This window comes from Strongylocentrotus purpuratus, unplaced genomic scaffold, assembly GCF_000002235.5.
Source record: "Strongylocentrotus purpuratus isolate Spur 01 unplaced genomic scaffold, Spur_5.0 spur5_scaffold_8, whole genome shotgun sequence".
Taxonomy (NCBI): Eukaryota; Metazoa; Echinodermata; class Echinoidea; order Camarodonta; family Strongylocentrotidae; genus Strongylocentrotus; species Strongylocentrotus purpuratus.
The window spans coordinates 30,330,157-30,402,245 of NW_022145614.1; the positions used below are offsets into that span (position 1 = coordinate 30,330,157).

Here is a 72,089-nt window from a genome sequence, read left to right on the forward strand (position 1 = left end):
GCTCATTCCTTTTTTTTTTTTTTTTTAACTGACCCCCCCCCCCCCCCCCCTCATCCTAGTCAACATTTTACTGAATCCCTTAGGCTATAAATGGCATAGGATTGTGGAAAAAAGGAGTCATTTTCAAGTACTGGTGTTATGCAATAAAAAATCTGCAGTTTTGCTCCAGGCTAAATATTGCGCAACCTTGTTTGCCCTGCGGTATGTGCTAGCCCTATCTACATGTATCTCCGTCAGAAACTGGGTCTGTAGCTGTCGATGTCTGGCTAGCTAGCTGGGCGTGCATGTTCTGCGCATGCGTAAATTCGTAAAATTGATTCTCGCCATCTTGGAAATTTTCTGCGCTGCCGAACATCTGTCCATCAGAAAAAATTACACCAAAACAACGGAACGCCGCATTTTATATTTGAATGGATCCAAGAGTGACTTGGTACCAACCTGAACAACTTGGTAGAGCCACTGATCTCTGGACCCAGATATTCGACAGCGCAACATTGACAGAAGAGCTGCAAAATTTTCACGTTGGCGATAGCATGAGCAAAGGTGGGACTGGCAGCCCTTCCCCCAACTCTCGGAGCGGCGTAGGCACCCGAACTGCGCCAGATTACATTCCTTTGAACGGAGACAACGCAGCGCATGCAAGGAAGAAGAAGGGAGCAAACGGTTTTATATTTGGTGACAGGCAGGACACTATCAACAGAAAAAGAAAGGATAATCTAGCAAGCACATACGACTGGAATCATTCTGGAAAATTACGAAATGGGGGAACGCCATGGCGGATGCCAAGCCAGCGGTACTGCGGAATCGTCGGGTAAGATTTGAATTCGGTGTTTTTTCTTCATCTTTGACTTTTTTAATTGAGGTCTATAATTAACGTCATACGTCACTTGTTTTTGTATTTGTGTACATTTTTGTTGTTGGTAATTATGCTTGATTAACATGCTTATCATTACATTTACGGGAACCTTCAGTTTTCTTCATCGAAACAACTCAACGGTTAGACTAAACGGTTTAAAGCCATTGAGGCATTTAAATTTTACGTTAGAATGATATGGCACTTATGCATATCGCCACCGCACCAGCGCAACGAGTGTGTAGTGTCTTTGACACACACACAGCGTAGCACACATCACTCAGAATACACACACCCCCTAATGTGGTAGCGCTAGCTCCACATAAAAGTAAACCTAAATTGTGTGTGTATGCGATGGAGAGGCTATGGCTTCCTGCACTGACCTGTACCTGTTATTTGTGTGTGCGGTGGTGAATGTGAATTGTTTGTACATGTGTAGGTGCACAGTGCAGCAGTGCCAGTGGATTTCTGTTCTGGCACTGACTTTTCGCATGTTCTTCACATGTATTTTTTGAAGCTGCCAGTATTGTTCAAAAAGACTTTTTTTAAAAATCATGTTGTGACTTTATTTCATTTATAAATATAAGTTATGAATGATTGAATGTATATTATAATCTAGTGAGCTTTACATTATTTTTTTGGGTCCCCTCATGTTTTTTCTTTCGTTTTTGGTGTTATGTTAATTGAGTAGAGTTTAAAGAGTAACACTGCCCCCCCCTAATGAGTCAGAAATATACCTTTACATTTGTTTTATTAGACTAAGTGGACTAGATCTACTATATTGAAAATATTATTTGTTGAAATCAAATTTGTCAAGCCATTTATCTGAATGTTGAGAAACTGGCAACTTGTTCATGAATTTCGTGATGTCATCTATCACTGTATATTTTCAATTATTTTGATACCCAAATTTTCCATTTGATCTCCCAGAAACTGCTTTCCACATGCCTTCTCCCAGGTTTGGATAAGTAAATGTCTATTTGATTGGTTTAAATTCTCCTTTATGTGAAAGTCCAATCCCCTCTATCTTAAACTTCTAATAAAAAGGAGACAACATGTACATATATTTTGATGAATTGACAGAACATACATGTACACTGTACAAAATAAGTTACTGTAACCATAAGGATATGAGAAAATCAATGGCATGTGATTGTGGTTAAACTAAGTAGTTTTATAATTTAGAAAAATACAAAGCAGTTCATGATAGTGACTGCGGGTCTAAGGGATCAGGTTTGAGTCTGTACTAATGTCACATTCAATCGTCTCCAATCCATACATGTGTAGGAATAATAAAATGTTATAATTTTACTTGATAATTGATTTTCCTCAAACTTTTTGTTTGTTTCTGTTTTGGGGCATTATTTTGTGGGAACAGTTTGAGGAAAGTTCTGTTAAGGAACATCTGTGTGATGGAGGAAAACAGATAAAATCATGTGTCTTGCTGTGTACTACATGAATGAGAAAAAAATCCTGTGGAGAAAAATTGTACAGTGCTTGTTACTGACCAAGACTGGTCCAAATCTCTTATAATTTTGATGTTTCCAGAACCTTGCGGTACACATATGCTAGATGATCAAAATTTTCTGATCGATTCAACACTGTTTCTTTCACAATGCAATCGCATGACCAGAACTCAACTTTATCTTTAAAGGCTTGATTCATAATCATAGTTAAAGATAAAGGCCAGTTATGGTCATGCGATTGCATTGTGAAAGAAACGTTGTGGAATCGATCAGAAAAGGTGGATCATGTAGCATTATAAGTAGTGGTGTGTACTGCAAGGTTCTGGAATCATCAAAATGATAAGAAATTTGGCCCAGTCTTGGTAAAGTTACAAGCACTGTACACAGATATATGTATATGGGACTACGCGACACGTGCGCGATATCTATCAGGTCCAAATAGAATAATTTACCAAATATTAGTCAGAACATATTCTTTCACATGATTGGTAATAAGAGCTTCCATTTCATTTTTGAGAGGGGGCATTTCCAAAACTGGTCTTTACCTTTAAGACAGTAGAATTTTGTTTTGCCATGTGCATGAAACTTGTACAGTCATGAATGGTGCAAATGCTTGTAACTTTCATGCCACAAAACAGGTGGATAACAACTGGCACAAACAACAATGCATTCATGTAATTTATAAAAGTTTCTTACTGCAAAAAATGCTGTTCAAGTCAGCAATATTTAAAGGTTCTTGTTAACAAAAAAGTACTCCTGACCAGGGAATAATTTTCCTCAAATTTTTTGAATAGCAATTTCAGCCGATGGATAAATATTTCAAATGAAATTCTGTACATTTCTATGGAAGAAAACTGCTACACAAAAGATATTTTGTATAGCAGTCATGCAAAAATGCATAGCAAATTGCGATGCGATACCAGGAAAATTATTCCCTGCTGACTGTACATGTATGTACCCTGTATTGCCTGTAAGCTCTTCTTTCATTGCTTGTACTTATAGAAAAAATAGATTTCCATGGGGAGTCATTTGTAAATTCTATGCAACTTTAATTAGAGCTCAATCACCCTCTATTGCATGTATATTTTGTCCTCCCCCCCCCCCAAGTACCTTAGGGATCTTGTGTATTCATTTAGTCTAATGTAGCTCATTTTAACTTGCGTTACAGATTACATCATGAGATAATCGACTTCTACCACTTCATGCTGCCTCGTCATGAGGAGCATCATATGAGGAGAGAAGTGGTGCAGAGAATACAAGGGATTGTCAGATCAATATGGCCAAAAGCAAAGGTATGTTCAAAACGTCAAATTTTGTTATTCAAGATTTTGTTATTTTTTTAAATTTTTTTATCATTAGTATTATGTATGCATCTGTAGGTCTGTAGTGGAAAAGTTCTGAAGATTAAATGACAAAGTAGTACCGGTATGCAAAGACAGTGTATGACAGCACAGTATCATTTTTTTTTTTTTTTTACAGGGGGGGGGGGGGGGGGGGAGGAGGTTTGTGCCATATACATTACATGTAGGTAAACAGTTTTGTTAACAGGGGCTATTCAGAAGTTTTCCAAAACTACATTGTTCAGATGCACACTAATCTTACATGTAAGTATTATTTCAGTGATGTGGACATGATGACCCACAGGCCAAAATTTTGAGCCAGATCAATCCCAAATGTTGTCAGCAAGACACCAGTCTCCCCCCCCCCCCAAGGGGGAACAAAACATTTTAAAAAGTCCTAAAATGGATGAACTTACTGGAAGCAGTTCTTTTAAATTGTGTTTTGCTTGCTAACAATAACTACTGTAGTAGTAAAAGTAGATTATTTTTTATTTTGATCTACATGTACATTTTAAATTTTACTTGTTTTTTGGGGTAGTACGACAATGGTGTAGTGCACACAAAGATGATTGTCATGCACACTTGCACATTTATTTGCAGAGTCAATATTGATGTTATTGATACTGAATTGACAAATGTCAAGTGCTAAATTGGATTAAGTATTTTAGAGTGGTTTGTTACATGTTTACCTGTAAATTTGTAAGTGTAGATTACTAGATTTGAATCAAGTGTAGAAGAAACTTTTCTTCATTTGCTTTTTTCTTCATCTATTCCTTACTATCAGGTTGAGATCTATGGGAGCACACGGACAATGCTGTATCTTCCTACTAGGTAAGATTAACGTTCACTCTTTTCCTTGTGGGTTTAATGTATGGTTTATTTACGTATTACCTCTTTGACATAAGAAGTAGAAGCGTGACTTTTTATGAATAACCCATTTACATGTAACAAATGTTTCATTCAAGTCCATTACTCTTATTGTCACTCACGAAATATGAGATATGAATAGATTCATGAGATTGTAGAAGAAATTTTGAGAGAAGAGTCTTGAAAAACTATTCGCGCAGATATGCAGCATCGGGAGCACTTGCCTGATCATCAAACAAAAGACTATAAATATATATTAAAGTCTGTATATTGTGAATGGGCAAGATTTACAGAATTTTCATGCTGTGAAAGAAGAAATGACAACTCTGAAATTTTGCATTTCACAGATTTGTCTGGCTGCAAAATGTCAGTGAAAATGGCTGTCGGGAACCGTTTACAAACTTTATGGTTTTACAAGTCATTCTGTCATATTTTATGAGTTATAGAAACTCGCTAGCAAGTGATTCTCCCTTTAATAACTTGTTTGTTTATGAAATAGAAATTTTGATAAAAAATGAAACTGAAATGTTCAGCTCAAAGTACAGTAGGGGTGTAGAAAGGAAATTGATGAAAGGAAATGTGTGAAGACACATAGCTCTCACCTCAAATCTTGATTCCTACCATCTAACTATTTACATGTAGTTGATCTGTTAAAGTCAAAGACCACACAGGATTGGCCATTTCAATAGAGAAATGGGTGCTCCTGTTCATCTTGTGGACAATGTTTAGAAAATCTATTATTGAATAATCCACTGCGTAAAGATTGACAGGCATTACAAGTAAAACAAAACAAGAGCTGATTTATTTGCTTACTACTGGGTAGTGGATATAAATCATCTCATCTACATGTATGTTGACAGGGTATTACCATTTTGAAAATATGTGACCGCAAACTGACCGTGGTATACTAAGTGATTTAAATAGCCTACATCAATTTAGTTGTTCATGTACAGTACATGTATGGAGATTGTAAAGGCGATGTGACGTAAAGCAGACTCCTCCTACTCACTTCCTCTTCTGTTTACCATGACGTTGCTAGCGTTGAAGTGAGATAAGCAGGAAACATGCCTAATATGGGGTCACTGTGGAACTTTTGTAATGACACACTTTAATGACACACTTTAATGACAGTTATTTTTTAGTTGTTACGCAATTTTGTGGTTTCGCTCAGAGAAAAGAATAGTGTGATCAAAATTACTAATTTTTTCCTCAAGTGCAAGTGGGAATTAATGTGTTATCATGTAGACCTACGTCATTTGTCCGTAGATTTATTGAAACTTGTACTGTATGCTAGATAATTTGCACAGCACAAGTACAATCAAAATCAATGAGTTTAGGATTTTTTATGTACAATTTAAAATATTGTTCATGTACTGTACATGTACATTGTTGTCAATATGTAATTAAAGGAGGCATTTAAATTTAAAATTTAAGTTATTGATATTGAATAAATTACATCTGCATACAGGTTGTACATGTACTGTAGTATGGAATGCAGGTTGATAAAATTTGGACCTACAGGTACATGTATTCACATCTCTTTCCAGGATTCTAAGTACCGGTACTCAACCTTAAAAAAATGAAGAAAAAAAATACAATGACCACTCCCCATCCCCATAAAATATGGGGTGCATGTAGAATCTGGAGCATCTGCCCTGTAGCCGTTGCGAGTATTTAATTTTTGTACCTCTTATTTTGTTGTCTATTTGACGTCTCAACTTACGAATAGTTATTCCATTATATGTTATGCTCTTTTGGGTAATCTAATATCTGCAATGTACATGTGTAGGATGTTTTTGTAACCCTTGTGTTCCCTTCATTTTTTGTGTGTATATTAATAGTGACATTGACTTGGTCCTCTTTGGTGATATTGGTGAAAGTCCATTCTTCAGACTTGGCAATGAGCTGGAGAAAAGTGGAATCGCTGAGCAAGGAAGCATCAAAGTGTTGGATAAAGCCTCAGTAAGTTCATAAGTTGATATTCATCCTTCATGGGAACTACATGTACAATAAAAAAAGGCCAGATTGTTATGATTGGAGATATCAAGTTGATTGATAAATCTTATCAGTTGGTCCAAAGTCAAAGTAAATATTTCTCTGTTTACTTAAAATATTGTGAATTCAAGAATATTTTCCATAAACTTGAGTATGCTTTCGTGATTGGTGAATGATGGATGACAGGTCATGTTTGGAATGTAATGTTATGACATGTGAACTAGATTGTAAAGTATGTCTAAATGATGAATGAACAAACTCTTATTTCATCGACTTTGCACTACAAATGAAGATTGGTGTTGAAGTCTAGGAAAACAACCTTAATTACATGTAAAGTTTGATTTTGTTCTAATGAAATGATTTATATTTCAAATACAATTGTGTGGTTTATAATGCCCTACATACATTGTATGTGGCATCTCAAGATCTATTTTACCTGAAATAAACAAAGTTGTTTTTAAAATGAGAGCTTGATGTTGGTTTGGACATTACCAGCTGCATGATACTCACATCTCAATACCTATTACAGATGTTGCAAGAAAAATCTACATGTAGATCAATATTATTTTTCATATATTATAAATTATGTACACAGGAAGGGTACAAAGTTTAGAAAAAAATAGGTTATCCTGGAAGTCCATGCAGAGAGCAAAGTACAAAGGGCTATATTTGACTCGATCAATAATAGCTCTAGTTTGTATTGCAAGGTTGGTGGAAAAAACCCAGTCTCTTATTTGTGTGGGTGGGAGTGTACTCTTCCATGATAAGAGGCTCTTTTTTTTGGGGGGGGGGGGGATGAAGAAACATTTTGCCTGAACTTTAAAGCTCTTTTTAATGGCTTTTCCTTTCGCTTATGTTCCATAGGTTCCCATAGTGAAGTTGACAGATAATGTCACTAAAGTACGTGTTGACATTAGCTTCAACATGCAAACAGGGACTGACTGTGCCAAGCTCATTGAGGTTTGTATTTTCTTGCTATAAATTATGTTTACGTGTGGCTGTAAATGTTTACAGTTTACACTGTTATATTTCTTCTTCACTGTATTTCTTGTTTTATGTGAACATGGAGGTAGTTATGGTTATGATCAGAGAAATAAATGAAGACACTGACTAACACAATGAACTTCATAATTAAGACTTGATAGCCATCTTAACAAATACATGATATTCTGCCAACAGACTATGAAAGAAAATGAATAAAAATAATAGTTGAGTAATCAATTTGGTCCATCAGGAAATCTATAAGATACCATTTTTGTTGTCTTTATTGAGAATTAAATTTTTCTTTTAGAACCCATAAATTTCTTGAACAATCTACATGTAGGTTCTTGGACATGCCAGAGAAACATGTTTTATAGAATTAAATGAACATGAGTTTCTGTTGGATGTCCGCAAACTTACATGTAGACTTACATATACACTGTACATGTATGACTGTTACAAGAAACTGACCCCAGATTACCTGGAAGTATTGCAAAGAATTCAAAGTTTTTTATCGTCTTTCTTAATCCACTTCTAGAGATATGCCATGTGCATACATGTAGCTTTTGTGTACTTATAGACTGGGCTTTTGATAACATATTGTTCAATGCTTATCACGCTGGGAAGAGTTCGGGATTTTAATAATCGGTATATACTTGTGTGTGATCATTATGTACAAATGAAACATTGCATGTGTACTGACTGCGACTGTATGCAAAGATGTAAACCCTCCCTTTAAACACAATCTAAATGTATAAGGTACACGTAGCTGCAATATGTAGCATAGGCTATACATCAGACTGAAGCACAGTGATGTGACACAATTGCTGCACTGAAGACAACTGCTAATATCAGCTCAATGTAAATTATAGAGTGGCATCTTGGAGAGTGTGGCCTTTTCAATATTGGTACAACGGATGCAACAATTTTCATTAAACTAATACCAATGTTCCCCTTTAAAAAGCATCTTCATAGATAGGTACAATGTGTAAAAGCTGTGCCATTACATGATACCATAATCACTGTGCACATCTTGTAACATCAGCTCAATGTAAATGTACCGTAGAGGATGGTGTGGCATCTTTTAGAGTCTGACCTTTTCAAAATTTCTCGGAAGATATAAATGCAACCATTTCCATTAAAGAAAAAAATGTGTGATGTCCCCCTTTAAAAACATCTTGAAGCTATGTAGAGTGTGTAAAGGTAGTGGCATGACATGACACCGATGTCACTGTGCACAGCTGCTCTTATCAGCTCAATGTACATGATAGTGTGGCATCTTGGCGAGTCTGACCTTTTGCTCAACCAGCTTCTTCTTGTGAGTGTTAATGAGCCAGGCCTGGCCGGTTGGCTAGCTGGCTGGCTGACTGACTGGTTGGTTGGTTGGCCAGGCCTCTGCTTTGATAACCCAATCCTCCCTGACAAGCCTGGAATGCCTGCCTTGACTAAAAATAGGCTATCCCACCAGCCGCACATTGCTCAGGAGAGGAGCAGAGTAGAATTTAAAGAGTCCTCTCTCTCTCTCCTTCAATGTCTTGGCAGTTATGATCTCAATATTGTACTGTATTCTGTATGCATACTTGTATGGACTATGGAGGTGTCTTCTTAGCCAGAATACATTAAAGGTAAAGACCAGTTTTGGAAACGACCCCCTCTCAAAAAATGAAATGGAAGCTCTTATTACCAATCATGTGAAACAATATGTTTTGACTAATACGTGATGATACAAATTTTGCTGAGAAACCGCCTACTAGTTGATATATTTGGTAAATTAATTATTATCTATTTGGCCCTGATAGATACATGTAAGCGCACGTATCGCGTAGTCCCATATGCATATTTCTGTGTGCAGTGCTTGTAACTTTACCAAGACTGGGCCAAACTTCTTTTCATTTTGATGATTCCAGAACCTTGCAGTACACACCAATACTAAATATGCTAGATGATCAACCTTTTCTGATCGATTCCACACCGTTTCTTTCACAATGCAATCGCACTCCATAAGTGGTCTTTTTCTTTAAACCGACATCATTTATCTTCAAGAGTTAATTTTAATGTACAGCTTTGGAAAAAGAGAAATATAATGTCTGAAGCACAGGCATAGGATGATTTTTTAAAGATAATTTAGAGTATGAAGTAATTTGTATGCGACCAAAGATTTCATGTACATTAATAGGTACAAATTTCAGGGGGGGGGGGGGGGTGGAGGATATTGTAAAAATTGTAGAAAAGTGTTTTGGAGTAGTTCTGCTTCAAAGAAGTTTGATGCCACAAACTAGTGGAATCACAAAACTAAAATTTACAATAAAAACAAAAATTTGCCATGAAAAGGCTGTCCATGACAATCTCGCAAGTTACATGCCTTGAATATGTGTGGTTCGCCATGAGTTTGTAAATAGTTAATACACATACTAGAGCACTATCAATTTCTACTTTGAAAAATGTTATGTGTGATAAGACAGATCTATCATGTCAGATATATCATGCAATGTATCACAATTTGGGCATATCGTCTTGATTGATGAAGTTCTTAAACAAGTTAAATTGACATGAGGAAGTATGCATGATGATTTGTGCTCTTCCTGCAATATACACTGTAGAAATATTCTTATTGACTAACAAACTTGGCAAGCCTTCACAGACACATACATTTGCTATCAAAGGTGAATGATATTACATGTATGCACATGTGAACATGTACAGTATGTGAAGAATGTCAGTCACATCAGGCAAAGGGTTTCTCTGTAGATGCTCTGGCCCTTGGAGTTACCGGTATTTGTGTGGAGCATACCTTTGTGTGTGAATGCATTTTGTAAGAAAGGTTAGGTCAGAATTTAAATGTCCGCTCTTCTGCATTTATATATAATAATATTGTTTTTAAATGGTCTGTACTCTGTAACATTTATAATATTACTGGGGAATCTGTTAATGTAGGATCAGTTTTCCCTCAAGATGAAAATTGTAGGGAAAAGAACTTGTAAGTGGGCAGTTGAATTGAAAACGCCTTTGAAAAACACCTATATTTGTAATTTATGGTTATCTCTGGGATAATTAATACATGTAGAGCAATTAAAATGGCAGTGGTATGCAATATGTATCGTATAATTGCTACATTATCTAACAACCTGTAAAATCATGTTGTTACCCATTTTTCTAGGAACAGTTAGAACATGTCTTACAAAACAGCTATTTACCGAGTTGGTATTTTATGAAAACCCTGTTGTGTATTACTTTTAGGTGCATGATGCAAAAATCAAATTTAAAAACATGTATTTAGTCAATTAAGTCAAGTCAATGATATATTGGTCATTGGTCCATACCCATCAAGAGTAGAGAGCATGCATTCACATTTCACATTATAAAGTGGATCTCTTTGTAATGGATTTTTGCAATGCCATTGACCATCAACTTCCTGAAATGCACACAGATGGTGAACACTATGAACAGAAAGTATGTACCGGTAGATCCATTGATACATTGTAATCGTGCACATTTGGCAGGCACTCTCCAATGATATATGGACATGAGGAATGTCGGGCTCATAGATAGGTTGCCTGTATCTTGTTGCAGTGTAGATATCATACAGACAGGAATTTGAAATCCACCTGTCTCTTTAGGTGTGTAATTCTAGACATGTACATCATGCTCGAGCGGCCTGGCTATGTGAAAGATCACAATACACATTTACACATTTACACATTTTTAGTCTGAATGCATAGTTGCATTTTATATTGGATGCTATTATATAGATTGGATAAAAGCCCATACCAATAAGCATAATTAAAAGACTGTTCTCCATGACCTATGCATAATAATTCAAACATCTGCACATGTATGAATACTAACACATACCAATGGATATGAAGGAATTCTACAATGTCTCTGACACCCATAATATCTGAATGAACTCATGGCAAGTGTCAAACTAGAGAGCAACATTGATATGAAAAAAACCATTGGCTATTTTTGTTGTAAAGGAATGAATGACGAATTCAACAACAAAAATATCTTGATCAAATAAATGTATTTGACTCCATACAATTTCTCCCCTACTTGACATTTTTCCGTTGTGATTTTATTTTGATGCTAATTTGAAGTAATTTTTATTTTGCCTGTATTTACAGCAATTTACATTCTAATGAAAAATTATGTTTGTCCGTTTGCGAGTACCACTTAACTTTTTCTAGCTCTTTAGTGCCAAAATATTTCAGCCATTGTATACGTGAGATGAGATAGTTATATTTGTTTTCCTTTATTGACCAAACTTTGTTGCTTCATGAAAAAACAGTAATGTAGGAAAATTGTGAACACCCAATGACAGATGAACATGGATTTGATAGAAGAAGACGGAGACACCGCAGGGTTCAAAACAACTATTTCTAAGGCGACTTTGATAGTACTTTTTAACCTTCACAGGTTTTGCTATGAAATTCTTTTGTTTTCAAGTTGCTGTTGTTCCACCTTACCTTACCACTAATACCAGAACCGCAGACAAGATTAAACAGTTTATTCATGTTGCTGCTTTTTCCTTTAGAATTTTCAAGCATTTTTTTTCCTTCTATATTTTAATTCATTCCTACAGGAGTTTATATGTCAGTTTCCTAGCCTGCCTTTCATGGTGTTTGTACTCAAGCAGTTCCTTCTTCAGAGAGACCTCAATGAAGTATGGACAGGTGGTATCAGCTCGTACAGCCTCATCCTCATGATCGTCAGTTTCCTCCAGGTGAGCTAAAAAAAACCAACGCTCCGTGTGGCATGGTATAGTGGTTCATTCGCTTGACTCTCAATCCAAAGGTTGAGGGTTTGAATCCTTGCCTGGCACTGACGTCGTTTAGCAAGACATTAATCCACATTAATGTCTCGACTTTCTTCTTGCATGTGTTAAATGGGTACCAGGTAGGATGTGAAATTCAATTTAGTTCGCTCAGCATTGTGAATGCTGGAATGCTCCCCATAGAGTGGAGAATGTGCATATATTGTATGGGGGGGCAAGTCTGAATCCAATGACCTATTATATCGGCTATGATACCAAATGTTGAAATGTGTACTACAAGGTAAATGCTGACAGTTCCAAGAAACCATTTCATTGTAAGTAGGGTTTTGATAGACTAGACATCTCTTCATGTAAGTATGGTCATTTACAAGGCCCTTGAGGGGTAATTGATCCTCAAACTTTAAATAATTACTTTCAACAGATATTCTGCAACTCATGTGAGCTTAAAGAGAGAGGAAGTTAATTTGCTTGACACTGAACATTTAATTTCCTGTATCGCCCATTGCACTTTGATACCAGGAAGATGATTCTTTCAATTTTATTCTGCTGTAAAAGCAGGTCTAGTTTTTGTTTCATTAGCTGCACGGTTGAATTGTAAAATGAGATATCACTTATGCAAGAAGAGGAAGAAGTTTATAATGGGAAAGTTATAACTAATTTCTATATGTAACTGAAACTTTATTCTGACAACCCTTTTGACATGACCATTTTGTATTGGGAGTTACCTTTAACACACATTCCTGTTTGTTTCACTTTCTGTTTGCTTTCATAATGTCCTTACTGTAATGATTTTGATTTGTAGCCCTTGTTATGACAGTACCTGCATTTAGACCTCCGGTACTAACGACAATGGCATAATGTGGGACCAGCTGTTGTGGGGGCACAAGAGTGGTAGTGGGGGTGGCATCAAAACTATTACATGAATGAACTGCAAGGGAACAAGTCCATAGAATGCATAGATTGAGGGAGGTTGTGAAATGACATCATTTTATTTTCACATTGCCTTTTTTCTCTCCCTTTCTTTCTTGTATTATCTGTTTCACTATACTTGAGTCCCCTCTTTTCCCCACTATTAGATGGATAGGGCATGTGTCTCCCCCTGAACCCTGGGCTATTGATTAACCATGTGTGATTATCTTTATAGTTACACGCACCGCCCGAGCCTGAGAACCTTGGCGTACTCCTGATCGAGTTCTTTGAGCTGTACGGGAATAGCTTCAACTACTTCAAGACAGGCATCAGCGTGACTGAAGGGGGCTACTACTTCTCCAAGGAGGATGCCCAGAGGAAAATGACTCAGGGATACAGGACATCTATGCTCTGTATTGAGGATCCACTCAACCCAGGTACATACATATAACAAACCTCAAAATAACTCTCTCTTTTTATCTGCAACAGCCAGGCTCTATGAAAATTTCAACGAAAACAAAATTGTAAGTGATGGAATGGTCAGTCAATATAGGAGCCATTTTGGTATATTCTGATAGGAAATACCTGTGAGCCGCCCTTTCTCTGTAGCATTGCATCCTGGGGACCCTCCCCTTCAACTGGAAAACTAGAAACTGTAGTGAAATTTGGTTTTTATAAATCTTGATTTTGCTACATGAAATATTGACAGATCTTGACCACTCGCAAATTCTCAAAATTTCACACACACCAGAGCTTCTGTTACCTTTCATTTGTCTGTTTGCCCCTGTCCCCACTTTTTTTTTATCAGTGTACACCTTAGAACATACAGATCAAAGCTTGGGCGCCTATCATTCATCGTTTGGAAAATTGAAGCTGTGTTTATGCTTGAGACAGTTATTTGTTTTTGTTAAAGGTAAAGACCAGTATTGGAAACGCCCCAATTTCAAAAAATGAAATGGAAGCTCTCATTACCAATCATGTGAAAGAATATGTTTTGACTAATACATGATGATAAAAAATTTGCCGGGAAACCGCCTACTAATTCATATATTTGGTAAATTCTCTCATGGTCTGTGAGAGATATAGGGTAGTCCCATATACATCTTTCTGTGTATAGTGCTTGTAACTTTACAAAGAATGGGCCAAATTTCCTATCATTTTGATGATTCCAGAACCTTGCAGATGCTAGATGTTAGGTGATCAACCTTTTCTGATCGATTCCACAACGTTTCTTTCACAATGCAATCGCATGACCATAACTGGTCTTTACTTTTAAGGATAATATTTAAAATCTGCTTGGGTAGAAACTTGCCTCGAGGGGGTAAGAGACATAAGTGCCTTGATGTCTGTACTTCCTTTTCCAGTATTTCTAAGGTTTCTCTACTCATTTTGTGTTTACAGGTCAGGACATCACCAAGAACTCGTATGGGTTCATGTCGGTCAAGCAGGCCTTCCACTATGCCTACAGGGTTCTTTGTCAAGCTGCAATACCTCATATAGACCAGGAGGATGAGACAGACAGGTATGCTACCTACTCAAAAACACGCTGTAGATGTTATATGAAAAAGAGGAAAGAAGAAGAAGAAACAACTAATTGTTTTTAGCAGGAGCCTTCTATAACCCTTTCCAGTGATTTGTTAAGAAATTTGTTGCTCCATTTAGTATGATTTTGTTTACAGATCTTACTTTAAAAAACTTTCGGGAAGATGAGTTTTGAATAGGGTAAGAATTCTGAAAGAAATGATTTTTCTGTTCAAAGCCAGAAGGGTGTTAACTCAGTGCAGAGCTGCCAACTAGTACGGATTCCCGTAATTGGTACGGAAATTAACGACCATTACGGAATGTTGTTTAAAATTACGGATTTTTTTTTTTTTTTTTTTTTTTTTTTTTTTTTTTATATTTTTTTTTCTCCCCCATTTTTCCTGGAAGACTGTGTTGTGATGATATGAAACTCATTATTTAACAACTTTGTGTGAGTAAAATCACCAAAAATGTCAGATAATCATGTGTCTGTGCAATGTTGGCGTGCCGTTTTTATTAGAGTCATAGCGCCGCATAGGAAATTACTGATTTATACCCAAAATTACTGATTTTGAGCCTTGTGATTACTGATTTTCGGTTCTGGAGGTTGGCAGCTCTGTCAGTGCTAAATACAGTCAAACCTGCTTTAGTGACCACCTGTCTACAAAGACCATATTTTTTGTTTCCCTTTTGAATGGTTTCTCATTGAAACATGTACTAAAGGTACCTGTCTACAAAGACCACTTTGTGTGTTTCCCTTGGGCAGTCACTATAGACAGGTCCGACTGTACATGAGTTATGCCATTCTGGCTCCAAACAGGTGACATGTACTTTTTCTAAAAATGAAATATCCTGGTGATTTCTAGGTTATTATGTAATCTTATTTCTTCATCTTCTTCTGCATTCTGCAGTATCCTTGCTCGTATCATCCGTGTGACAGACGAGGTGGTTACCTATCGTCAGTGGGTCCAGCAACATTGGTATCACAAGGTAGCTAACCTTATACCTCCAGCCATGATACCAAGCATGCATTACCTTCATATGGTTGCTATGAATCAACTACCACTCCCAGACAACACTGCCATCAGGATAGACAACCAAGGCAACCAAGCACAGCAGCAACAGCAACAACAGAAACATGCCAACAACAATAATAACCCCACAACTCTCAATAACAATAATTTGAGTGCAAGGACTACCACGCCCACCACAAGTTGTTCCTCCCCTTCCCCCATCCCCTCGGAGGAAGGGGTTGTGGACAAGAGTGTTACCCTGGCTGGCCAGGGTTTGAATGAACTCAGGACAGTGTCAACCACCACCACCACCACGACTACCACCATCACCACAAGCACCCCTACCAGGTTGCAACAACTTCCAGTGCACCAGCAGGTGCAGCTGAGCCCGGAGAGCCCTCCTGTAATAGGGATGCCTTCCAGTCCTGAATCGGATGCCAACTCTACTGGAATGTTATCTTCACCTTCATCTCAAGACGATCTTTCAAGCTGCAGTGATGCGGTAAGTGACAGCACTTTAATCATCCGTAAATTTGCTAATACCGGTAAGAGGAGAAATAAGGAGTGAAGTGTAGAAAGTGTTGGATTGGTGTTTCAAAGAACTTAGATGTATGTTTTTTCTCCCCCCCCCCACCAAACAATTCACTTAAATGTAACTTAGTGCAAGTTGTTCACCTAGTAGTTTTACGAGATTGTCAAGTTATTGGATCTTGAGTCTCTGCTGATTCTAAGTAAACTAATAAAAATTATAATGTTTTGGAGTATGTACCAAGTAGCGATTGCCATCTAGATTCTAAGTAATGATTTTCAATAAGTACCAAAGAAGTTTTCTAAAGTGTAGTAACCATGGCTGCCTTTTCCCATAAACGTTTGATCTGTCAATAACATAGTATACAATGTTCATCTATGATATTGAACAGGAATCTGAGCATTCTACTGCTTCATCAAAGGACAGCGGCGGAGAGAGCATGATGAAGACCACTCCTCCTCTACCCCTGCCTCCTCCTCCTGGACGTCATATCAATGCCACCGTGACGGTAACCAGCTCCAGTATGATGACACCATCTATCATCGTATCAAGTTCAACATCACAAAGGACAGCTACTCCACCTATAATCAAACCATCCGCCGTACTGCTAGGGAGTGGTACCAACACCACCGTCACCGGGGCCGCCTCTAAGCCAAAGCCTGCCAACAAGGACGGGGAAGGCCCCAAGACGGTCAGCATGAGCAGTTTAGTTGTGACGCACAAGGGCGAAGCACAGGCTGCACCAGCGACCTCGACCATATCCACCACGTCATCGGCGGCGCCAGTCACGAAGGTGGTCCCGGTCACGACCACAGTGACGAGCATTCAGCAACCTGTCACCTCAAGGACGTATCGCAACAAGAGCCACCAGTATAGCTCCCAGGGGCAGCAGAGCAGTGGCAAGTACCGCAATTCGTCGGCGAGCAGCAGCTCAAACAACAACAATACAACAGGGAATGGCAATGTCAGCGGGGGGAAGCGATTAAAACGCAGGCATAAACAGAACGGCGGTGCCGCGAATCGATGATTGTTGCTTCAGATGTAACAAAAACATGAACCTACTTGTATAAAAAGAAAAGATGAAGGAAATACTGATCAAAGAACATTGAGAAGATTGAACAACTCTGTACAGTGTGATGATGAATGTTGTGTACAAAGTAGGCATCCATCCAGTACACACTAGCAACACTGAAATGGGATCCACACTGCTCGTCTTTTTCTCTAGGTATGTGTGGAATCTGCTTTTTTAATCGGTTGGTCACTGAGAGTATGTTTTTATATTTTGTTACGTCTGTGTATCAAGTCACCCATTGAACTGTTTATCTATGTTCTGAAACAAGGCCAACAAAATGGAATATGAACTGGGAACAAATGGCCAGTCATTGCTACCATCATAGAACTTCCAGACTTTGCTCAGTATTTGTGGTAATGATGTACTGAAAACATGATTCAACATTACCCTAAATATGCATGTGCCTCGAGTAGTTCAAGTGAATATCACTCAATTCTTTGCTGATGTTGGCTTGTGTAAACTGAATTAATATAGAAATGTGCTCCGTTTTAGCTGCCTTATGTAGGAATTTTGTAACAGAAACGAAAAAGGAAAACTATTGCATTTAGAATGATGTCTCTTGGGAATCTTTAAAAAAAATATCTGGAAGAGAGAAAAATAGCCTCACAAAGATGATGTTAATTTTGTTATTGGTCTTTTAGGTAGTTTCTTTAATTTTCAGTTAAGAAGAATTCTATTTGACCCAAGCACAATGTAAAACTGCTGAGGCACAGCATCATCAACTCAGCACTCAAACTGTTCTTGACAGAGGAGCTTTCGATGTGCCCTGCTACTTAATAAGATATAGAGGGTAATATTTTCTGTGGCTTGATGCGGCATTCGTCACGGGCAACGACTTATGGGAGAAGTAGGAGAGCAGAGATCCTTCACTGTTCTTGTTATCTGATGATAGATGATTACATAGTCCAACCTATCTTCAACACAGATTTGAGATGTTGTTAGCTTGGATGCAATATTATCACAGTAAAGTACATCTGTCCTGACATTCGGTTCATTTCAGAGACTCCATGTAAAACAAGTTGGTCAATGATTTTTGTGTATATTACATGCCACTGATTGTATATTTTTGTCCAAAAAAAGTGCAACATACAACTGATTCTCGAAGTTCAAATATTTTTTTTCTGTTTATTTTCTTATCTTGCAGGGTCAGGAAAAAAAAATCAGACAAAAAATGATGTGTATAAATAACTATGAACATTGTTTAAGTTGCATGTGAAGAGTTGTACAGTATTCCTCGTTCATTATGTTAGTGCATAGGACAAGTATGTCGATAAGGGGTGTAGTGAAACATTGTCATTCACTCGTACATGGAAGATACTTTCCTTCATGTCAAATCTGGAAACATTGTTTTGATGACAAATTTCGGTCTATTATTCATACTTGTAAATGTGATTATCTATTTTGTTTGGTACATGTCACATCCCACACACAGAATCTTTCAGCTTTTTTCTAAAAAGGAGGTATGTGGTAATTGTGGTTGTGTTTTATCATCGCCTCGCATTTTGAAAGGAATGAAAAGGGAATGTACGATTATGAAGGGAAGTATGTAAGATATTTATGCAAGGCAAGAGAATGATTCATGTAAATGTTCATTATATTTTTTACCTTGAGATACTTATTTTTTTGTGATTGTTTTGTATGCAAACAAGTGAAATTCATATTTTTGTTGTATTTTTGTCTTCATTGCTATATTTTTTGTCTCACACAAAGTTTTATATACCAAAGTGCTCAAATAGCTCCAGCCTTTGTCAGGCAAACGTATTTATAGGATGTTCATGTCTTTTTATTTTTATTTTGTTGTTGATGGGAATGGGTTGAGTTTTTTCCTTTTTTTTCTTTTTCTTTACTCATTTTGTATTACAGGAGTTACAACCTAAAAGCTGAAAAATCTAGATGGTCAATCCCATTATTCCCGTAGTAATCTTTGTTTACTTGTCTGTTCTGATTTACTGCCATGTTTTGAAAAGAAATCATAGACTCCATTGCTGTTTATTTTGATTGTGATATCAAACTCATTTCACAAACATCTCATTAACTTGGAAGCTTCTTTCTTTTTGGAAGATCAAACAAAATATTAACCATTTGAAAGATTTTGTGTTTTGTAATCGATAGATCTTGATCTAAACACTGTTTTTGGTATAGCGATATCTTTTTAAATTTCCTTTCTGAGATTAATGGGACCATCTAAACTGGGAAATCTTTCCAGTCCTAACCATTGTGTATACACGATAAAGAGATGGGGAAAGTGAAGAAAAACAGCAATGTAATTCCAAACTCAAGGTGTAATTGCTTAAGACCTAACATTACCATGCAATAAGTATCACAATTATGACTGTCAGATTAGAGTCGTTATGACAAAGATAGTGCAATAACAACTTTGCCATTATTAGAAAAGTGATGACTGTATTATGTATTCATCTCCAGGGCGTGTACACCACCTTGCCCTGTGTTTTACAGTGCTTCAATTAGATGCAAACATAAGACTGCTCAATGGATGGGCAGTATACCCATACAACTGTACGTACCCATATGCAATGCCAAATAACACTGGAAACTGTTGAGAACTGAAGCATGCATTTTGCGTTGCTGTAGACAAGGATGCCAATCTGAATGCAATATCCCAGTGACACCCACAATGGTATAATCTGTTTATCATGTCCAGGAAAGCTTGTTGTAGCAGGAAATTTTATTTTTGTGAAGTGATTTGCAAGGAAGAGAAACTTGGTGCTGTTGATGAAGGCAGTGTACGACATTGCCACGGTGCAATAGCCTCTCAAATCTCAATGTCGATACCTATGACCCTTGAGGTCAAGCAAGAGTCATTTAAAGTTTTGAATTTCTTTCCGGCAGAGAGGAACTCTGTTTTTTGTTTGTTGATCTGGCAAGGAAAAAATTTCTGAAAATTCTTTGAGAAGATGTAAGTTTGTTCCCCAAATCATCAAGTGGTTGTTCTTGCAATCACAGATATGTGTTGGGACTTGGGAAGTGCTTTGTTCAATCAATGGGACATCTTTGCAAATGCCCAATTCTCATGTGGACTTTTTGTAGTTAATATGCATGGTGGCAAATACACCTACATGTAACACATCAAACACCACAGATACTTTTAGAACATGAAAGGTGTTTCCAGCAGAGTAGCTACAAACAAATCCACATAACAATTTTGAACAAAGATAGATTTAAGGTAGATAGACTGACCATTGGCAACCCCCCCCCCCCCCCCAATTTTGTCCTGAAATGATGTGTTATCTTCTTGACATTCCATAATGTACGTTACATCATCCTGTCAGTCATGTTATCATTAGAGTTTCTAAATCGAAACCCCGTTATACTGAAATACATTACATCTACCAATCCATCCATCCAAAGTAGAACATCAATCCGGCACATCTGTCATCAGACCCAATAATTAAGCTACAAACAAAAGAGTCGGGTGTCTTATTTCAATTTTGTATAAAGTGTATGACAATCTTTGAGTGTCCTGTAATGATATTCTTTCTTTTTATGTATGCACATGAAAGTCTTGCACCTCGCTGGATGATCTAGCATAAAAAGAATATTTTCAAATACATCTATTACCCGGGTAACACATCCCTCACTTCATGGAAAACAACCCCCTATAAAGCACTTTTCAGTATTTTTTAAACATTTTTTTGGAGGAGAAAGAGATAAGTTGTCTTTTAATTACTGACTTTCTTCCGTGGTTGAATGTTCTTTATACTTGTGTACAAATCACCTATACTTCCAATCTTTTCTATGATTGTTTAATACAAAATGTTGGATGAAAGTGATGATGGTAATTATGATGTTGATATGATGGTGTGTGAGATATTGATGATGATAATGATGTTAAATGAAGTGATCACCATGACTGATTTAGTGATAATGATGCCTTAAGCATGTAATTGACATTGTCGGTTACAATAACCCTCTTAATTGATTTTGTTGAAACGTGTATGTGACAGTTATTTCCTTTTTCATATAATTTGCAATATTTTTTGACAACAGTTCCTTGATAATGTCTGTAGTAGTTTACATTGAGGAAGATCAATTGCTGGACAATTTTTATGTAATAGTATGTGCTCATATCAAGCACATACATACTGCAAGTGTTGAGTAATACTTCTGTGCATGTTTTTGTAATGCATTTTATCATATGGGAAAAAACATCAAGAACATGGAATTTATCACCCATTATACTTGTATTGCACAGTAGGTTTCTTCATCATGGATTGAGTGACACTAAAAATATTTGTACCGGTAGTCAAGATCGGCATGAACATATAGGTGCACGTTATATTTGACATTTACAGTATTTCAACTCAGATCAAACTACCCAGCACATCACTCCTTACTTTAACAGGAGTGACTTTTTTTTGCTTACCGTATATGGACTTCTATGGTACTTATTATTTGAATCATTCATCAATTTTACTTTCAGAAAAATATTATTTTATGCGACATTTCCCCCCTTTTTTTTATCCACCCTTTTTTTTATCCACCATTACCTTTAAAAAGAAAACATTTAATCTTTTGTTAACCATATATTCTGATTTCATAGTACTATTTTTTTTTTTTTTTGCATTGAAGGTACCAAAACAAGTAATCACTATTTGTTGACAGATTTATTCCATTGTCGTTGGGGTAAACGCAATGCCAGAATATGTCTTTGAGATATTGAGGTTTCTTAGGAGAGTTTACTGACTTAATAATCCTACCATTCATGCCTTTTGTTGTTCATTGTTCAAAGTTTCTGTATAATTTGTTTATGTAAGTAACTAGCTCTGTGTCGGCACAGGGCTTAAAAATTGACCAGATGTAAAGATTTTTTTCCTGTATATTAGAAAGAAAAAAATGTAAAAAGTAAAACAAAAAATTATGAAGAAAAAAAAAGCAAAAATAAATATTTTATCCTTGCATTTAATGTACACAAGTTATTTAAGTTTTCAGATCAGTCAAAAAAAAAGGAACGGTTTTGGAATATTTTAATTGTGAAACGTATTTTAAAGTGGTGCAAAAAATTTCTCCATGTTTCAAGTATGAATAGAAAAGAAATCTCCATGTCTATTTTCTCTACAATTTCTTTGAATGGATAGCAATATTTTCTGTAGAGAATGCTTTCTCTGCAAAGAAAACAGAAGACGTGACACACTTCAACATAAAAACTCACATTTACACATGCCAGTCTAGCCTTTTCTTCAAGTATATGATAACGAATCTTATATGAAACGGTTCAATTGCACATATTGTACATGTACAAAAAAATGAGAAAAACAAAAAATGTTACCAAAAAAACTTATAAAAAACCAATAAAAATAAAATAAAAAGTTATAAAAAACAATAAAAATTAAATAAAAACTTGATAAAAAAAATGAATCTACCTTGTGTTTTTATTTGAGTTGTCTCATTTTATGCAGATGTGATATATCTCATTTCTTCTTTAGTCATATCTATTCCTCTGTCTTTCTCCTATCCTCTCTCTGTTCCCACTTTTTCTCATTTCATATTTTTCTCAATCATTGGACACTTTTCTAGTAACTGGTTGTTCTCTTTCTCTCACACTCTTCAACTCTCTTTCTGTTCATTCTTTCATGGCTCGTTGTGACATGGATGTTCATGATCTGGGGAAAAATAAAGATTAACGCGAACACCTCGGTCACACCGAGAAACCAACTCCAAACTGATTGTAAACCGACCAATTACTGGCTATTAGGGGTAGAATATTATTTTGTTTGGTCTGTTGTTAGTCTAATATTGATCTCTTATGTGTACCCGCAGTATCATGGGCACAAGGGACATTGTAGGTGCTCAAAATCTTTGGCCGGACCCCCCAAATTAGAAAAATGTAACATGAAGCTCGTGTCTACAGATCCTAAAAAGTTCAATCTGGAACACGTTTCACAAAGCTTTTTATTTCAATGACAATTGACCAAAGTCAGTGACAAATCTGCTGATAACCAATCAGAAGCAAGGATTTCAGTAGCTTATAACAAAAACTGTCATTTGTCACTGATGACAAGTTTTGTGAAATGGGGCCCCTGGACTACCGATGATAAAATAGAGCCCCGCTATAGGAAAAGGCATCCTTTGGGAAAGGGGTTCAGTGAATATCACTCTGGAGAAATTCGACACGGCCGAATGTGGAAGGATAAGGAAGGGTGGGGAAGATCATAGACATACGTGTATTAGATATTCATCTTGTCGGGAGGAAATTGTACATATGAACAAGCCACTCTGTGATTACAAAATATTTCATTTATTGTGGTAATATTCTGTTTTAATTAAAAAGAAAGTTAAAAAAAGGCATGCCCCAGCCAAACATGGCCAGCCTCATTCATACACTATAATAAACATTTAAAAGAATTATTTTAAATAAACCAAGCAGCACAATAAAATAATATAAGTGAACTGCGATTTACACTTTTTTTTATTTCTTCCACACTCTTAAATGCTCGGTGGCTTTTGTTCCATACACCTACATTTTACAAATATGCCTGCCATTCATTTAGATGAATTTATCTTTTATTTGGCAATGCAGTCTTTTAGGGTTGGCCCACCATGTCTGAACAAGGCTCTAGTAGATCCAACTGCACATTAGTCCAGAATCTGGCCGATTTAATTCTAAATAATCTTCACTAATATAAAGAGATCTCTCCTTACTTGCTGCAAGTCAAAGATTGTGTGATCTACAAATTTTTACGCCCCCACCAAAAAATACACCAACAGAGTCATGGATCACGTCATCTTCGGCATGCAGCAGGTGGGGATGGGAGAGATTACAATCACAAAATAAAATAACACCGTCCAGATTCTGGACTACTTGAACACATGTACATTTACTTCCCTAAAACAATCTGACAAAATGAAAATGGGACTGGTACTACAAGTCTGTTCATTTTTTATTTTTTCATATTTGATAAGTTTTTATTGATCTAATAACATTTTTACTTTCAACATAAACATAATACAAGTCTGTTTATACATGAACTGGTTTTATATCCATCAATCATATATATATATATATATATATAAAATATATATATATATATATATATATATATATATATATATATATATATATATATATATATATATACAATTCACATTGTATATATGTATGATATTACAGCACTATTTTAATGCATAGTCAACTGAACTGTCAATCATGTACATGGATTTGGTGAAATCTGTCAAAGATTAACAGGTTTCTGTCCTTACAATATTTCTATACATAATTTATATTCTTTGTATATTTTTAGAAATCGCGTTAGACCCATGTGAAAAGAACTATCGTATCCCTAGCTGATACAACCATGAAGCCACATTATCTACGTGGAATATTATCTACAGCTATAATTTTTTTCATCCATTCTAAAAGAAATCTGATGGGGACATTCTACATGAGATAAATGTTAATAGTAGAGTAGAGCTACCCGCAATATTCTCCACAAATGAGAAAATCAAACCAATCCATTAATTTCACTCTTATAACTATGTATTTTGTGGTTTACTTATTGACTTGGAACAATCTAAGGCTCCCTCATAACAATATGGGCATAATATTAGTATTGTCAAGGTAACAGGACGATTGTTAATATGAAACGGGAAAAACACCAGCTGGATTAACAAATTCACTGGAATACATCCTGGTATACACTACACATACTCATTCTCCCCATACAAAATAGGCCTTCTTGAATTCAGACAAAATCAATTTGTTGAGCTCCACAAGGGCAAATGCTCAATATTGAAGGTTTTCAGAGATATTGGAATTATTTTTAAGGGGTTAAGTATCTTTGTCTCAGATTCTGACTCAAAATCCTGGATTTAGCTCATGCTGTAATGATAATTATAAACCTTTAGGTCAATCAGGAACCCCATGAGTTTTACAAGCCGATCGCCTGTCTGATTATCAAGATATTTATGATTGGAAATTGAAATTTCAAAATTCTTTTTCCCCAACAGTTTTTATAACACTACATTCTAATGTGGAAAATTAATATGGTAAACCCGGTCACTCAAAGATTTTTACTTTTTTGAGGCACTTCATGATCATTTTGAAGCGCATTTTAGGGCTTCAATATTACACCATATCACAGACACTGATAACACGTAGGGCCATGCATCTCAGATTTGACATTGTTAAACAATGCCTTTAAAGTACCCAAGTTGATTGAAAAATCTTTAATCTCAAGCACCTGAAGTTACTACATGTATTATACTACACTCTGAACTGCCCATACGCTCGGGCACGTCATGTACATTGAAACTAATAAAAGGGGTATTGCGCAATAAAATGCTATGCCCTTTATCTTTGGGGATTCCCAAATGTGATTCAATACTGGAAACTGTATGTTACAGAGGAATTTGTTCTAATCTGTCTGAATTAAACCATGCAAACCTAAATGCAATTGAGTGATTCTTCAAATGGTGGTTCAGTGGTAGAGTACCGGTAATGGTTTCATTGCCAGGAGATCCTGGGTTCAAAACCAAGTCGGTATGCAATTCCTCTTTGGTAAAGCAACAAACCTCCCCCCCAAAAAAACAAAACAAAAAAAAATCAATAAAAAAAAAATCAATAAAAAAAAAAAAAATCAAACAAATCCATTATAGTTTAACCTTTGTGACTATGTTTTTGTGGTTAATTCACTTGGAACACTCCAAGGATACCTCATAACAATGTGGGCATAATATTAGTTGTGTCACAGTAACAGAACAATTGTAAATATAACATGAAAAACACAGACTGGATTGATGAATTCACTGGAATACATATTGGTATACAATAAACATACTCATTCTATAAGCCTCCTGGAATTCAGACAAAATCAATTTGCTGAGCACCACAAGGAAAAACCTCAGTATTGAAGGTTTTTGGAGATATAATTTATGAGTGGAAACCCCATTTTGTTTGTCTTTCAACACATACATCTACAAATATATCTATTCAACTAAAGAAAAGGATACAAAAATTGTCGGAACACTAATAGAAAGGAAAGGCTTCAAGTTCAAGTCTAAAGCACCTGAAGTTGTTATTATACTATATCCTGAACTGCCAATACACTTGGGCATGTCATTAACATAAGCACTTCTTGAAGGGGTATTGCGCAATGAAATGCTATGCACTTTATCTTTGGGCCGGGGATTCCCAAATGTGATTCAATGTTGAAAAATGTGTGTTACAGAGGAATGTATTCTAGGCTGTCTGAAACCTTGCAAAACTAAATTCAATTGAGTAAACAAATACTATGCCATGATGGTTCAGTGGAAGAGTTTCACTACAGAAGGTTCTGGGTTCAAAACCAAGTTCATGTCACCTTGGGTTAGGCAACAATCCTCCCCCCTCAAAAAAAAAAGGGAAGCAAAGAAAAATTGATGCCACATCTTAAGCCAAAACACACAGTTCATGTTTCTCATTGAAGCAACATAGTACGCATTTTAAAGAGTACCAGTCACTAAAACATGCTTTGCTCTTGATGTAAGGGATTCCATTATGATATACTGTATTCAAAATACGAGTTTAAAATATCCCTTCAGCACAGAGACATTATTGGTTCAATTACTGGTTCAAGTAAACATAAAAAACAACTTGTTAAGTAGACTTGTCTTAGTGTTATATCTAGTTTTGAGATATTTTTATTTCGCCGCTAGCAGGAGCTCACTCTGCTGCAGTAACACCGCTTCTTTTGTTGTTCTTCGATAAACCCAATGTTGTAAGAGCTCATTCCTGAAAAGCAAGTAAAGCTAGCATAGAAGGAGAGGCTGTGTTTTAATTGCCAGACGATAGGACATATGACGAGAGCATGTAAGGTCATCCGTACATGTACGGTCAGAGGATGCAACAGGAAACATACCAAATTCCTCCACCTCCCAAGTAAGCCCAGCAGTGGTGAATCTATGTCAGATGTCCAGGAGCCACAGATCAACGAACCTTCAACGTCTGAACTAGGTGCAGCCAGCCATCACTCGTCCGCCTCACAAGTAGTTGAGGCAAGCAGTAACGTCATAGGGCCGGCAGCAGAGTAGCCCTCTTTATTTTACCAGAGAGAGTGAGAGCCTGAGGGAATGATACATACTTTGAACCTTATGCTGTATTGGACAGTGGCTCTACTTCAACATTCTTCACATTAGAGTTAACATGCAAGGTTAGGGCTGAAGGTGGAGACCAAAGGCTCTTCATGTCAGCTTTGGACAAGCCCAGCAGTGTGGTGACATGCAAAACCGTCAGTCCTGAGGTAGAGAGTCTGTCAACTAGACACAAGGTGCTCTCCTTAACCACGACCAGATTGGATACCCGAGCCGCGAAGTGATCTGCCGATGAGGGACCAGACTTCAAAGTGCCTGAGATAAGCATCCCTTTAGTTATCAAACAAAGTAGATTTGATAATGACCTTGGCTCAGGTGCTGACGCTTGATTTATTTGTGTGCATTCGAATGAGATACTGCCTTTTATGACGATTTACCTTACTATGTAGTCCAGGTCTTCGGGCAAAGCTACATAAAAGTTCACAATTTAGAATAATTCAAGTTGTGATCAAGATCACAACTAACGACGAGTCTACTATCGTATGGAATAAACTGAACGATGTCAACTGACGAAACTACGATGCGTGACCACGATGACATCACAGTTCTAAAGCAATCATGTAGGGCTTACGCCGGAACCCTAACAAAAAGGTACAAAGAGCTGGAGGTTCTAATGTTAGATCCTGATAACTCTGACGTGGTTGCTAACAAATACCAACAGTTGAATAGCGCTTTTGAATCATATACCAAGCGCTTCAACCAGCTGCGTGTTCACTTCAACACCCATTGAAGAGTTTCAGAAATCCTTATTGGATCAACCTAAGGGATACAAAATAGAGGCAATTTTAGTAGAGAGTAGGGAGACTGGTTTTTATTATGCGTCGGGCTATCAGAGACCGACAAAGACAAACTGCAAGAACTGTGGAAACTGCTAGAAACACAGTTGAAGGCCAACATCAATTTTCAGGTACATCGTTTGGAGTTGATGCGGTACCCGCAGAAAAAAGATGAGAGTATCAATTACTAGATGTCGAGAAAAGGCAAAGACTTGCGATTTCGAGGAAACCGAACTTGATGAGGGGCTCATGGAAATAGTGATCACTTCAACACCTATTGAAGAATTTCAGAAATCCTTATTGGATCAACCAAAGGGATACAAAATAGAGGCAATCTTAGTAGAGAGTTGGCAGACTGATTTGTTATGGTGGACATGTTATTTATTCAACTACGACGCATACTGCAAGGATATTCAGAAGTCGCATATCGTAACAGTGAGCGAGCCTCCCACACCTAGGGGAGAGCCAGCTGATGGACATCGTGACCCTTGGTAGGCTCCGACTCGCAGGCCCAGGTTTAAAACCAGCTGGCTGATCTCACATTCACATTGTCTGAACCTCACGAGTCTTCTCATTCTATTATATCCCAAGTTGGCCACTCAATATTCAAATTTGGATTTTTTTTTTTTTTTTTTTTTTTAAATCTTTATATAACAAATTGAAATCCAACTACCACGTATGTCTGTGGATCTTGATGTGCATCCCCTCTTTCTTTTTTTCTTCATTTTCTGTCTTTTTCCCCTTTTACCAATATTTTGTTCCTCCATATTTGTATTATTATGTATCCTTTGAGGGTAGTCATACTATCAAGCTTTGCTTACTTTGTCAACCCTCCTGTTTGATATTTTCAATTAGTTACAACCAGCCTTACTTTATTCTACATAATTATATTCTTTTGTCATGTGTAAATTTGCAATGTTTGTTTGTTATATATTTGTAAAAATGCAAAAGAAAAAGGAAATCAAACAGAAATAAATAAATCAAATCAAATCAAATCAAATTAAGGCGAGAGTGGAGTCTTTCCTGTCCAGAAAGGAAGCCGAGGGGATGTTAGATCGTGGGTTGGAAGTTGGAACTGTATCCGAAGGTGCAGGCTAGGTTGGTGGTGTTCTCGGCTAAAAACAGAGATGCAGCTCGGACTACAGACAGTCCCGATTCCCATGCAGAAGGAAGCACCTCACTTTGATTCCCTTCTTCGCAAGGAGTTCAGGATTAAAGGTCAGATCGGTGAGGTTGGCCAGAAGGACAAGCTGTTTCTCTCTAGCCTGGTCCACCAGATCGACAGGGGAGTTGCAAGAGGATATGCTGAAGAGGAGGTGGTAGATGCTATCATCAATGCAATGGTCCCAGGCTTCACCCTCAGGTTGTATCTAGAATGCAAGCCAGAACTCGACTTGCCAGTACTCCACGGGTTGCTGCGAAGCCACTACCAAGAAAAGGAGGCAACGGAGCTATATCACGATCTGACGGGGGCAGTACAAGGTCCCAAAGAAAGCTCGCAGGAGTTCCTTCTCCAAATGCTGGCCTTGAACCAGAAAACCTTGTTTGCATCAAAGGAAGCAGATGCCACCTTCAGGTCCAATGCTACGCTGGTGCAGGCAATGTTCCTACATTCGCTAATGACAGGTGTGGCGAGTGAAAATATCAAGGACGTTTGTCTATGCACCGAGCTTTTTAAAATCATTTCCCATTTTAGGACTGTTTTTCGCCAAATACAATTAATTTTAAGGAATGGCCAGTACAGGAACCAAATGGGCGGATAGTGAGGTGAGAGTTCTGCTAGTGTTATGGGCTGAACCCGAGTCACAAGAGGAACTTAACAGCATACATCGCAACAAATTGTTTTTTGATAAGTTAGCCGACCGTCTTGCTCAGGAGGGGTTTCATCGGAGGACCGCCCAATCCTGCCGCGACAAAGTCAACCGGATTAGAGGGCAATACAGAGCCCTGGTTGACAAATACCTGTCTGGCTAGGGTAGGGACGATGATGAACCGTTGTTATGTATGACGTCTGAAATTAAGACTATGCATGTCTTGACTTGTCATTTTATGTATACGCATTGCCCAATGTACCGCGCGCAGTTTCCATCGATGCCTTCATCGAATAAAGTCCATGCTACCACCATGTAGTTTTAAAGTTACGAATACGTCTTTATTTGTAATCTTTATTTGGCTGAACATCAACCTTGAACATTGACAGAACATAATATTGGCGACGAGGTCGAGATGATTAGTTTGGTTTGCCGCAGTTTGCTGAAATAAAGACTTGAAAAAAGTTTCTCCAGCAGAGACCCGACATGGTTTGGAATTATGCCTGTACACGTGCAGTTTTTTATGAACGCTTTGCCGTACAGCACGTACAGCTATGGAGAATTGTGCATCAGCATGTATTCAGCAAATGAACCGAACTAATGGAGCTGAGTTTGCCTAATTTGGATGAAAAACTCTTTAGCCAGGAGATCCAGCCGTTGATCGTAGGTGAGCGAGTATTTGTTTTGCTGATGTTGCCTCATCAGTTTAACTTTATTAGCCGCAGTTGGATGAATGGTGAATGGATGCCCCCAGCCTAATTTTCAATTTGACGATCAACCAGTGGCAGTGCTGCAGTAGTACTACAGTAGGCCATGCAATTCAGTGGCAGTAGCCAAGCCCATGAAAGCTCCAACCAAGTTCAAGGCCCAGCCCATGGTCAGCCAGCCAGCCCGCCAGCCAGCCAGCTCAGCCAGCCCAGCCCGCCAGCCAGCCCAGCCAGCCCAGCCCAGCCCAGCCTAGCCAGCCCCGCCCAGCCAGCCAGCCAAGCCAGCCAGCCAGCCCAGCCCAGCCAGCCCAGCCCTGCCCAGCCAGCCAGCAAGCCAATTTAGCCCAGCCCATGGCCAGCCAGCCAGCCCGCCAGCCAGCCAGCCCAGCCCGCCAGCCAGCCCAGCCCAGCCAGCCCAGCCCAGCCAGCCCCGCCCAGCCAGCCCCGCCCGGCATACATTGTTTTAGAATCCAGGTTCCTGTATCTAGATCTACTGCAGCGTAGACTAGAGGAGGAAGTGTTTTGTTTTAGCCTTAAAATTGAAATACAGGAAGTTGTTACTTCGTGATTGCCTTCAATTTAGGACCAGGATCCAGTTCAGTGACAGTGTCAGTTGACTCAGTTCATAGTTTCGGACTAGTAGCAACCCACCCAAGTGAAAGCCAGACCACTCATCATGAAGTGATGGTGATGTTGATGCAAGCAAATAAACATTTAGAACTCATTTGATAATATTGTCGATTGTTATGATGAATCTGTTTTGTAATTGAGTGTAAGGACCAGTCCCAGACCAGGACTAGTACCATTACAAGTTGAAGTTTAATTCAAGTGTGAAGATGTGGATCTAAGTAGGTCTACAAGTTTAGAGTTAGACATTAGTCTCGGGTTTTTACAGTAAATAACAGTAGAACCTATTAACAATCAGACAATAATTACAATAGGTCTAGTCTTTGCAGTCTAGTCCAGGTCTAAAGTCAAGAATTTGGTTCTTCAGTTGTAAATTGCTTGTCAAAGAAATGTGTATGTGTTAGATACATGTGTGGAAGTGGAAAGAGCCCAAATGTTGTTGTTGTTTGGTATTGGTATTTCAAGTCAAATATTTATGCAAGTATTTGTTATGGTATAAAGTTGTTCATTACAAGTTTAATGCGCCTTACATAAACATGGCAGCACAAATGTTTGGTAATGTCCCTCAGTTGGACTCAGGGTATAAATTTGAAGATTGGATTGAGGTTCTTGAGTCATGGTTTATAGCTAATGATATTACAGCAGATGCAAAGAAGAAGGGTATATTCTTATCAGGATTAGGAAGTAAATCCTATGCCACATTACGTGCATTGTTGCAGCCCAACAAACCAATTGATAAAACTTACCAAGTATGTAAGGATACCCTGTCTGAACATTTTGCCCCCCAACCAACTGAAATAGTCCAAAGGTATAAGTTTTATACTTGTGTTCAAGAATCACGTGAAACAATCCCGCAATTTGTTGCTCGTTTACGCCAGTTGAGTGAAGGATGCAAGTTTAAAGAATTGAATAGCATGCTTAGGGATCGCCTTGTAGTTGGTTGTAAGGACAAAGCTACACAAAGAAAGCTTCTTAGTGAATCAGAGCTTACATTTGATAAAGCGTTGAAAGTAGCCATGGCCATGGAGATAGCTAATAGAGATGTTGAACAATTGCACTCCAGTGACAAAGGTAGTGAAGATAAAGAGGTTCACCAGTTAAGAACCACGCAAATGAAAGAGAGGTCTTCAAGTTCAAGCAAGTGGAATTCCAAGCTTACTGAGAAGGAAAAGCCCACAGGTCAGTGGACTGACCAGAAGTTAAGGTGTTGGCGTTGTGGATCGACAAGACATGTTCATCAATCCTGTCCGTTTCAGAAAGAGCAATGCTATCAATGCCAGGAAATTGGACATACTAAAAGCCAATGCAAAGCAGTAAAGAACTATTTTGCAAGATAATTGTATTTATGCCAAGTGAAACTATTGTAGATCAAACTCTATTTGTTATGGGGTTAAACATTTTTAATCTTGTATTGCATAAGTCTGCAAAAGTTCAACAGATGTTGTTTATATGTGTTACATAATTATAAGGCAATGATTAAAAGGTAAACATTTATTTTCTTTAGCGATGAAAGCTAATTTGGTGCATTCATCACAAGTGTTGATGTTTTAAAAGTAACAGTGTAAATTGTTCCACATTTTATCAAAAATACTACACGATTTTCATGGAGAAAACGTCACTTATTTTGGTCTGTTCTTTATTATGCCAGGAGATAAGTTAGTTGATAAAGTTTGGATCCAATCAGTTTTGTATCAAAGTACAAGGATTTTGTTTTATTTTCTTGCCATGTAAAGTTTTCATGCATAAAGTAATGCATAAAGTAATGCATCAAATAATGCATATGTTGACTATTTTCACGGAGGAAAAGTGTTGTTCCTGGGTGTCAAACAACCTGCAAGTAAAACTTAGATCAGTAAAAATAGGTTGTTATAACAGTGAACATTTTGAGTTGTTGTATTTACATGCATACAAGCAATGTTGCTAGTTTATGTTATACATGGAATAGGATTTTTTTTTAATAGAATCAAGTTGTGTGAGTACATTCCTATCTTGCCAGTGTCACATCTCTATACAAACATTTTTTGAGAAAATAAGACCATATTGTTATATAGTTCTGCCCTAGTCTGCATGCCAGTTTGATACATGTATTTCATTTTGATGTACCCATGTAATTCACTAAAAGGGGGAGGAATGTTATGTATGACGTCTGAAATTAAGACTATGCATGTCTTGACTTGTCATTTTATGTATACGCATTGCCCAATGTACCGCGCGCAGTTTCCATCGATGCCTTCATCGAATAAAGTCCATGCTACCACCATGTAGTTTTAAAGTTACGAATACGTCTTTATTTGTAATCTTTATTTGGCTGAACATCAACCTTGAACATTGACAGAACATAATAACCGTTCTGGTTTAAGATTGTCGATGGGGTTTTGAACAAAAATCAAAGTACAAGGCCAGTTGCCAGCCTGGACTCCAGGGCCGTGGCCGGGGACGACATTACAGATGATATCTTGATCTTTTCATCAACACTTGACAAGCACTTGAAGAGATTGGATAATGTGCTGACAAGACTTCAGGAGAATGGTTTGAGAGTGAAAGGAAAGAAGTTTTCCTTTCTGTGTACCTGGGACATGTGGTGTCTAGAGATGGTATTGCTGTTAATGAAGAGAAGATAAAGAGGATCAGAGATTGGCCTACTCCCAAGAATGGACGGGAAGTAAGCTCTTTCTTAGGACTAGCTTCGTATTACAGAAGGTTCATTTCTGAGTTTGTCCATAAAGCCGGACCATTACACAAGGTCTCTGCTAAAAAGAAGCAGACCAAGAAGTCATCCTTTGAGTGGAGCGATGAGCAAGAGACGTCTTTCAAGGTTTTGAAAGAGTCATACGGCGTGTTTCTATCTAAAGCCATTATCCGCCATTATCCGGATAATGCCGGAGAGAGCTTTTACGCGTTCACCGGCAAAAATAGGCAGGGGAGGCTAACCGGATAACATAGATAGAAACACACCCCGTTTTGATTGAGCGCACATGCCGGTGAGAAACCGGAAATAGGAGTGATCACGTGATCGGAATATTTGACCCCGACACCCGCTGAATTTAAATAAAATGGCGGAAAACATCGCGTTTCTTTGGACTCAAGAAGATAGCCAAGCATTAATTACTGTGTGGGGAGAGACAGATATCTTGAGAATTCTTGAGGGGAAAACAAAGAGAAACAAATTAGCCTACCTGAAAATAACTGAAAGACTTAATAATCAATACCTCCTCCAGTGCAATATGAGCCAAGTTATTAGCAAAATCAAATACCTCAAGACACAATATACAAATGGAAAGAAGGCCAACAGAAGCGGGGCAGGGAGGGATGACATCCTGAAAGTTTGTCCGTAGTGGGACGAACTCAAGCCAATACTCGATTCAGGTAAAGGATTGGGTGCATGCCTATTCCAGAAGGATGATGACTGAAGACCCACCCAGTCGCGTATGCCAGCAGGACTCTACGAGGCGGGGATAAATTAACCTGAAGTGGGCAGTGGTGGATAAGTTTGGCCCTTATATACAAGGTCGCCATTGTGAGGTGTTTACTGATCACAATCCCTTAGGAGCGACAGAGACTAGATGGGTGGCCCAGCTTGCTGCATTTGATCGTGACGTTAAGTAACGCCCAAGTCGATCAAATAGATGTGCAGACGCCTTGAGTAGAATAGGTCAGATTAGAAAATCACTGCCATGGTAAATGAAGTTACCGGTTCTACTAGTTTGCTGCCATGTGATGTACTGCAAGACTCAATACTTAAGCATGACGACGGAGATGGACCTGTTTCCAATGTACTCCCATCATACAGCTACGAGGAGTTTGCAAAGATGCAAGAGAATGATGATGTACTGGCAGAAGTGAGGCATCTTTGGAAGGAGAAATGGAAACGCAGTCAAGAGCTGGAAATGGACAACGTCAGTGTAGTGATTCAGCCCGAGCCAATACGGCTCTGGCGGATATAAACGCATATGCGCGCAAGTACCGCATTTGTCGACATCCGCCGTTGTTTCTGTGGTCATGCCCGATACTGGGTATGTCAGATTTGACTTGAGACAGCAAGCGTGCAACACCAGCCGTCTGCCCTTCTCATTGAATCTCGAAGCAACGTAGCTTCAAGTGGAGCTCCACACATCGGTGCGACATCGAGACTTCGAGACAGTACCAGTTAGTTCTACAGCCTATAGTAGGATCTAAACCTTATTATAGTAGTTTATAGTATTTCATAGTTAAACAGTAGGCCCAGTAAGATTAATAACCGCCCCGTCACTATATCAGTTTGCGGAGTTGGTTGAAAGAGTAGAAGAACTACACTGACTTTTCAGGTGTGCTGAGAGAATTCAACAACTGCTTCTACCACAGATATCGAAGGAGACAGTGTTGACACTAATTCATGACCAGTGGGGCCATCAGGGGGTTGGGAGAACATTCAATCTACTAAAGGAACGATGTTACTGGCCAGGCATGACTCAACATGTATTAAAGGGAATACATGAAGAAGTGCTTCTGATGTGTCACTTCGAAGCCACCTACTCCAACCCCAGAGACATTTGATGGCTTTCCGGCCGCAAGAAGTACCAGCTGTCGATTTTCTGAATTTAGACAAAGGACAAATAGGGTATGAGGATGTTCTAGTGCTAACATATTTTTTTTTTTAGCAAGTACTCACAAGCTGTTCCATGTCGTAACCAATCGCCGGTCCTATGCCTGTGATGTCTGCTAGAAGGTGTATAGTGGGAGGGACAATTTAAATGCCCATCGTAAAGTGCGGCATGGCAAGGAAAGAGAGAGGTCTACAGACAGATTCCAGGAAAGATGGAGGGATGTTTTGCGGGACATGATGGCAAAGGAGGACCTGTCTACCTGTCTAGGTTGAATCCAAGGTTCTGAAGCCGATTAGAAAGTCCGGCGCCTCGGTGGAATTGGGGTCGGTCGTTGGACACGACTCAGGAAGCTGTGTCGAAAGGTACAGCATGTGAAGCTGGACGGAACCTCTTGAGTGTGCTACATCATATGGAGGCTGAAGAATCATCAGCATTGTCCCATTCCGAGTCTGAAGTCGACAAAGAATCTGTCCAGAAAAATAAAGATGGGTAAGGAAATCCCTGCCCTCAAGATGGATCACATTTTGCCAGGCAACTTGGTTAGTGCGGAGTAAATCAGTTCATCTACTTATTTCTCGGGACAGACCAGACTAATCCAAGAGCAGAAACAAAGGAGGTACAATATGGCAAAATTGCAATTTTCCAGCACTCCCCTCCTTTTAAACCTGTTTTGTCAATCCCTACAGACACAAAGGCAGAACTTAAGCCTGCCCTTGACCGGGTTGTTCGAGGAAAGGACATAGACAGCATTGAGTCGCCCCTGGGCAGAGGGAAAAGGGGATCAGTACCCAAAGCCTGCCCTTGACCGAGTTGTTCGAGGAAAGGACATAGACAGCATTGAGTCGCCCCTGGGCAGAGGGAAAAGGGGATCAGTACCCAAAGCCTGCCCTTGACCGAGTTGTTAGAGGAAAGGATATAGACAGCATTGAGTCGCCCCTGGGCAGAGGGAAAAGGGGATCAGTACCCAAAGCCTGCCCTTGACCGAGTTGTTAGAGGAAAGGATATAGACAGCATTGAGTCGCCCCTGGGCAGAGGGAAAAGGGGATCAGTACCCAAAGTCTGCCCTTGACCGAGTTGTTAGAGGAAAGGACATAGACAGCATTGAGTCGCCCCTGGGCAGAGGGAAAAGGGGATCAGTACCCAAAGCCTGCCCTTGACCGAGTTGTTAGAGGAAAGGATATAGACAGCATTGAGTCGCCCCTGGGCAGAGGGAAAAGGGGATCAGTACCCAAAGCCTGCCCTTGACCGAGTTGTTAGAGGAAAGGATATAGACAGCATTGAGTCGCCCCTGGGCAGAGGGAAAAGGGGATCAGTACCCAAAGCCTGCCCTTGACCGAGTTGTTAGAGGAAAGGATATAGACAGCATTGAGTCGCCCCTGGACAGAGGGAAAAGGGGATCAGTACCCAAAGTCTGCCCTTGACGGAGTTGTTCGAGGAAAGGACGTAGACAGCATTGAGTCGCCCCTGGACAGAGGGAAAAGGGGATCAGTGCCCAAAGCCTGCCCTTGACCGAGTTGTTCGAGGAAAGGACGTGGATGGTACTGAGTCGCCCCTGGGCAGAGGGAAAAGGGGATTAGTACCCAAAGCCCGCTTCTCAGATTCAGAAAGCGACATGGAAATCATGGATGATGAGGACCAACCGCTGTCATCAAATAAAGAAAAGGTAGGATGCTTATACTTCGAAATTCAAGAACATCATTTGGGATAATGCAAGGGTTGCAACATTTATTATTGTTGTTTATCTTACTGAAGAATTCATGTGGACAAATGTGCAATGATTTGTGTCATTTGATTTGTATGTATTACCAAAGTGAAAACGGATATTTCCTATTTAAAAGAACAGTTAGAAAGATGTTCAAACATGCATTATAGTCATTGATGTACTCTAAACCTGAGAAGATTTATGCGTGGAATGTGTAGTTAATTGTTTACAATCTGGCCTCAATTGACTAGATAGTAAATGATATGTGGAGACGTTGGAAAGCTGTTTGTAAGTTTGATAGTTCTTTCAATTGTAAAGAATACCATGAACATGTGATAATTCTTCTTAAACCCATAGAAGCAGAAAAACAAGGCTGTCCTCGAGACGGAGACAACAGAGGCAAACAAACTCATCGAGGAGATAGTTCGCAAGGGTAGTGACAAAAAAGCCATGGCAGAGGTATATTTCTTTCCTGATTATGTGGATATATACAACAGTTGAATCCCATATTATAATCATCCAAAAAAATAATGTTGCTGTGTGACTAACTACCTTTAAACAGCTTCAGATATCAACTGGTCAACACATATTTTCATGACTGCTTTTCTTTTAACAGTTAGCATCTTTTGAAACCAAGTTTGTGAAAATTTAAAACCAAAATTGACCATCAAACCGCCAAAGCTTCTCCCTAAGAACCTAGTCTGACTAAGAAAACATGAACATGCTGCTCTTTAATGTGACACATATACATGTATGCTGTAATTGGTAATGATGCATAGTGGTAACCATCCAGTTTACCAAATGAACATAATTGATATTGATTAGTAGCGAAAATGAGGAAGATCATATCAAAACACTAAATGAGGTGTTAGGGAGGCTCCAAGAGTATGGTGTCAAGGCGAAGAAGGAAAAGTGTTTCCTTTATGGTTTCTAGAGTAATATTCCTATGGCATGAAATATACAAATCGCCCCCGTTCGCTAGGGTATGAAATAAAAATTTCAGAAGAAGCTATTTCCTATTTTCAACATCTGAAAGTTAAAAATTACATTTATGTACAACTTATCCATTATGGGTTTGTTTTTCTTATTGTATAGGAAACCAAGGAAAACAGTGAAGGTGTGGTAAGGGAGCTCCGCCGGGAGAATGCTGCCGTCAGAGAGGACAAAAAGACCTTGAAGAAGGAAGTTCAGGGGCTGACTACAGCCTTAGCCCTCAGTGAAGGTGCGGTAAGGGAGCTCCGCCAGGAGATGCTGCCCTCAGAGAGGACAAAAAGACCTTGAAGAAGGAAGTTCAGGGGCTGACTACAGCCTTAGCCCTCAGTGAAGGTGTGGTAAGGGAGCTCCACCGAGAGAATGCTGCCCTCAGAGAGGACAAAAAGACCTTGAAGAAGGAAGTTCAGTGGCTGACTACAGCCTTTAGCCCTCAGTGAAGGTGTGGTAAGGGAGCTACGCTGAGAGAATGCTGCCCTCAGAGAGGAAAATAAGACCTTGAAGAAGAAAGTTCAGGGGCTGACTACAGCCTTAGCCCTCAGTAAAGGTGCGGTAAGGGAGCTCCGCCGAGAGAATGCTGCCCTCAGAGAGGACAAAAAGACCTTGAAGAAGGAAGTTCAGGGGCTGACTACAGCCTTAGCCCTCAGTGAAGGTGTGGTAAGGGAGCTCCGCCGAGAGAATGCTGCCCTCAGAGAGGACAAAAAGACCTTGAAGAAGGAAGTTCAGGGGCTGACTACAGCCTTAGCCCTCAGTGAAGGTGTGGTAAGGGAGCTCCACCGAGAGAATGCTGCCCTCAGAGAGGATAAAAAGACCTTGAAGAAGGAAGTTCAGGGGCTGACTTCAGCCTTAGCCCTCAGTGAAGGTGTGGTAAGGGACCTCCGCCGAGAGAATGCTGCCCTCAGAGAGGACAAAAGGACCTTGAAGAAGGAAGTTCAGGGGCTGACTACAGCCTTAGCCCTCAGTGAAGGTGAATACTAGTTTATTGTTGTTACATAACTTATCACTTGCCAAACCCTGAACATTAAGCATTTAGTTATTTCTGTCTACAAGTTATTCCTTTATCTATTTTCTGTTCAGGACATTTTTAACATGAAAAAAAAAATGCTGCTTTATTTGTGCCCACGTATAATAATGAAGAAATCTATCCCTTCATAATTTCAAATATATGGAAAAACACTTACTACATGTACATACATGGAGCATTATTTGAACGAGCTACATTTCTTTTATGTCACAAAATAAAACAATAACCATTTCCTATTTGTTCATGGTATTAAAATGTATAGATTATGCTCCATATCATCAGAATTTTTTTTTTTTCTGTGTTCACAGAATTGTAAGCTCTCCTAACTGAAGTTGTGCAAATGCAGAGAAGTGAAGCAACAGGCTCATGTGGCTCAGCTGGCTCAGCCCGGTCTGCCATCAAAACACAAGTTTTCCTCTCCTTCTCCAGGGCCAGCAGTACTTCCGGATGAAGATGTACCGGTATGTGTTATTCATTAATGCAATTTTTGTCTTTGATTTTAATATACACAATTTTAAAACATAAAATTACTTAAATGAACACTTACCGTATATCTTGTGTCTCATTTAGTTTAATATTCATGAATATGTCAGTTAACATTGTATAAAATCAGACCGACTGGGTCGCAGCGTCCGAGAATGTACGGATTACCCAAAATGCACAAAAGGAATGTACTGTTACGTCCTATTCTCTCAATAGCGAGTTTTCGATTTAGGCACCCAACGTCGGCTAGTACGAGGTACTGGAGCGTGGAGACATTGCGCAGCTCACTTCCCTTCGCGGAAGTGCTTTCAACTTTTCGCGACAGGGCTTCCGTCGGTCACGTGACCAATTTTTTTGGATCAGGTGACTAAATCAGGTACTTAATTCAGAGGCGCGCGAAAGTCTGAAATGGTGAACTTACACCAAGCTAGAGAGATGTTGGTTTTTGGATATTTCTTCAATCTACTGGATGACTACGAATTTATGTTGCTATATGACATCAACAAACCATCAAATCCGGATTTTCAATACAAAGAATACAGCAAAGTTGATCTGAATGATTTAAATGACGATGATTGCAATGCATATTTCAGGTAAGTAATACGGGTGTAACCTACCCTACTGACCGTGCTGTGTAAGCCTAACCTACTGTCTGAATTGAACTTGAAGTTCTGAGTGTGAACTAATAGTTTTAATCAACATCTATTTATATGCTGGCAGCTAGTAATTTAGTATTACTAGACCCCTATAGGGTCTAGACTTATATCTAGGGCCTTTGCATTCATAAAAACTGCAAAAAAATCAATAGATTTTGTTGATGCCCGTTTCAAACTGACTCTGTGTGTGTGATTAGGTTTTACAGACGTGTATCAATCAGATATGATTATTTACATCTGGGGACAGACTTTCAAGTCATCACCATCTGAAAGACGCGACTGAGACTCGAACCGGGGTCCGTCAGAGTCGAATTGTAGGCTGAGACAAAAAGCTGGCCATACTCTGCTACACCAACTCACATCTCCATGAGTCTCTGAGTCTTACTGGCCTAGTCTAGACTAAGACTAAGAAGAGTCATTTTGAAAACGGGCTTACCATTATTAATAATTAAACTTTGTGTTCGAAATGATATGTCTGTGACTGAGAAATTTACCAATATTTAAAGAAAGGAGGCATGGCACGCAAAGTGCATCTTGCCATTTTCATGTGGCTATGATTATGTTGTGAAATGATAAGCAATTACAAAATTAGTTTCTGTTTGAGTGATCACACTTTGCCTGCCAAATTTTCTCAAAATTAATTTTCCTACATACAAATGCCTCAATTACATGGGCGTAAATCCTTACGTAATACCTATTGTTCAGGGGGGGGATGAAAAGATCATCCCCCCCCCCCCTGAACAATAGGTATTACGAAAGGATTTTCGCCCATGCTCACTTATGTACATGTCATTGAAGAAGTGTGAGTGGGTTTCTGTAACCTACCGGTATATGTATAACACTTTTATTCAAATTATAAATATCCACACCACCTATTCTAAAGCCGTTTAAAAATGTAGATACCAGTGGAAAAAGATTTCTTTAGTTTTCAACCTTGTCTGAATTTGTGGAATTTTGTACAATTATCAAATATTTATGGACTCTTTGTTTTATCCTTCACTCAGGTTCTTGAAGGATGATCTTCCAAGATTGAAGGATGCTTTGTTAATCCCTGACATAGTAAAGTGCAAGAACGGATTAATCGTCAATGGCCTGGAGGGGCTGTGCATTTTGTTGGCCCGATATGCTTACCCGTGTCGGTATTGTGACGTGATGAAGACATTTTCAAAATCTGTACCACAGTTGAGCCTGATCTGCGCATCCATGACAGAGCTCATCCATGACAACTGCCATCATCTGTTGGAGAATCTGGACCAAGAGTGGCTGTCACCAGTAAATCTTAGCAGATATGCCACAGCAGTCTACCGTAAGGGCGCAGCTATACAGAACTGTTGGGGTTTCGTAGACGGGACTGTTCGACCAATCTGCAGACCCAAAGAATACCAAAGGGTTATGTACAATGGCCACAAGCGCCTCCATGCTCTGAAGTTCCAGTCCGTCGTTGCAGCTATTGGGCTAATAGCCAATTTGTTTGGCCCTGTTGAAGGCAGAAGGCACGACTGCTTCATGTTGAGGGAGTCTGGACAGAACTGGAGCAGAGATCCTTCGACCCAAAGGGCAACATATTATGTATATATGGCGATCCTGCATATCTTCTCCGGGCTCATCTCCAGGCACCCTTTAAAGGGAACAACTTGACTGAAACACAATCATCAATAAGCAGTGTAAGGATTTCTGTGGAGTGGTTGCTCGGAGATATCATTAGCTACTTCAAGTTTGTTGACTTTAAGAAGTCCCAAAAAGCTGGCCTGTCAGCATGCGGCAGAATGTATACTGTTTGCACTCTCCTAACAAATGCCCATACCTGTCTGTATGGTAACTCTACATCAAAGTATTTTGAAGTAGACCCTCCAACATTGGAGGAATATTTTCAAGTTGCGGCTTGATTTTGATAAGCTTGATTTGTGCATGAGGCAGAGTTTTACTCTCAATTGTTTATATATATGCTTTTTATTCCTTCCATCTGTTGACAGGCCTACATGTATATTGCGGCAAGTCAACCTCAGAAAACAAACCTGAAATTACCTTTTATTCTTCTTCTAAACTATGGCATTGCAACTGATTGTTTCCTTTCATTACACACTTCTGTCCTCTGCTGTTCTTTCTCGCATACATTTGTTATACTGTAATGTATTATTTTTTAAACCATGCCATCCAATACTTGTACATTTATTAGACTATGTTATATGATATTTTATGCTGTTCAGTTTATATTTGTCTCATGCCTGTGGTGGCCAAATTCAAGAAGAATATAGGGGAATGACCTGCTTTTTGTGAAGTGTCCGATTTTGTTATCAAGGATTCGTTCAAGAATAGTAGTTTTATGTTCTTATGACATTTCTAGCCTTTTTACCAATGTACCTCTGGTTGAAGCAATCGATGGATTGGATCCGCCACTGTGTAGTGAATCAATATTATAGACCATAGTTCATGTAACAGTATATGAACATGATATCCATGTTGCATTGGTTGAAAAATTGAAGAAATTCTTTTAAGTAAAGCTTTGAAAGAGTACTAAATAAAACAGAAATTGTTCTAGTAGGGCACTAAATTAATTGCATAAAAATCTTCAACAGATGATTTCATCTGTAATAGAAGATGTTTTTAGGCGCAACCTCATGAAAGACCTGGTATATGAATTAAGTGCTTTTTTTTTAATGGATATAATTTTTCCCCAAAACTGTCAGTTTTGAGATTGCGTATTTGTTTTTGCTTTGTTTTGTTTTTTATTTTTTTATTCCGGTTATCTTGAGTAGGCCTATGTGAATTAATTAAATTTCCTTGATTCACTTTTTTTTTTTGCTTTGCTTTGTTCTGCTTTGCTTCACTCCTTTTGTACTGAAATAATATAACATGCAAGGTAATACAGCTATTTGCAATCCTATGAATGTGGTGTACATTTTATTGGTATCTTGATGTAAATAATTTTTTTTTTTATTTAATTCTGTGAAGGAAAAAAAAAAGAGTCCTTAGATATGATAAGTCAAAAATTTGATTCCTGTTGCCATTTTTTGTAAGGTTATATTTATATTACATTATAATGTTTTCTCATACTTTTCCCTCCAGATCACAAAAGCTTCCAGAAAACCACCAAAGGCAAGGAACTCAGACGTTGGAAAAGCAGAAATGGAAGCCACGCCAGAGTTACCCAAGTCATCCAGCATATATACAGATTACTCCTACTCTACACTACAAAGTCCTAGAGCAGTAAAAAGGAAGCTAGATGGAGCTGTAGACCAAATTGATCATCTCCAGAAGAAGGTGAAGACCCTGCAGCAAAAGTCGCGTAGATTGGGAAAGAAAGTCACAGATCTGCAGGAGGTTGTGGACACATTGAGGGACAAAAACATGCTTTCAGCGAATGGGGCAGAAATCCTTTCAAAGACTTTTTCGGATGTCCAAGCAGATATAATGAAAAGGATGGTGGCAGATAAGTCTAGTGGGAAACTAAGTAGGAAAGCATAACCCCCAGCGCTGAGAGCCTTTGCACTAACTTTGAACTTGTATAGTGCAAAAGCATACAGATACGTGAGAAAATGTTTCAACTTTGCCCTACCCCATCCATCAGTTATCAGGCAGTGGTACTCTGGAGTAAAATGGGAACCAGGGTTCACCGAGGAGTCGTTTTCTGCTCTGAGGCTGAAGGTAGAACAAGCCAAGGACAAAGGTAATGAAGTTGTCTGTGCCCTCATGATGGATGAGATGGCCATCAAGAAACATATTGAATGGGACGGCTCAAAGTTTCACGGATATGTAGACGTAGGCGTCGATATTCAAGATGACACAACTCCGCCTGCTCATGATGCTCTCGTTCTGATGGTTGTGGCTCTGAACAGCAATTGGAAGCTTCCGGTCAGGTATTTCCTTGTGAACGGTTTGTCTGGAGCAGAAAGGGCCAACCTTGTCCAGCAATGCCTGACACGTCTCCATGATGTCGGCGTCAACTGTGTCTCACTGACATGTGACGGTCCATCCTGCTAGAAATTCTTAATTCTTATTTTCAAATGTTGGCAGGTATGTTATCAGTGTCTGTAATATGGTGTAATATTGAAGCCCTAAAAAAATTGCGCTTCAAAATGATCATGAAGTGCCTCAAAAAAGTAAAAATCTTTGAGGGACCGGTTTTACCAAACTCATTTTCTCCAATAGACTGTAATGTTAAAAAAAATGAAATTTTGATTTCCATTCATAAATACCTTGATAATCAGACAGGCCATCGGGCTCGTAAAAGTCATGGGATTCCTGATTGACCTAAAGGTTTATACGGTAATTATGATTGCAGCATGAGCTAAATCCAGGGTTTTGTTTAAGAATCTGAGGCAATGTTACTGAGTCACTTTAATAAAGGGCAAGCATAACCAATTTTCAAGTTGTATTGAATTTCAAATAGAGAAAAATTAAACAAACATAAGAATGAAAGTTTCATCAAAATCAGACAAAAAATAAGAAAGTTATGAAATTTCAGAGTTTAGCATAATATCCTAATATCATTCCTCTTTGATTCAGCGTACGGGCAGATCCCAACTGGTTTCCAGAACAATGTCATAGTGCAGTAGAAATGGAGTACCTCTCCCTCTCATAGACGTAATGCAAGTCCAGATTAAAACAAATTTTAACTGATCACATAAAAGTAACAAAAGGTAATCAAATCATGTATCATCATACTTTTTATATTAGTGTAAGAAATGAATGCTTTCGACTAATTCCTTTACAGCAAAGATTCCTTTACAGCAAAGATTCCAACTGGTTCCAGATCTCATCTGGTAGATGAACTGACAATGTATCTTTCTCTTGTTTAACGATACAAGGCATCAACTGGATACAAAAGCGCTTCTTTATGATCTCACCACCTAAGAATGACTAATGTAGTTCACATCATACTTTCACATTTGTACAGGAATTAGATGCCTTCAAATTGTTCCTTTTAAGCATACTTCCCAACTGGCGTCCAGGTCCCATCTCGTAGGTGAACGGAAACGGCGTTCCTTTCCCTCTCTCGTAGATGCAATGCATGGTCTGTTCCCACAACACTGGCTCCACAACCTGCTTCTTGAGTTGCTTGCGGATGTGCGCTGGACCGCCGTACGGTTTACCGTCCACGTTGGAGTGGATGCAGATGACTGGTGTTTCTATGGTAACTGCATTCAGAGCTTTTGAAATGGGCTGCTGAGCGCTGGACATGAGGGATGTATGGAAGGCACCGCTGACCGGGATGGGCTTGACCGCTCGTAGGTAGAATGACTTGGACTCCTCCTTGATGAAGGAAAGAGCCTGGGGAAAGGGTTGAAAAAGAAATAACAACTTGTTAATAAAGTCAACCCTGGTGTTGCGACCACCTGTCTACAAAGATGACATTTTTTTCTCCCTTGAAAATGGTTTCTCATTGTAACATGTACGAAAGGAACCTGTACATAAAGACAAACTGTCTGTAAAGACCACTATCCCTTGGTAGTCTTTATAGATGGGCTTCACTACATCATACTTTTCATCCTTTCAGAACCATATCATGTACCATCAGCCATTTACCCAATGGAAGATACAGTAAGTTACATACCGGTACTATTTTCACTGATTTCAGGCTGGTATTACACAACTTTCCCAAGTAAGAACATCCTTCCATCAATTTCTTTTTCTTTCAAGGAAAAAAAACCCTCATATTATCAGCATGTTGTATTAAAATCAGAAATATATTCTGCGATCATACACTGACTTGAGAAAAAGAAAATTACCAGTGAGCAGAACCGATTCTTAACGTTTCTTATAAAGTACAAAGGTAAAAAACCTAGGGTATTTGTTCTGTATTGTGAAAGTTTAACACTTCATAATTTCGATCTCACCCACAAACAAGGAATTTTTGTTCCCAATGAAATTCCACTTTTTTTTTCTTCTTCAATTTCTATGAGGTTCAATAAAATCAAAACAATACAAAGATTGTATTATTGCATATCTAATTACCCAAACATCCTCTTTTCAGTCTCTCAAGATGCAAGATAAGTCCATGGACTGATTGAATACATCTGCCTTCTTTGTGGACTTCAGCAAAATCAAATGCACACAGTTAGAGGATGAATAAATCCAATTTTGTTTCCACTTCCAAGTGACTCTTAGCAGTCAATCTTTGGCGTTTAAAATTTTAGGCATTCATAAGTTAAGAGTCCTATAAGAGATGTCGCACCAGCAAAAGGGTACTTTCTTTCAGTCAAAGGGAAATTAATTATTGGAATGACCTTTCTGCTGACATTGTTGAGGCATCATCGGTCAATGTTTTTAAGTCCAAACCCAATGACCGCTGGAAACAGAAGTGTAACAAGTTTGAACCTTAGTTGTTAGAACTTAATTTTCACCCTGCGTAAGAATTGATTTGATGAGCTTTACATGATCAGGAACCGACCTATTGAATGGCCCCCTACAAGTCTTAAAGGGATTGGGTATCTTTGCCTCAGATTCTAAACAAAATCCTGGATTTAGCTCTGAATGCTGCAATCATAATTATAAACCTTTAGGTCAGTCAGTCCCATGACTTTCACAAGCCATTCGCCTGGCTGATTATCAAGATATTTATGATTGGAAATCGTAATTCCAAAAACCAGAAAACGTTTTTTATAACACTACAGTCTATTGGGAGAAATGAGTATGGTAAAACCGGTCACTCAAAGATTTTTAATTTTTTGAGGTACCTCATGATCATTTTGAAGCGCCATTTTTTTTAGGGCTTCAATATAACACCATATCACAGACACTGATAACACGTAGGACCATGCATCTCAGATTTAACATTGTTAAACGACGCCTTTAAGACTTTATATGGGTGTCATCATAGGCAATTCAGGTAATAATCACCTCTGTGTGTCCTGCCAGCACTCTAGCATCGGGGTAGAGATAGTTGGCTACCCGGCACACAGGATGAGTGATGCCATGGCGATTCCTGCAGTGGTTCTCGGCTTCCTTGCAAACATACTTGTACCTTGCCTTCTTCCCTCCCATGACTGATATCATCCCACTGGAGACGGCCTCGGAGGCACGCTGCATCGCTTCCGCTCGTACCTTGATCAGGTATATGGCTGGTAGAGTGAAAAGGGTAAAAAAAAAGGAGAGAAAAGAAAATGAGTGAAATTTCTAAATAGTCCTAGACCTGATTGGTGACATTTCTTTTAAGGGAAATGGGCTGTTAAGACAAATAAGACTATTCTTTTCTTTTATTTTCAAGCTCACTAGTTTGTGTTAGGGTAAGGACTATCCTGAGAATGGGCTGAGAGAGTCAGGGAACCAATAGGATGTGGTACTACAAGAGTAGAACATGACTACTAAAATAGTTTTTAATGTAAATGCTAAGACAAATAAAACTCTTCTATTCTTTTATTTTCCAAGCACACTGGTTCGTATTAAGGGTAGGACTAGCTTGAGAATGGGCTGGGGGCCGATCTAGGATGTTGTACTACAAGAGTAAACCACAATGCCATAAATACTAAAACAGTTTTTAATGTAAATGCTAACATTTTAATCACGTTTGCGTTTTCATAAATGAGTATAACAAATTTACCTTTTCAACAAAAATCATGTTTGTTTGTTTGTTTGTTTGATTGATTTTATTTCTGCGTTCAAAAATATACAAATTCAAAGTCAAAGTACAAAATTTCGAACAATAACAAATACAATGAATACAATGTTTACAAAAGTAATTAAATGAAAAATCATGTACAATTATATCATTCGATAAACATGTACGAAGCATACAATAACATAAGAAATATGAAATATTTTCAATAAATTAGAGAGGTAATTCGGAACGCAGGAGACCATCATCGTGAGCGGTTAGGCTGGAGATGGATGGTGGCCTCGTAAAAAGAATTGGCGACATAACTCTCTTCGAAAAACTGAGTGATCAAGAGGGTGCGGTGCAAGTGCAGGTGCAGTGAGCAGTTGCATGATAAAGAATAAATAAGTCACAGTTTTGTTATACTAATTTAGAGAGGGGGAGCATATGATTGTATTATTTGTCGTTTAAGTGTAGCTTTTAAGGAGTAGATGGTTGAACAAGACTTTATGTTGTCGGGTAAATCATTCCAAATGTCCGGGCCAGAATGTCTAACAGATTTGTGTGTTATTGATAATTTGGGGTTTGTAAGATGGAAGTTTCCAGATATGCGAGTAGAGTATGAATGAACGGAATTATTAAACCTAAACATGTTATCAAAGGATGGTGGAAGCAGATTATTAATGTACTTAAACATAATAACTGCTACTTGAGTAGTGTTCAGATCGAAATTTTTTAGTGTTTTAAGTTTATAGAATAAAGGATCAGTGTGAGCTAAAAAATGCGAACCTGTACAAATACGTACGGCTTTCTTTTGCAGTTTGAAAATAGAATTGATTTTTGTTGAACCACAATTTGCCCATACACTATTACAATATGTTATATAAGGGAGAACTAGCGAATTATATAGTAGGAATAAGGTTGCATGGGGTAGAAGAAACTTTAACTTGGAGATTATTCCAATACTTTTGGAAATGCACATTGTAACTTGGTGTAAATGATCATTCCAAGTCAAGGTTTCATCTATAAGAACACCCAAAAACTTGGAATTAGTTTTCTTCTCTAGTAGCATACCATCGATTTTAATATATATAGGTGTTTCTGTATTATGAGAATGATGTTTAAAATACATGAAATGAGTCTTTTTTGTATTAAGTGAAAGTTTATTGGATTTAAACCAATCTGATACTTTGTTAATTTCATAATTCAAAGTATTGTTTAACGAATTAAGGTCTTTATGGGAATAAAAGATATTTGTATCATCGGCAAATAAGATAAAAGAAAGAAGGGGGGATGTATTGATAATATCATTTACGTAAAGAAGAAATAACAGTGGACCTAAGATGGAGCCTTGAGGAATACCGCATTGAATTAAAAGAGGATCAGAATCATAACTATTAAATGTAACATATTGTCTTCTGTTTGTTAAATAATCTTTAAACCATAAGAGTGGCTGACCCCGAATTCCGTAATGACTGAGTTTGGAGAGTAGTAGAATAGCGTGATTGAGCGTATCAAATGCTTTACTCAAGTCACAGAATATACCTATAACATGCTCCTTGTTAGCTATGGCACTTGTAATTTTGTCATAAATTTGAATTAATGCTAAGTCAGTTGAGTAATTTTTTCTGAAGCCATATTAATTTGAATTGAGTATTTTGTGTTTAGTGATAAATTTGTGTAGCCTATTATGAACGATCTTTTCTAAGACTTTGGATATACTTGGGTGTAGGGAAATTGGACGATAGTTACTAATTTCGTGAGGATCATCTTTTTTGAGAATGGGGTTGACTTTAGCTAGTTTTAATAGATCAGGGAAAACACCTTGCGATAACGAGTGATTAAATATGTGAGTTAAATGCTTTGCAAGTGGATACATTATTTCTTTTAGGAGAGACATACTTATTTTATCAAAACCGTGCGATTTTGAGTTGTTAAGAGATTGGGTAATGTTAATAATTTCGCTAGGATTTGTCGGATTTTTAAAAAGAGAGACTCTTGGTTTTGATTGGAAAGATAGTCTTTAAAGTGAGCGTGAGTTCTATTAATTTTGCTGGCGAGTTCAGGGCCGATATTCGTAAAAAATGAGTTAAATGAATTTGCATGAAGACTAGGATCATGTATTTTAGTGCCTTTTAATGTGATATTATCCGTGGGTGGGGGATTCGTTTTTTTTCCCATTACCTCTTTGATAATTTTCCAAGTTGCAGTTGTGTTTGAACTGGCCTTTTCTACGGGATGTACGGATAAGTTTTGTTAATTTGTTTCGATAAATTTTATATGTGTTTAGGTTAGTGTCAGTTGGATTGTGTAAATGTAATTTGTAGAGGCGATTGCGTGTTTGTATTGATTTCAATAAACCTTTCGTTATCCAAGGATTCCTGGGTTTATTTCGCTTATTACTCATTTTGCCTAAAGGAATATTCTTTTCATAATAATATTGCAATTTGTTACTAAAATGTTTGTATGCAGTATTGACATCCAATCCATTGACATGTAATTCACATTCCAATCTATACATGGTTGTTAATTTTTTTAATAAGGCGATGTGAAAGCAGTTTTAATTTTGTTATGTTTTGAGAAGAGACAATAGAAGGTACCAGTATGTGAATGGTTTGTTAAAGTGAAAAAATTGACAGGTTGATGGATTTTCCTGCCCCATTTGTCATGATCAATGAACTGAAATTTATCTTTATTTTTGTTAAAGGGAAATGTGTAAACATCTGTTTTTTTATTTTTCAAATCCTATGATATACCCCAACAAATTGTTAGTAATACCACACACTAATATTCTAAAAGTTGTGTCAAAGGCTTTACAGTTGACTTATTTACCATCTTGGAAGGAGATAGATCCACCAAACACCAGAGCAGCAAACTCTCCTACACTGAATCCTGCCGTGGCTACACAGTTCTCTATTGCCTAAAAGTAATAAGGTAAACATAGTAAGAGAAAATGTATATATTGTAAAGTGGTAAGGACAAAAACATCTAAACATACTCAAAAATTATTTAATTGAATAATTTTATTTAGATATGAATTTTGCAACACATAAAATAGAAAGAAAACCTCAACAATGAACACAGTTGCAAGGAAAGAGAGCTGTCACTGCAAACAAATGAATAATATGGGATAACAGATGAAATACAAATATTAATGGCAAGATTGGTCAGAATTTTATGAAAGGATCTTATAAGATCTTTTAAAGTATGTGAAAAATTGATTTGTCTTGATCTATGTTTCTTGAGAATATGACATATCAAAGCTTATATCTAAAAGTATTCACCAAAGGCCCTTATTCACCCAATCCACCTTTCATTCTTGACTTACAAAAAAAAATCCAAGGGGCATGAATAATTTAGTTGTTATGTTCAGAAATGCAGAACATCTGGTTTAAATTTTGGTGAATAGCATTCTTTCACTTAGGAAAAGAAGTTACTACCAACTTCAAAATGAAGATAATACAATTTTGTGTTTAACAAAATGATATTAGGTTTGATTAACAACATTATTTTTTTGTAAATAGATCACTCTTTTATGGCTGTCTACAATCTAGAAGAGGTAGAATATCTTTTCAGATATTGGTAGTGAGATTAAGTTTCATGATCGTGATTTGACACAACAGTTGGACATCCTCACAATATACATGTTAGGCTTATATCCTTCTACAATAAAATTACAAGAAAGCAAGTTTACCTTTGGTTGTTCATCTTTGAGTTTCTCTACAGCAGCTAGTGATGTGACCACCACAGCAGGCTGACAGTGTATGGTTCGATTGAGTTCTTCAACGGGTCCGTTCAGACATAATGCAAGTAGATCATACCTGGTAGCCAAATTGTAATAAAATGTATGAAAATGTACATTAGACATTTAGCATTCAAGGGGCAAATTTCTTGTTACTCCAAGCATGGTGGACATAACACGGGCCCATTCATACATATGATAAATTAAACATGCAAAAATGCTTTAATTTTCTTGCAATCCTATTAGTGTAAATTTGATGTTTATGCTGGATTTTAAAAAAAAAGATACAACTCAAACACAGATACTGTTATTGAAAAATTCAATGACATTTTTAAAAAGAAATCTTAATTTTGATACATCTTCATTTATGTAACTTTTATCCAAGCTATGTCTTCTACTTTCATATTTGGGCAAATGTTTATAACAGATTGAACTAAAATTGGACACATTTAAAGTTTCACTTATAATAATAAACAACTAGAACCTGAAATCAAATGTAATATGATCGTTATGACTATATAGTTGATTAATAAAATAAAAAATGTAAAAATAAGAAAACAGTTGACCGTGTAGCTTTTCATACCCAAGAATTTCAGATGCAACCGCAAACATATCTTCCACGTTTGGATACTTGAGCAAGTCTCTCCCCATTCCGACAAACTGAGAGCCTTGGCCTGGAAACAGAAGAACAGATGTCTCAGCAGGATCGATCCTAGGCTTACTGGGCTGCTGTTTCCTCTCACCGGGACTAGTCCCTAGGTCACCATCAAAGTCAAACTCATCTGGAATCTTCTTGTCACTCTTGGCTTCATCAAGTAATGTTCTTACCGATGCCTGTCTCTCCTTCGAAGCAGCTACCTCTTCGTCAGCCTCTCTGCTGCCCTCTGTAGAGGATGGTACATCAGCATCATCCTTTTTTCCACTTGTTGTATCACGATGTGAAGACGAGATGGAAAATTGATTTGAAGGTTGAACCCAGCCAATGCTAGAGCTCTGGTTGATTGAGAGACAGTCATTGTGTGTAATAGATAGTGATCTGTTGTGTCCGCAGAGCCGTTGATGAAAGTGACAATCTCCAACATTCTTCGGTCCATTGATAGATAATCGTCTGGAAGGCAATGATACACTATTCAAGCTGTGCTTTCTAACGGAAGTTAAAGTCCTTGTCAATGTGTGGCTACATCTGACGATAGGCTTCTGACCTAAGATGTGTCTTGATGTATGGTATTGCAAACACAAAACTGACCTCAAGAGGGTTATCTTGTCCATTGTACTCCAACAGTTAACAAATTCTGAATGAGGAGAGATAAAAAAGAAAAAAGGATAAAGTACAATTGAAAAATAATAACTGTTGGTATATGTTATTGGGGTTGACCACTACATCTAGTCATACAATCTTCATTGTGAATGTGAGACATCTGCAGATGCAATTTAAGTTTAAGACTTATAGGTCCCATTATATATTACACTCCAGGCAATTTTTTTTACACATTCCCTTGAACATTTAATTTAAAAAAAAGTTTTTACAACATAAATATAATGGGAATATACACACAATTTTACTTACAATGTCAATGGTTTAGTTAAGAATGACAAATCTTTGGGAGCTAGAGTGCTTTTACACCGCCACTGGGCGTGCTTCATTACATCGCACGAACTGGTGTCCTAATTACCACTCCTTAGACTCTACATATAACATGCTTGTGATGGAATGAAACACACCAGACGGCCGGGTCCTAGTACAAAGTACATTAGTGCCTTTCTTTGACAGAAGCCTAAAGGCCATTAAAAAAACTTTATGTTTTCGCGTCTGCGTCCTGCCTAGCCTTAAGGGCTCCCTTGAAATGTTTTTTTATATTATTCAAGGGAGCCTTAATTTGCTCCCAGAGGGTCCCGTGGAGAGGTAGGTAAACAACATCTCAAATGTGTCCAAAATCACATTTTCCCGCACCCGACCAATATTGGACAGTGGCTTTGATGAATTTTATGTTAGTTGTAATCGTAATTACATCCTGAATTTAAAAATCGAAGGTAAAAATAAGGAAATGATAGCAATTTTCTTACCAGACCGATACAGCTCAGCTCCCTTTTCATGTGTACCATGTGAATTCACAATCTCTACACAATGGTGATGACCTCTGACTGGCACTTCGTAAATGTGCCGCTTCCGTATAATGCGCTGAATAACACTCATACAGCGCATTATACGGAAGCAGCACAATCACGGAAGTGCCACTCAGAGGTCATCACCAAATTAAGGCTCCCTTGAATAATATTATAAAAAACATTTCAAGGGAGCCCTTAAGGCTAGTCCTGCCGCTTCCTTTTTGGGGCCGCGCGCCTGTTTTTTCTTTTTTCCCCCTATTATTCCAAACAATGCGAGTAGCAGAAGCACAGATATTGAACCTTTTATTGGTGTTAAATCCCCATTAAATCACAGCGAAAAGTATAAGTAATAAGTGAAGTTCCAAATTTAATAATAAAGTGAACAAATAACATAACTCGAGGCATAGCAGCTTGCAGTGTCGAGTGCAGTGTAAATGCAAAATCAGTTCCCAAATATATTCCACACATGTGCACATACACCATTCTCAACACAAGGGACCGATAAGAACATTTTCTATATTTCTTCCGAAATAAACCGAGCTAATAAAAAACATATTGTACAATATCAAATGTTCAGATTATTTTTGTCCTCTGTTGTAAATTACTATTATATATTCTGGTACATATAAGCTCACCTATGAGGAGAAAAACGAGGTAAAATGTCAGAAACCTTGTGGCCTACACGACAGATCAGCATGCAGCAGACATAATGCGAAAGATTGGACACTACCATTGAGTCATGGGGATTAGAATGAACGCTGTAAAATTTAGAAGAATATTTTCTCATTCGACATACCTATTGAAGGAATATTGTAATCTTTAATTAAAGGAAAGAAAATATTCATATAGATTAAATGGTAATAGATTAATTAAATAAAATCTCTTTCGAGGCAATGATAATCCATTCCAAACACAACATTTATTTATTTTAATTATCCCTCATTCTCATGTATTACCCCTACATAAAATGTAGTCGTCCATTAGCTGCCAAGCATTGTAGTGTAATGTTTCCCTATGCATTTCGTGCCCATGCACATGCACTGTCAGTGTGCACATGAGATAATAGATCGCAAACTCTAGCTTCAAGCTCGCCCAACTGTCGGCGGGGGTCTTCTTATCACACCTCGCTCGACTGCCGCCCACCGACGACTTCAGTGGTGGTGCATATGCTCCATATTACAGTGTTTAGACAATACACGCATGCCGATGATCCAGGCCAACGTCGAGATGAAGATGGCTGCAGCAGGAGTTGCTAAGTCGGGTTTGTTAGAGGTTCTTGTCCGTGATCAATGGTGTCGAATCCTTGCCGCACTCGACGAGGAGGCCTTGACGATCAGCCTCGAGGACGGGCACGACATCAACGGCGTAAGCAATGGAAATAACGACGGCGGAAACAAGACGAATTCGTCGTCTGCGGGATCGGGAGGAGGCAGCAACAACTCCAATCGTAACAACGATTCTATTCGCTATTCAGATTACATGCATAATCTGCAAGGAAGTGATACCATTCCAGACTCCATCGCGAACCAGAAGAGGATCATTAGGGTTGTCAAGCAAGAGGTCGGAGGATTGGGGATAAGCATCAAAGGAGGCAAGGAGAACAAGATGCCCATCATCATCAGTAAGATCTTTAAGGGTCTTGCAGCGGATCAAACGGAATCTTTGTACGTAGGTGATGCGATCCTGTCAGTGAATGGGGAGGATCTTCGAGATGCTTCTCATGATGAGGCGGTCAGATTGCTCAAAAGATCAGGCAAAGAAGTCACTCTTGAAGGTAAGGTCATGTCAGATGATTTACTAATTTAAGATGTTCCCATGTAATAAGTAATATTCATTTTTATTTGTAATGTTATGCACTTTTTTGTTCCAATGGTTCCATTTGTTTGTCTGGGTGTATCATTTCTTTACAACTTGATGAAGGTCCTTATTTGTTTGAGTTTAATATGTATTGTGTTCACTACATCATAATGTTGACAGGTCACCAAGTTTTCTTTACCATGTCATATTAATTTCTACATGTGTTTCTCGTTCTTACAATCATTTGATCATCACATGTGTCCATTTGATTAATTTGACATCACATTTCAATGACATTTCATGTTTTTAGATGTATCATGTATGTATACCGGTACATGTAGGTCTATGTTCATGAATTCATATGGTTGATTAACTATATCCTGCAGCTTCACAAAACCTTGCTCCATACTCTGTATCACTGAAGTTGCCAATAGACCGGTTTATGGTTATTTCCTGGGGACCTATCAAGAAAGTGTCCAATAACCTTGTCATAAATAAATGAAGTGCATTACTTGGAATCTTTTCTGCATACATTACTTGTTGCTATGTCGGGCAAGCTTTTGGGTCGTCAAGATCAACCTTTCTTTAAACAGTACGCATACAATTAATTGTGTCAGTAAATGGGTCTATTGCTTGTATTGGCTCATATTTAAAATAAAAAGCCGAAAACCTACATTGCAATTATTGTTAACCCATCGACACTTGGCGATAATGACTGAAAACAATAAATTAGGCTGATAGTGCATTGTAAAACCAAATGTTATAACACCCATTAACAACAAAATGTATGTTACAATGCAGTCTTCCATTCCAAAGTTCATGGCTATGTTTATTCTTCATTGTCGCTTGGAATGTGAGAATGTACTTGAACTTCACTCTGATCAAAGTAAAATGCATCCCATAAAATCTGGTATGGTTAATAATCTAGCAAGCGTTTATTATCATGTCAAAATGATTATTTTCTTATTTGTTTTGTTTTTCATATTAAAAGAACCCTTCACAGATCAATTGTCAAATGGTCTTCTCACAAGGCAATTCTGAGTTTGAAAGTATCATATTTTGTTTAGCTCGAAGCACACATTTAGAGAAGCTTTGTATCCTCCAGGGTACCATTTTTAACGGTGACTTCTAGTTTTTAATGAAGAAACTGTCATTTCTTTCAGGTTTAAGAAATTGATGTGGTGTTAGGTGTTAGCTTATGTTGTGCTCTTAAAAACCTAGTATTACTATGTGTATAGCTCCTGAACATAAACAACATCAATGTGGACAACAGAATACTCTTTCTGTGCCTGTTTATGAAGCTAGAAAAGTGATATATCAGAGTAGTTCCCGTTAAATGCCAACAAAGGTAGTTCATTCTATTGTGAATGTCAACCACAATTATGTGTGATTCATACATGTGTTTTGTGTCAACTTGTGAGTCAATCAATGACAATCATAATGTCTATCAAAAGGAGGACCATGAATAGTGGAAGAGAGAATCAATTGACTGTCATACAGAAAGATAGGTAGAACTGTATGCATTCAAATTCCAGGTTAGATTGTTTATGTTGATCCATTTTAATTTATTAAGTGGCTACTAGCTAGGCTCTTCATCCTTTCATGCAGTTGCAGCCAAAGAGAATTAAGAGATATATTGAAACGAGAGATAGAGAGAAAGAGGGAGAGAGAGCGAGCAGTGAAGTACAATGAAAAGATGACCTTGATGTAGTACTTCATTGGAAGTAGTGCCACCATTGATACACCTGCTGTCTTTGTGGTCTAACTAGGCGTACCATAAATTTGATGAATAGTCGGCACAATGTATTCACTATTCAGGGAATGGTGTTGAAAAGCAACTAGTAAAATCTAATTGTATAGTATTCAAGTCAAGGAAATTTGACTGTAAATAATGAATGAAAATCAGTATGATGGAAATTTTGGACATTGGCCAAATAAGAAAACTGATGAAAAGCTCTTTTTTAACAAAGATAATGTGTCTCCAAGCCCTCCATAACTACTAATTTTCTTTTGGATTTACAATATTTCTTGATTAAATAAAAAAAGACCCTTAGAATAGGGTGGCAATAAGCCCTGGAGGAATTGTTAAAGTTAGTGAAGAAATGGAAATCAGAAGTCATGTGTTTTCCTCAGGAAACATGCTGTGAGCTTTCAAAAGCAGAGGGAATTATTTATTAATGTAAATAGCATAGGCCACATGAGAAAACCATTATGAGAAGTTCCTTTCACCAAAAGTATGGAGCTCCATAATCTCTGAGGGTTTTCAAAATCCTCGGACATTGAAATAAATGAGGTCCTTCGAGTAATGAAGCCAGACCCCAGAGAAATCATTGAATGCAGCAAATAGGGGATAATTTGAAGTCATGTTTTTTTCTCCCTTGGGAAACATACTTGCATAATGGAGAGAGGATTATGATATAGCTAAGGCCAAACAAAGAAGCCATGATGGGAAACTCTTAAGTATAATAGAAGTGCTAAAGGACGTAGCTTTATAATTCCTACTGATGATGTCAAGAGTCCATACTAGACCTCATTCTATAAACTGATTGGAAGGCCCTGCCCGCAATTACATTGTGTATGTCTCTTTATAGCATGCAAGGTGACATCCTTGGAAAGTGATTGCATTTGTATCTTTTCTAAGCTAAAATCTATACAAACAGTAATAGTACAAGATGTATTGGATAAGATGATTAAAGCATATTACTATGCATAAAGAAGGTATAGCATTATATTGATGTCTGATTTAAACACAAAACAAAAGAATAAAATAAGAAATAAATTCTCACAGACAAAATCATGAAAATTTCAAGACTGCAAGATTACTGTAGGAATTTTCTGCCGCTCAAATTTGATGGAAAGTGTATTTAGTTGAGTTACATGTAACAAAGAAAGTTGGGGTGGGGGAAATCAAGATGATTTGGACTGTCTTTACAATATGGTACAATATGTGGGTTTGAGACTATTGTTTTCTTTTCATGTTCAATTTTTCTGCAAGTTTTTAGTGTTTGTATGCAATTTGCTGGTGTTATTGCATGTTACATTGTAGATAATTCAGTACCTTGGCCTTTTAGCCATTGTCCTCTGAAAGACATTTGTTGTAGTGTATTTATTTCTATTTGGGAACTGGTATTCAAACCAAGATGTATGGTAGTTGGTACACTCTAAACTTAATCAAATGAACTTTGAATCATATTGAGAATCTCAATTTTCAAAGACTTACAAGATATGGAGGTTGAACTTAGTTACAATGACATTCAAAGTGTGCTATAAAAATAGAACGAGTCTGTACAGGTGTATGTGGTAAAATCATTAAATGCATGAAAGTGAAACATTTTATAATGGCATATCAACATTCCTGTCTCCAGATCAGGAAATAATCAAGTTCTGAATAATATTGATGAATGATGTTAAATTTCTAAGCTAAGTCGGATAAGATAAAGACCTGCCCCAAGATGTTTATAATTCATTATCGTAAGCTTGTTTTCACTTCGCAAATCCCCATCCTTCCAAGGGAATTCCATTGTAATTTTATAATTCTGAGTTCCGTCTATATGACAAATACTCATGACAAGCCAGTGTAGTTCCAACGGCTGAGCATACGACACCTTCAGGGCATGTTCGTGGCATGCCATGCAGTATGAAATTTCCAATTTATGCATCAATACGGAGTGTGTGTATACTTCTGGTGTTCTATTGTCCGCGGTTGCACACCGTTAAATTTACAGAATAGAGAGAGAGATTGCGTAGAGAGATAGAAGGAATTTATCGTTGACAGTGTAGCACTTCGCTAAGAGCTGGATTGATGTAGTGAGGAATGTTGCAGTGCGACAAAAGATGCATAGAGCAGGCTACATGGTAAAATTTGATGTTCAAGGACATTTGGGTGTCTTCAATAAAAATGGGAGATCTATACAAAGGATGACAACGGAACATATGTAGTGTACATGTATGTTCATTCTATGACAGTGATAAATCAAAATATTCACTACAAACAAAATTGTAAAAAGGGGAAGTAGAGAAAAGAGAGAGAATTAGAGATAGATACATTGTAGATGGTTGAGAGAGAGAGAGAGAGAGAGAGAGAGAGAGAGAGAGAGAGAGAGAGAGAGAGAGAGAGAGGGATATAAAAAGAGAAATAGGGACAGCTTGAAAGAATAGATGGATAATGTAGCTAGATAGAATTGATAGAAAGAGATAGAGGATGGGGAAGATACGAAGGGAGAGAGAGGGAGAGACTCAACACGGAAAAGGAAGTAATCGGAAGGGAATAACTATCAAAAAAGTATCTTTCTGTTACACTCCATTAACCAAGGGATGTATTCATTAAATTGGGGTTGTTGTTTTTTCTGATCATTAGAAAAAATAAAATAAATCATCTTTTAGCTGCTGCTTTGACATGTAAACACTATGAAAATTACAAACTATTTAGTGGACATTGTACATGGGTGGATGAAGGTCATTGGCCATGAAAGTCAATTGGTTTGATTGCCTTTGCACATCAATGGGTGACTCATTCAAAGAAATATTGTTTGTATTGTTGTTTTGATATCCTCATGGGCTCACCAACACCAATAATCATTGTTAAAGTGGTGAAGTATATCTAATTGTCTAATTGTTGTATGCTGCAAAAATATATGTTCATACACAGGGTGCTACAAGAATTTTTTTCACCACTTGCCCTGTCGGGCAAGTGGGTTTTCAATTTACTTGCCCAAACAATATTTCCACTTGCCCAAAACTTTAAAGCGAAAAAGGACTCGAGGTTAAAGCATTTATTATCTCGTAATGATAAGTTAGTGTTTTAGATAAAAAAAACAGCTGATCAACGCACGTGTGTGTCTGTGCAAGCCGCTGTCATTTGGAAACGTAGGCTAATTTTCAGCTGTTAATAATTTGGGTCAACTCTTCCATCAAGAAACGTCATGTAAATAATGGGTAATCAACTATTTTAAATAAAGTACGGACATTTTTATTTCATCATTCACTGCTATAAATATCATGCCAAAATTTGTAAATTCTTACTAAATAATAATATTGAAGATATTTTACGATAAATCTCGGATAAGTATGCGAAAACTAGACTAAACAACGTCGCTAAAACCATGAAAACAAAACAACAACGGCTTATATTCTGGGGGTCTCGATACTATTATCAAAATGACTCGCTCGGTCGGATCTTGAGACCGCAGTAATAAATTGAAAACGAGACAAAAACATTCATCTGATTTATATGAGCAGCGAGTTTTAAATAATATGTTCACAATCATTAACAGTCATTATGAATAAATATCAAACATTTGACTTTTTGTACTTACTAGAAAATCCCTGTTGTTTATTCCATTCCGATTCGCACGTGTTCATTTCCCTAGAATAATGACGTCATATTTGGCGTGATTCAACCAATCGGCAATCAGAGAATAGCAAAGGCCTGTCGGTGCGGCCTGCAGAGCTAGAGAGAGAGAGCGCGAATAAGCTCGCAGCTGGTACGATCGCGCTAGCTGTCTCTAGCTAGCTCACGGCCGGCCGTGCGTGGAGGCGGAGCGGCATTCATGGCTTGAAGTGTCACTGTTGCATGCGCGCTGAGCTAGCTGAGCTGGCTAGCTGTCTGTGAAGTTTTTTCGAAATCGGAACGATCGCTTTTTTGCTTCTGGATTTTGACGACGGGTAAGAAGTTGACGGGTGAATGGTAGAGTTCTTGGACACTAGGAAATTACTGTAAAAGTATCACTTGCCCGAATCGGGCAAGTGATAATTTGATTTACTTGCCCGACGGCTCAATTTGGTTGCCCCGGGACGTCGGGCAAGCGGGTTTGTCGCGCCCTGATACAGGGCCTATACTGTATAGTCTGTGGCATCTTCCAACTTACCTTACAAATACATAATTGTGTGATGTCATAGTTTATAAATAAGGAAATTGTCTGTTGAAAGCCAGAAGGGCATTACCTCATTTTGAAATGACATGGTTTAACAATTAACACCCTCCTGGCTCTAAATCCCAGCGGACGAAATGATGGAAATGGCATCTCCATCAGTCCATGGTTTATTGAGCAGTGTCCAAAATCCATGTACATACGTACCATCTGTATGACTACATGTATTAGGGATTTGCTGGGCATGGGTCTGATGCATTATGTATTCGCACATTCATATTACATGAGTTCAAAATCACTCGTCCATGGTCCACCACTGTCTGCCTCTAATCATAGCATGTCTCTGCTCAAATGCTTGGGGTCGGTCACTGAATGCCTGTTCAGATGAGATGAAATTTATACGTTTCTCGTACATGTAAAGAAACGATGCTTAAAGAATCATCGTGTAGCGAAATTAGGAGTGTACAGACTAGAAAACAATATTGTTAAAAAAGGAACGTGGTTTAAAGCATTTCGTATAAAGAAACTAATCTTGAAGAGGTCAATTGACACAACAGCTCGGCAATCAAAGTTGAGGCTCATGATAAGCCCCGCCCAGTTGATACAATATTCGAACAATAAGACGCTCAGACTAGAGTTAAGTGCTGATTGTTTATCAAGTTTTGGTTCGAAACAATGCTCAAACAAGGTTTTTGCTATACGACGTTCAGACTTCACACTAGAGAAAAATTAAGTACTTATCGTAAACAATTGCCATATAGTTATACATTGATTCCTGGTAGCCTGAAGTAGCCTGAAAGCAGGGTTCAATGTAAAAATAATGAAACCTTCAGTCTGTGTGCCCACTGATTGGAAATGAAGTAATGGACACCCACTCTTTTACTTAAACTACATATAGGAGGGAGTCATGCCTCCTTGATCACTCCTGTCTACATGGAACCTTTTTACTCATTTGTTGACATCAAAGCCCATCCAAGTGATCTGTAGTAAACTGGTCTATTTGGGTAGCAGAGAGCTTTGTCAATAAATGAAGCCAAAGTGAAATGGACAGATGAAGAAATAGAAAGCTTGACAATTTAAATGATTAGGTTTGCAGATAATTTGTGTCCGTTTTTGTTGTTAGAATGTTTATCTGTCAAAGGTATGTATGTACATGCAGAAGACAAAGAAATATCATTTAATTTTCTCTTGGAAAGCATTGACTATAGATAAGATATGTACATCTATTTACTGGAAACTTTCCAATATGTTCTGTAACATGTTGTATGTTAGATGAATTTAAACCCCCTTTATTTCATAATGTGGTAACAAGAGAAGGCCTACACTAAAACTAGATCATAGAGGGTACGAATCTTTAAACTGATTTACTATGTTGTTTTATGAATATCTTTTGCCAATTTACCATCGATGACTAGCCTTTTTTCTTTAATCTGTATTTAAATGCATAGGTTTAATTGTATCTATTCTTCAGTGAAAAAAATACATGGGGGCTCCGCGCGAATTGGCCCCCGAAATGCCAAAAAAAGCCCCAGAAAGTCATAAAAGAGCCCACAAAAATTTGCATAGAGTTCAATGCAAAACAAATTAAAGAGTGTTATTTTCATGCAAGCAAGGTTGAAAAGTAGCCCCCGAAATTTTGTAAATAATTTTTTCCCCTGCTATTCTTGATTGAATTGTGACAGCTATGCGTGTGAGTTATAGTTTATGTATACACAGTAAAAAGCCTGCCATCAGCTGAGAGCTGCTTTTAAGCAAGACCTCTATGCAATAATATACATTACATGTATAGAATAGAAAATAACAATGAAAATGATATAAAAAGTAATTGTAAAAGACATTATTCTTTGAAAAAAAACCACATTAAAAAAAGGTATATTGGATGAAAATTTCAACAATAACATGCAGACAAAACATACGATATTACATGTAGTAATTAGTTCCAGTTGAAATTTCATTAACCTGTCAGCTCTCAGGGGACCATTTACCTGATGGTTCCTTGCCTGTGCACCATTAGCCTTTTGGTATCAGAGAGGGAAGGTGTTAATTGAATTACCAGTCACAATACAGCCATCAATCAGTTTAGTCTGTCAAACAGTCAGTGACCTTATAGACTCCAAACCTGCCTCGTAAAATGTCACTGTCTATTAAACTGCACTTGGTAACATGTCTCATTTTCATCAATCTGTATCTGTAGTAGTTTGCAAGACATGATGTGTCTAGTCAGATATTCCGCTTAAATTTGGATTTGGATTTTGAGTGGGCAAGTTACTGTGAAAGATTCTGGTTAGGGTACCAATTTCAATGCTCTATTTCACTGCTAGCTTACTAACAAGCATTTATGCTTTCTTAGCAGTCAGGTAAAATAACCACCACTACCACTACTACTGCTCTTGATAATGTTTCTTTATCTGCAATATACATGTATGGTTGATTCAAGAGTTTCTACCTTTTGATTTTAAACAGACTTTCACTGAGACTGTTGCCAGTCAGGTAAAAGAACCCAGACAAAATTCATTTGAATTTCATAATAGCAAAGTAAAGATAAATCATGCTTTTATGCTGATGGAAAAGTTATTTCAATAACTGCTACTCCTTTTAGGTTATATATATTTATTTACATAATACAGAAGTGTATATTTGTTATTGCAACCAAATTAACAACAAACAAACAAACAACATGTTTAAGCAATAAACAATTAAAATCAAGACTTGATTAATCAGCCAAAACAAAATGAAAGGGTTCAGAATAACATACAGATCTTGTTTCAAAGCTATGGTTTGAAAACTAATTAGTTGTTATTAATTAGTCACACTTCATAAAGTATTCAGTATGCATGAATATACAGCATTGTATTATAGCAGAGTATTTTTAGCTGGGTAAATAAAATTGTTTAGAACTGTTTATCACACTGTACCTGAACTCCTGAAGTGTTCTTTGTTTCGTATAAGAGATAGCAGAATATAAAAGTGTGAATAACTTCTTTTTCCAGATACCATTTATGTTCACATGGCATTGTCCGTTTTAAACTTTAAGTTAAAGAAATCATGAAGTTTAAAACAATGCAGGTTCTCATGGCACTGAAACAGTGACTGCTCAAGGTTTTAAATTACAAGCCAAGCAAACAGTCATTAATGTTGAAACCTCAAAGTAAATTGTGTCCCGCAAGGCGCATAACATCAAGCGAGAAACTTTGGAGCTTATAGTAACCAAAAGATCTCTTACGGTTTAAAATTTAGAGTACACTTTGAGTTCCTGAAATGATGAGTGTGTCTACACAGTCCTTCACTACAAGATAACCTCAAAGTTTAAAACCAAAAGTTTAACTTAAAGTTTAAGGACTTTTGTGTGAACCTAGCTACTATTTAACAGGTATTTAATCAAAGGAGAAAATTGTCAACCCTCCCTGTATTCAATCTGCATATAATTGATGGATTACGCTAATACTGTAACAATCTCTGTGGTGCAGAGGAGAACAAATTTCTATGGAGGCCGTGAATCACTTTTCTTTGTAGAATTTCTTGAATTGGAGGCCCTGCTTGAAATACAGTTTTATCAAGGAGTAATATAAGTCCCTGTTTTCATTTCCTATTACTATTAGTGACTCTGTAAATGCAAGAATCTTTGTGATCAGGGATAAGTGTATCAGGAGGCCTCCATGTAGCTATATTAAGGCCCGGTCCCACTGCAATTACGGATGCAAAGAGGATGTAAAACGTAAAAAAATCTTGCCATCCGTTGGAAAACGCTATGCATCCGTTGTGTACTCATTGCATACGTGTTTCATACGCTCTATCCATCGAGCATCCGTCCACTGTGATTTCATCCGCGCAAAAAGTTTTGAGCTGCACAAAACTTTTAGAACGGATGAACTTCCGCCGTGTACGATGTAAATCCGCGACAAATACGAGTAACAAACGTTCTATGTCCGTTATCATCCGTTAAACGTCCGCTGTATCCTCTCTGCATCCTCTGGGCATCCTCGCAACTCACATCCGCTGCAGCTGAAGACGGAAAGAGGGAGGAAAGATAAGGTACATGAAACGTCTATACATCGTTAGTAGCACGGAAATAGAAAGGATGTAAGCGTATGCATCTCGTATATAAAGTATTCAAAGCTGTCATCCACTTCCATCCGCTTTCACCCGCTAGGCTTCCGAGGAACATCCGTTTAACATCCCCGCTACATACTACCCACGTCCGTTATTTTCCGTTCTGTTTTCGCAAATTTTCGCAAATTTTGTCCATTTCTGGAGCGGATGAAAACGGATGGAGCCACCCCCGAAATTTCGCTTGTCCGCTGCGTCCTTTATGCATACGTTGTGTGTCCATTGGCCAGTGGGACCGGGCCATTAAAGATCTACTGTATGTATGTACACTTTTTGTGAGTAGAGAACCTATTTTAATTTCTGGGACAACTTTGTAAGTTTTAAAAACTACATACCAGTATATATAGGCCTATATATGAGAGATGAAACATGCTGGAAGTATATTTTGACAGTGATGACCACTTTGATTACTGAATCAGATCTAAGTTCAATGAGTCTGATATAAATGACCACCAAATCTTAATTCTGGACACCTAAATGTAAAAATTAGGTCATGAATACATGTAGGCCCTTGATGTCATTTTGGCCCCATTGTAATGCAAGCATGTACAATCTGCATGTGTACCAGTCAAATGGGGGGGGGGGGGGGGACTTGCATATGGGAGGGGAGCTGGGATTGCATGAGCTCTGAAAGTCAGACAAAGGATGTACTTGCAGAAATATGAAAACTGCCTTCAGGAAATCATGCATATTGGAAGTAAACATTAACAAAAGGCTGTTGTCAAAAGCTCCCGCAAAAGAAAGAAAAAAGATTTCGCTTTCAACAAAATAGTTTCAGTGCAAAATTACTATTTTCTGTAGAATGAATTCAAATTAAACCCCCTTTAACCACCCACCATGACTGTAGAACAAATAGGCTACATACCATTATTTTGACATGTTTATAATAATTTTCCATCTCTAGTTCAAACCAAACAACTCAGAATTCTATGCAAGATAAAATTTATCACAGTCCTCTTATCATAAATACTAAATTCTTGCTGCCTGTACGAGACAAAATTCTCTTTGTTTACACATTTTGTCTGTGATCTCTGCTCCTTCCATATCACGATCAAGATGCCTTCTTCAAGAAACAAATCATGGTCTTGCCAGGATGGTCTTGGGGTGCGTTTATGCTTGATTTTGAAGGTAGAATGAGCGATCTGAAACGCTCATCGTAATCGCAGTTCCACGGTGTACTGTTTATGTTCACTTATCTGGCTCCTCCAGGTAAATCTGGCTGGGTATCCTTGCAGCTGGATTTGCAAACCTGCACTGCGCATGCTACGTAGACCCACTAGAGGTCAGTGCGTTGACCCCATTTAAACACGTTTACAAATGATTGTGCGCTTATGCTTCCCAGAATCGCAGATTTTGCAGCATCGCCGATCTTAAACGCACCTTTACAAGTGAGTTTACGATCCGCGATTGTGATCGCCGTTTTTCGTGATTCTACAAAATTGAGAAAGGATGCAACCGTGTTTTGAACTAATCGCATCTTCATCAGCTCGAGATTCGACCTCGAAACTTGAAACTTGACCTTAAGAAATTGCTCAGCATTCGCGCATAGTGTGAGTCTTCGGTCTGGTGAAGACGCACCGGACAAATAGCTGGATATTTTGCAAACTATCTCGCTAATTGCAACTTCGGGCTGATAAAGACGCAAATTAGCTGGATAGTTTGCGATTGCGATAGTTCAAATAGCGGGATATTTGGCAATCTCGAGCTGGTGAAGACAGGCCTATTGTATACAAGTCACGTATAGCTATATGATGAATAATTGTATTTTTGAAGTCTGAATGCTTTATAACGAATCATTGTATTGCGAAACGCATGTTTGAGCAACGTAAAAATTCATAATTTGTGGTTGCAGTGTAAATGTAGCTCTTGTTTAGCAATGAGTGATTGTTTTTTAAAAGGTTTTGAACTCTAGGCATTCAAGCAGTCTTCCATAAATTATCTTGATTTGGACAGTTTTATCACTTACACGTGGGGGGGGGGGGGTGGGCTGGGGAACTAAATATATGGCTGTACATCAATGGAACTACACGTATACTCAGGATTTCAAATGAACTTATATTTATACCGAGCTAATCTCTGAGATGAATTACTGGCATGCAATATTAATGGACATACAATGTAGTGTTAAAGCTTTTGACTTGGTTTTGTATCCTTTTACCAAGTTGCATAAATACAATGTAATTCAAATATCATAGAACTTCTACAAAATTTGTTGACTGAAAACTGACTTTTTGTGAAAATGTATTGACCTGAAGACAGTCAGTCAGCTAGTGAGCTAAAAGGACTGTTGCTATTAAACTTAAAGAACAACAGCAAAGTGAGATCTGGCTCATGATATTGGCTTCCTCCTTGACTTTCTTCTCATATATTTAGCATCTAACTCTAAAGCTATTGAACTTCAGATTGTTCCTATTTACTCTCTAGTCAAAATCAACAAACTTGTGCGTAAAACAAACTACAGGGTGTTGATACATTGCATTATTAGCGTCAGTAATGATACACATTGCATAACTTGTACAATATTTGCATAAATTCCTTCAAGTTTCTTACTGGTGTATTTGATGTATCGTATTTTGTTTGAGCACTCTAAAATGCAGTGCCCTACAGGGCTTGTACAGTACATGCTTGTTCAGGCTCAGCATGTTTCTACAAGGAAAAACATTCTTACAGTTAAATGCTTCATACAAATGCTCATCACTATTTAGTAGTTACTGTATAACACGTACTGTACATGTACATGTTTGTTTGTTTGTTTTATCAGGTGGGCTGTATCTAATACAGACCACCTTATATTTTTGTTAAAATCGCCTTTATTTATTATTTATTTATTTATTTATTAGGTGGGCTGTATCTAATACAGACCACCTTATAATTTTGTTAAAATTGCCTTTATTAGGTGGGCTGTATCTAATACAGACCACCTTATAATTTTGTTAAAATTGCCTTTATTATTATTATTATTATTTATTATTTATTTTTCTTATTTCGACCCACTTTTTTGTGTTCAAGATAATTTGAAAATGGCTCAATCAAATATCTTAAAATTTAACACACATATGTATAGGCATATTCACAAAACACAGCAAATTTTTCGACCTTGACCTTGACTGATGACGTCATCTAGGCGCCATTTTGTGAAAAATTTTGAAAATCAACTTATGATCATATCTTCATAACCAAAAGTAATATCTCATTCATATTTATCATGATCAAGGTCAATATCAGTCCGGTCAAATTCAGGTCAAAAAACGCGCGCGTGCGCGTACGTCCGCGCGTCATTACGCGCGCAAAAATTTTAAATGCTCGAAATCGTCTTAAATTTTTTTTGCATACGTTTCAGGTCATTTTAAGCATTTTATAAAAAAATCGCGCGCACGAGCATGCGCGCGCGTTTTCGCGCGTTACACCATTACACAACATAGAATCGCCATTTTTTTTTCTTTCATGATATTTCTCATATTTTTTCGAGGAATTTGATACCATGTTTATCTCTTTATGTCCATTAACAACAAGATGAGCGTCAATTCAAGAAAAATGCCCGTGCGCGCGAGCTCTTTTAATACATAGCATATATGGGCAAAAACATGCCTATACAAAATCCATTATAGCTCTTTGGAATGAACCGTGACCTTCAATTTTTTTCATATTTAGATAGAGTATGAGTCGAAGATATGATTCCATGTCTCATTTGGCCATTAAGTGTATCGTGACATCATCATAATGGCCTTGGATCTCAAAATAGGAATTTGCATATTATGAAGTCAGCATATTTATGTAAAATTGATTGTATCTCTGGAAATATTTATCGATTTTCTTCCAAATTTCGATATGATGTAGCTTAGACAATTTTCTACAAGCTTAGTCATCACCATTTTTCATTTTGATGACGTCATCATAGTGAAAATTACGATTAAAGGGCACATATCAGAAATGTCTTAAGTAGCGTGTTATGCCTATTGAAGGTGAATTTCGTACATCTTTAATCTACATGACATTGTTTTTTTTAGCAGTATCTCGCTTATTTTTGCTCTATTTTGTCTCAAAGTTCAGTTTGACCAGCCCACCTATACTTGTTCCAAACAAGTATTATATGTCTAGTTTATTATTTATTTTTCTTATTTCGACCCACTTTTTTGTGTGCAAGATAATTTGAAAATGGCTCAATCAAATATCTTAAAATTTAACACACATATGTATAGGCATATTCACAAAACACAGCAAATTTTTCGACCTTGACCTTGACTGATGACGTCATCTAGGTGCCATTTTGTGAATTTTTTTGAAAATCAACTCTTGATCATATCTTCATAACCAAAAGTAATTTCTCATTCATATTTATCATGATCAAGTTCAATATCAGTCCGGTCAAATTAAGGTCAAAAAACGCGCGCATGCGCGTACGTCTGCGCGTCAATACGCGCGCAAAAATTTTAAATGCTCAAAATCGTCTCAAATTTTTTTTGCATACGTTTCAGGTCATTTTAAGCATTTTATAAAAAATCGCGCACACGCGCATGCGCGCGCGTTTTCGCGCGTAACACCATTACACAACGTAGAATCGCCAATTTTTTTCTTTCTTGATAATTCCCATATTTTGTCAAACAATTTGATACTATGTTCATCTCTTTATGACCATTATTTTAAGATGAGCGTCCATTCAAGATAAATGTCAGTGCGCGCGAGCTCTTATAATACATAGCATATATGGGCAAAAACATGCCTATACAAAATCCATTATAGCTCTTTGGAATGCACCGGGATCCTTAATTTTTTTCCTATTTAGATAGAGTATGAGTCGGAGACATGATTTCATGTCTCATTTGGCCATTAAGTGTATCGTGACATCATCACAATGGCCTTGGAACTCAAAATACGAATTTGCATATTATGACGTCAGCATATTTATGGAAAATTGATTGCATCTCTGTAAATATTGATCAATTTTCTTCAAAATTTCGATATGTTGTAGCTAAGACAATTGTCTACAAGCTTTAAAATAACCATTTTTCATTTTGATGACGTCATCATAGTGAAAATCTCGATTAAAGGCCTCATGTCAAAAGGCCTTCATAATTTGCCTGATCCCTGTAGAAGGTGAATTACGTTCACGTCATGAAACTACATGATAATGTTTTTTAAGAATTTTTAAGCAGTATCTCGCTTATTTTCGCTCTATTTTGTCTCAAATTTAAGTTGACTAGCCCACCTATACTTGTTCCAAACAAGTATTATATGTCTAGTTATTATTATTATTTATTTATTATTTATTTTTCTTATTTCGACCCACTTTTTTGTGTTCAAGATAATTTGAAAATGGCTCAATCAAATATCTTAAAATTTAAAACACATATGTATAGGCATATTCACAAAACACAGCAAATTTTTCGACCTTGACCTTGACTGATGACGTTATCTAGGCGCCATTTTGTGAAAAATTTTGAAAATCAACTTATGATCATATCTTCATAACCAAAAGTAATTTCTCATTCATATTAATCATGATCAAGGTCAATATCAGTCCGGTCAAATTCAGGTCAAAAAGCGCGCGCGTGCGCGTACGTCCGCGCGTCAGTGCGCGCGCAAAAAATTTAAATGCTCAAAATCGTCTCAAATTTATTTTGCATACGTTTCAGGTCATCTTAAGCATTTTATAAAAAATCGCGCGTACGAGCATGCGCGCGCGTTTTCGCGCATAACACCATTACACAACATAGAATCGCCATTCTTTTTTCTTTCATGATATTTCTCAAATTTTTTCGAGGAATTTGATACCATGTTTATCTCTTTATGACCATTAATAACAAGATGAGCGTCAAGTCAAGATAAATGACCGTGCGCGCGAGCTCTTTTATTACATAGCATATATGGGCAAAAACATGCCTATACAAAATCCATTATAGCTCTTTGGAATGAACCGTGACCTTCAATGTTTTTTCATATTTAGATAGAGTAGGAGTCGGAAATATGATTCCATGTCTCATTTGGCCATTAAGTATATCGTGACATCATCATAATGGCCTTGGAACTCAAAATACGAATTTGCATATAATGACGTCAGCATATTTATGTAACATTGATTGTATCTCTGTAAATATTGATCGATTTTCTTCCAAATTTCAATATGATGTAGCTAAGACAATTCTCTACAAGCTCAGTCAACACCATTTT

General features: G+C 37.7%; 2 protein-coding genes and 1 pseudogene across 2 annotated transcripts; 2 read left to right on the forward strand and 1 right to left on the reverse strand.

The window, feature by feature from the left end:
• Positions 1 to 269: 269 nt before the first annotated feature.
• On the forward strand, positions 270 to 22,286 carry LOC592046 (terminal nucleotidyltransferase 4B). Its single transcript, XM_030975877.1, has 10 exons — positions 270 to 811; positions 3,488 to 3,611; positions 4,444 to 4,490; positions 6,368 to 6,488; positions 7,386 to 7,481; positions 12,085 to 12,225; positions 13,421 to 13,622; positions 14,587 to 14,707; positions 15,618 to 16,221; positions 16,640 to 22,286. Exons 1-10 carry the CDS (start codon positions 411 to 413, stop codon positions 17,273 to 17,275), a joined length of 2,493 nt encoding a protein of 830 aa, XP_030831737.1. The 5' UTR covers positions 270 to 410; the 3' UTR covers positions 17,276 to 22,286.
• Positions 22,287 to 45,503: 23,217 nt separating this feature from the next.
• On the reverse strand, positions 45,504 to 54,872 carry LOC592878 (malonyl-CoA-acyl carrier protein transacylase, mitochondrial-like). Its single transcript, XM_030975999.1, has 6 exons — positions 54,783 to 54,872; positions 52,625 to 53,333; positions 51,994 to 52,120; positions 51,132 to 51,219; positions 47,606 to 47,826; positions 45,504 to 46,036 (listed from the first exon to the last, which is right to left on the reverse strand). Exons 2-6 carry the CDS (start codon positions 53,308 to 53,310, stop codon positions 45,641 to 45,643), a joined length of 1,518 nt encoding a protein of 505 aa, XP_030831859.1. The 5' UTR covers positions 53,311 to 53,333; positions 54,783 to 54,872; the 3' UTR covers positions 45,504 to 45,640.
• Positions 54,873 to 55,138: 266 nt separating this feature from the next.
• Positions 55,139 to 56,495, forward strand: LOC115920372 (annotated as a pseudogene).
• The last annotated feature ends 15,594 nt before the right edge of the window (positions 56,496 to 72,089 follow it).

Coding starts and splice junctions, on each gene's coding strand:
- LOC592046 (XM_030975877.1), top strand. CDS start 411: ATGGATCCAAGAGTGACTTGGTACCAACCTGAACAACTTGGTAGAGCC. Junction 3,612..4,443: donor CAATATGGCCAAAAGCAAAG/GTATGTTCAAAA, acceptor CCTTACTATCAG/GTTGAGATCTATGGGAGCAC. Junction 7,482..12,084: donor ACTGTGCCAAGCTCATTGAG/GTTTGTATTTTC, acceptor TCATTCCTACAG/GAGTTTATATGTCAGTTTCC.
- LOC592878 (XM_030975999.1), bottom strand. CDS start 53,310: ATGGACAAGATAACCCTCTTGAGGTCAGTTTTGTGTTTGCAATACCAT. Junction 52,121..52,624: donor GTTGCATCTGAAATTCTTGG/GTATGAAAAGCT, acceptor TTTGGCTACCAG/GTATGATCTACTTGCATTAT. Junction 46,037..47,605: donor TGCTGGCAGGACACACAGAG/GTGATTATTACC, acceptor CCCTTTCCCCAG/GCTCTTTCCTTCATCAAGGA.